General features: G+C 45.8%; 1 long non-coding RNA gene across 2 annotated transcripts; it reads right to left on the bottom strand.

The window, feature by feature from the left end:
* Window positions 1-4,926: 4,926 nt before the first annotated feature.
* On the bottom strand, window positions 4,927-10,583 carry LOC142765282 (uncharacterized). Of its 2 annotated transcripts, XR_012884138.1 has the most exons (3): window positions 10,451-10,583; window positions 8,339-8,518; window positions 4,927-5,098 (listed from the first exon to the last, which is right to left on the bottom strand). It is a non-coding gene; the product is annotated as an uncharacterized LOC142765282 (long non-coding RNA). The 2 variants fall into 2 exon arrangements; XR_012884137.1 differs by lacking the exon at window positions 4,927-5,098 and having other exon boundaries at window positions 6,423-8,518.
* Between the last annotated feature and the right edge of the window lie 61,506 nt (window positions 10,584-72,089).

The following is a 72,089-nucleotide window of genomic DNA, read 5'->3' on the forward strand; positions in this document are numbered from 1 at the left end:
CTTAAATTTGTCCCACATATCATACACATTGCCCTCCTCAAAAAGACATTCGAAAACAGGGAACGAATTACGAAGTTTTTTAGAAATCGCATCGTAGTCACCCTTGTCATAAAAGTAGATCCTTCTACTCGTAGGTAACTTCGCACACACTTTTTTCTTTTGGATACAAGACACAACAGCAAGATGATCACTAATTCCTGGAATCACAGTCACGTCATTTACGAAATTTGGCGAGTTACAAAACAACAAGTCTAACACAGCGTCATTGCGAGTAGGGGTGGTAACGTACTGCGTCAGACCACACCTGTCGACGATATTTTTCATCGCAAGGTTCATGTGCCCGCTTATACTTATACAGGAACCATTACCCCAGGATAAGCCAGGCAGATTAAAATCCCCCCCTAGGAGTATTGTCTGGGCTGATGCTTCGGAAAGAATTTCATCTAATGTTTGCATTACGCTACTATCTGAGCTCGGCGAGCGATAAACCACTCCGACCAAAAACGCGAAGTTATCAGGCAGTGTTATCTTGCACCATACAGACTCCAGTGCGTCGCACTTATAATCAACTTCAAATGACTGTAAGCAAGAACGAACAAGTAAAAAAACGCCACCACCTGCTGTGAGCCTATCTTTACGATAGACGACGTAATTTTGCGGAAACACCTCACTATCAGCAATCGAGGGCTTTAGCCAAGATTCTGTACCAAGGACTATATCTGCGTTAACACTCTCAATTAGGCCCAAGAGCTCAGCAACTTTATTAACTACGCTGCGGCAGTTCACGATGACGGCAACAAGTTCTTGACATCGGTATTTCTCCTTTTTTCTAGTTTGTCATCGCCTGCTTACTGGGACGACCTGTTCTTTTTCGTCATCCCACCTGAAAGCCCTGCCGTTAATAATCAGTTTGTCAAAACTCAGCTTCACTTTATTGCTCTTATCCTGTCTTTTTGTCTTGGCATATTCCCACAGCTTATTCCTGATACTTCTTGTCTCATGTGAGTAATCTTCACTAACGCTGTATTGGGAATTCTTGAATCTTTTGGCATTGAGAAGCACTGCCTGACGCTCTTTGTACAATGAGAATTTAACAATAATTGGCCTCTTCTTATTCTCATTATAGCGTCCTAAGCGATGTGCCCTTTCCACAGATTCGAGTTCCATTCCAAGGCCCGTTTTGCAAATATTCTTTATTATAGCTTCGGATTCATCCCACGATTCTGAGGTTTTATCATCAACGCCATAGAAAACAAGATTTTTCCGGCGACTTCTGTTTTCGAGGTCATTTGTTTTCTTTTGCAGATCTTTCACCTGTTGCATGAGTTGCCGTATTATAGCTGCCTGCTCAGTTACAATCTTGCTGAGGTCCCTTATCTGGTTCTTAGTTTGGCTAAGATTATCTTTTACTTCCATCAGTATGTTCTCATTTTTTTCGTTCACCTATGTTGTGAACGAGTCCTCTACAATTCCAATGGAGGAGAAAAGCCATTTTGGGCAATGAACTTGAGCAGAAAAATGGAGTAAGAGTTGATTTGTTGGCAATAAAACCTTGGTGACATGCGTGTGATACTAAAGTCAAAACAGAATGGTACCATAACCTTTCAGGTTATGGAAAACGAAACTTATTTTACAGGGCTTTTTAGAGGCCCTGTAATTTGTCTTTTGTCTTTTTTGGAGCGGTCGAGAGAAACTCGCCGCTCCTTCGGCGCTGCACGCGCCGTTTGACTGGCCGTTGTGTCCATAGCTTCATGAGAAGCGTTGGATCGTCGCTCTGCCGAGCGATCCCTGGGCGTTGTGGGCTTCGGCTCAAGATACGAAGCCAAACCAAACCAAATGAAGAAATCAACCAAATGAAGAATTGAGTTGTATAGTGAGTGGGTAACAATTGTAAAAATGATTCTGTATTGCAGTATTCTCTTTATTAACTGGTTTAATTATTTATATTTTTAGGAATCTAGTTTCTCATGCCTGTTTTTCCTGTTGCTTTCTTTTCTAAGTGTGCTTGCTGTGGAAACTATGCTGCTCTGTTTTCCAAGTTTAATGTAATTTGATTTGCACCCAGGGGCGGATCCAGCGACTCATTTTAGGGGGGGGGAGGGGCCAGTCTCTTAAAGTAACACCGCAGGGAGGTCGTGACTTTTGTTTTTTAGCGGCATGAAAACGTTGTCAGCATAAACACCGTTAATGTGGGCTCACAGTAGTCCCACTAATTTGTTCTGAATGGTGATAGAAGGCAGATGAAAAACACTAAAGAAAGGGGGAGTTGCTGACAGGTTTTGGGGAGGATAATCGTGCCTACCCCCGCCCCTCTGGATCAGTCATTGTTGGCACCTTGGATGCACTAAATGTATGTCTAAAGTGACTCTAAAAAAAGCTTTCGTTTGTATGATGTCATGTATAATAAATTAAAACCTTTTTGTGATGATAAAAGTGTATGCTGCCTAAAGTTGATACTCATAGCTGGATCACAGGTCTGATGAGGTACGAGTGATAGTAGTAGTACATAATTGTTTGCGTATCAGGCTACTTAAATGTTTTTTGAGCTCCTTTATCTATCCTAACTAAGTGGCTTTATCAGGTAGCATACAGGGTCATGAACACTGTATGTAGTTTACTTTCTTCACATCTTGTTTTGTCATTCGTTCCACTAAAAAATTTGATGCCCTGTTTTCTCTCAGCTAAAAATTCAGTGACTTCACACAGGCTCCTAGATGCACTTTTTTTGTCACTGTCATCGTTTTAATGAGCACTGTAGAAACTTTAGTGTAGTCAAGGTGTTTAAAAGAATTAGCACTAGATATTTGGCACACCTCGAGAGGAGACATGGCATACTTATTCTGCTTAACCAGATGATCGGCCACAGCGTGCTGTAGCATGCATGAAATGTTGTGCCCTTGCCATACTAGGCTTTGAAAATAATAACTTTGGTAGATTCAGAGGTAAAAAGGGTGAGGACGATGGCAGAAAAGAAACACGCATACACTCAGGGTGGCCAGCTAGGAGCATGCCTACCAAACAACTTTTTCACCCCAGCATAGTATGTTTTCAGTACATCGGGCTCTCTGCTAAATGTTTATTCTAACCTGTGTCCAGGTGCCCTGTGTGAATGTGTTTGTCTTTTGTCCATTGTTTTCTTCACGTATTTTGCCTCGATTTGATTGATTGATTGATATGTGGGGTTTAACGTCCCAAAACCACTATATGATTATGAGAGACGCCGTAGTGGAGGGCTTCGTAAATTTAGACCACCTGGGGTTCTTTAACGTGCACCCAAATCTGAGCACACGGGCCTACAACATTTCCGCCTCCATCGGAAATGCAGCCGTCGCAGCCGAGATTCGAACCCGCGCCCTGCGGGTCAGCAGCCGAGTATCTTAGCCACTAGACCACCGCGGTGGGGCGTCTTTTGCCTCGAATCATGAGAAACCAACATGGCTGCTTGTTCACCCTAATTTAAGTAATTATTGCAGAAGTCATGTTGTGCTGCTGCTTTGGGAAAATAAGCTAGCCTGAAGACCACTTTCATATAAAAGCACAGGAAATTAGAGAAAGAAGCTGCGCAAAGTAGGCTACATTTATGGTAAGACAGGTGCTTGGGCTAGTTGGTGATTGGGAATCAACATATTTGCATAGCGCAAGACTACGAGTAGTTATGATATAACTACAGAAGAAGAGACAAACGGCAGAACGAGCGCAGTAGGGAAACACGAGAAAGAGCCCAACGTACTAGAAGTGTAACGGCACTCTTTCCATCTTTGTTTCTTCTTCTGTAGTTACGTCATAACTACTAGTAGTCTTGCGCTGTGCAAATATGTTGACTACGTCTATGGTGTTGAAAAGATGAGGCTATGCTCTGACAGTAACTTCCTCGTCATTAGTTGTGCTTGCCCTGGCTCAAAAGAGATCATTGCTAAATCCACACTGTGTTGATGTCGTGCTGTGCACTTGCTTAGTAAAAACAAAAAAAACAAGGGAAGGTATATAATCTTTTCCCTGGGAATTTGGCAGTCTTGTATACATGCACATGGGGGTTAACCAAGCACCAAATTTTCAAGGAGGCACAAGCAATGGAAAACAACAAAACAGTACATTAGGCAAAAGAAAGGACTAGTGAAAATTCAAGACATTCACTTTTGAGGGATAATTTTTGATGTCGCTTCGCTAAGGCAGCCAGTGAAAAAGGAAGCTTTTCTGTATCAGCTTGCTCCAACAAGCTAAGCTCCAAGAAGTCTGCTGCATAATCCATAACTAGAACCTTACCTGCGCCATGAATCAAGTACAACAATCTCATCATTTAGCCTCTATCGGATACATCTTTTTTTACAACGATGTGACACGCCACATATTGCTGTATGGCCCTGAGGCCCACTGCCGAGTGTCTTCACTATTGCACAAAACAAGCAGAATTAAAAGTAGATTTTACAGTCTGACAGACTGATGTGCTATTTGCTTGATGGCTGATCTGTAGAGGCTGTTCACTATATGTTCGTGGATCTTAGACAACATGCACTCAAGGAATTGATTGATATATGGGGTTTAACGTCCCAAAACCACCATATGATTATGAGAGACGCCGTAGTGGAGGGCTCCGGAAATTTAGATCACCTGAGGTTCTTTAACGTGCACCCAAATCTGAGCACACGGGCCTACAACATTTCCGCCTCCATCGGAAATGCAGCCGCCACAGCCGGGAATCGAACCCGCGACCTGCGGGTCAGCAGTCGAGTACCTTAGCCACTAGACCACCGCGGCGGGGCTGCACTCAAGGAATCAACTACATTACTTTGATATTTGGTATGAGCGTGTCATGTTGTATAATCTAGTGATTGTGTTTTCTTTTTAATCCTCAAATTCCTATAAAGTATCTGTTGCAATTACTAATGCAATATTCTATGAAAATACTGTTTATTGTATGAAGAACATAATACAATCCCCAAGTTTCTATTGTGACGCTGTGATGTTTGGGCTCACTTTTAGTGCCTAATATGGTTATAATATGAAGGGGCACACTCTTGCCCACCGAGTTCTCTAAGTCTCCTTTCTGTTGCAGGAAAATGGACAACCAAGTGAGCCACCCCATGCAGTAGTGAAGAAACTGAAAAAAAAATTATTGAGAAGAAAGAGAAAGAAATCAAAAAGTTGAGAAAACAACCTTCTGAGGCTTCATCCCTAAACACAAGGCTAACAAACGTTATGCTCAACAAAATTGGTGAGAATTTTTTTAGTTTTTTCTATATTGTAAAGAGATAGCGGTATACCATTTATTGATTTAAGCCATATATAGGTAATTTAAGCTAGATGACTATCCCCGTTGGGCTATAATGCTGATTGCCATATAATGCAGCAGAGAATGTTTTGACGTGTTTTTGATTAGTTTATTTGTGAAAGTATGTTTCATAACAATACAGTAGTGCTACCCCTACCAGTCACAAATGAAACAGGTAATGTTTCGCATTCTGGTAGTCAACGGAGCATGCTTTAGAAATTCATCCACCATTTCTACATGCTTTGCTGGTTTATAGGGTCTAACATCGCAAAGTGACCTGGTTTTTGAGAGATGAAGTAGAGCTCTCTATATATATTTATTATCTGAGGCTGTATAATGTGCCCCGACGTCACATAGTTCACAGGCTTGTAGCATTTCGCCTCTATGGTCTTTCAGGGTCAGCAGCCCAGCACCGTAACTACAGAGTCAATGTACCAGCTTCTGCTTTTTTACATTAGGCATAAAAAAGAAAGAACACTGTAACGCCAATTTTTTTAAAAGAAAGTGTCACTGTTGAAAAGCTGATCCTATTGCGGTATTTCAAGAATTCTTTGTTAGCCGAGACATCTGTATGTTTGAGTTGTAATTCACTCTAAATGACCATTATTTGTTTTGTTTGGCTAATGAACTTTTATTAAGTTTTGAGCCTCCTCATAACTTACCAGCTGTATTCATCAAATAACAGTACATTTTGTTCATACCAAGAAAGCCAACATGGTGCTATGCTATGTTCTGTAAGCATAACATGGCAAAGCTTTGATTGAAGTTGTCGAAAAGATTCTAGTAACATTGTTAAAAAAAAGGTTTCTGTAAAAAATGCCACTCAGCAGTGTTTTAGCACTAAAAACACCTCTTTCAACTAGAGTGTCAAGAGTAATTTCAAGGCAAGCTGAACTGTGACCACCTGCACAAGATATCCAAACAACAATAAGAAGTGATAGATTTGGCTGTTGCTTGTCACTGGTTTGTGCCGAGGACTACAATTTTATGTTAAAATCTCATTGGATGCTTCCACCCATGATTTGATTACATAGCAGCATAAGGGCTACATCAACTCCCTCGTCAGCTCCTTTAAATGCCAATTGGCATTCGGTAATTACTCTCTTATTAGGAAAAGAAGTAATCGATCAAGTTAGCCTAGACGGGAGACAAATCAGAAGCAATGGTTTATTGTGATTCTTAAGATACACTGGGTTCACATACTTGTTATGTCTAATATGATGCTATTATATGTATTCAACATTGGCAACTGGAACTGGACATCTGGAAGGCTCTGCTGTGATTCTGGTGTTCTGTTGAACTATAGTTCCTCATAGAAAAGCTGGTAGTCACTCATAACATTGTTCACGTGTTATGGTATCCAATGGCATTCAAGATTGAATCGCTCAACAGTATGTAATGAAGCATTCACGTACTGTGCTACGATCGTATTGTAATGGTAATTCGTCTTTATAGTGGCAGACTACTGTGGCCATGCAGGTTCAATTTGTAGGTATGATGGCTACATTTTCATGGAGGCAAAATGAATAAACACCTGCACAACTTGATTTAGCTGCATGTTAGAGTACTGGGTGGCCAAATCAATCCAGAATGCTCTATTGTAGTGCACATTGTGATTATGCTATTGCAATCAAGAGACCCCAAAATGAAATTTCTCAGAAGCTGTGAATGACAAGCCTGATGAATATGTTGACACTGTTTTACAACGTGTCGGTACATTAATAAAATATAGAGATCAGTTGGGGTGTATTTTGGCAAGAAAATATATATACTTTTTTTCTTTATTTTTTTTTTTAGAAGTTGCTGCAGCCACGGCTGAGAGACAGGAAGGGCAAGTGATTGCAGAGCTCATGTTGCCTTCCTCATTGGATGCAGGTAATGCTTTTTTGCCCCTGTATATGCCCATTCAATAGTACATTGGTCTCTGAATTATCTGTTTGTGCAGGCACTGGGCTTCCCCCCGCAGGGGCGCCTGCGCAAGTAGGCATTTGGTGTGTAGCGACACCACGGACCCCAGCTAACGGGGGGTTTCGACTCCCTCCCTTGTCTAGCCGTGCGTGGCTTTGCCGTGTCCGGGGAAAAGGGAATCCTGGGGGTTGAGCCGACGTTGGGTGATTGGACTTTTAAGGCCCCCCGGCAGAGGCAACACACCCTTTTAGCCCCAGCTTCACGTAGATGACACCCCTGGGCTGACCCACCTAGGGGAAATCGGCAGTGGCCTTTTCCTATCTTTCTCTCCCCACATCTTCATCTTTATCTCTCACTTTTTATCTGTCCTGTCATCTTCTCTTTTCCATCTACTTCCAAATTTTCGGGTGGCAAGGGTTAACCTTGTGTGCTTATTCAACCTAGGATAAACCATATTAGGATATAGTGATGGCGTACTACTGGCGTTGCGCAGACATGTTCACATGCTCTGCCACGTCCCCTAGTTGAACTCCATGGCGGGTGGTAGGCACCGTTGCCGAGCAAGTGCTTTCTTTCATGGGATCACCAAACCCCTTCCTAAGTGATCGCCCCCAGAAAAGGGGGCGCACCGAAGCAGCCTCACAGTTTTCATTTGGTCCTTGTGCTACAAGACACCACTCATCATCATCATCATCACAGTGTGTAATGAAGAATCAAGACTTATTCCCAAAATATCATGTCATACATTGTGAAACCACAGGAAAAAAAGCAACAAACATATCACCGTTTCTAGTTTCCAGATGCCTCACTGATACCATCGGCAGTGGCTACAAAGCCACCAAGATGGCCAGTGGGGACCTGCTAATAGAGGTCAAAGACTAAATCCAGTATCAGAAACTAAGCAACCTTGTTGAATTTGGGGACAAACCTCTCACCATTACCGCTCACCGGACATTGAACACAGTGAAAGGCGTCGTATCAGATGAAGCTCTTGTAGACCTTACCGACTAAGAACTTTTAGATGGCTGGAAAAATTAAAATTAGGCGAAATAATGCAGAACTCTACACAAAACACATTGTACTGATGTTTGGAACAAACACACTCCCAGAAACAGTCGCTACAGGCTATCTCATGCTCCGTGTTCGACCATATATACCAACCCCGAGACGTTGTTTCAAGTGCCAACCATTTGGCCATGCTTCCCAAAGCTGTCGAGGGCAGCTCGTGTGTGCAAGGTGCGCCACCACAGGGCACTCTGCTGATGACTGTAAGTCTGAGGCGGAGGCCCATTGTGCGAACTGTGATGGTGACCATCCCGCTTATTCTCGCTCATGCCCAGCCTGCAAAAGAGAAAAAGAAATTGTCACAATTTAATTGGAAGAAAATGTTAGTTTCAGGGAACCCCGACAGCGCGCATCGCACACTTTTCTACAAAAGTCATTCGCCGAAGTGGTGCATGGGGGGTCAGCACCACTACGGTTTTTGGCGAAGCCCCGCACTACGCTTGGCGTGCCGAGGCAACTGCCAGCAGACCCCACTAGAGAAGCAGCTTTGGCTACTCTGCCATCTTTGAACACGGCCTTAACAAAGACCCCTGTGAACTCTGGCAGCAGCCAGGGCAACACACAAACTATAGAGGTCTCTTGACCTCTGGCCCGGTGGGGGCGAAGGCTTTGTCTGCCAAGACAAAGCCTACCCCACGTACATGACTGTCTGGCGCCTCTCCAGAGGCGATGGACACCACTGACCCACCGGTGCCTACTGCGCCGAAGGGGGGGCGAGAGCCCCTTGACCGCTCCAAGAAAGAAAAAACATCAATTACAGAGCCCCCTAAAGGCTCTGTAAAGTAAGTCACCCCCAATCTGTACACACAGCACTACTTCACACCCAATATGAAAACACAAATTATACAATGGAACGTCAGAGGACTGCTTAAAAACCTCGACAATGTCCAAGAACTTTTACACAAACACTCGCCAAAAGTGCTGTGTGTATAAGAAACACACTTGAAACCAAAACATACGAATTTCCTTAGAGACCACATCATCTTCCGCAAAGATCGAGACGATGCAATCACATCATCAGATGGCGTTGCTACTATATTAGACAAATGCATAGCGTGTCAAGATTTGCAGACACAAACGGCCCTCGAAGCAGTGGCCATTCGTGCTGTTGTCTTAGGGAAACTTGTTACCATTTGCTCAGTGTACATCTCTCTTTATTATCAGCTGCAGAAACAAGAATTTCAGTCTTTTATGGATCAACTATCTGAACCATATATCGTCCTTGGCGATTTTAATGCCCACAGCCCTTTGTGGGATGACTTGAGGAGTGATGCACGAGGCCGCTTGATTGAGAACTTTATTCTTTCCACAGATGCATGTATTTTAAATAAGAAAGAACCAACAATTTTCAGCCTGGCAAACAAAATGTATTCGTGCATTGATCTTAGCATTGTTTCTCCTACACCTTTATCTGATTTTAATTGGGACGTTATTAAAAACCCCTATGGGAGTGATCACTTTCCCATACTACTGAAGACGCCAAAAGAAAATGAATTTTTACCTCAGGCTCCAACTTGGAAGTTAGACAGAGCAGATTGGGAGAAGTACCAGAGCCTTAGTACTATATCGTGGGCCGAGATTTCCTCTCTAGGAATCGACTCTGCCACTATGTATTTCACTGCTTTTATTATTGACGCTGCTTCAAAATGTATCCCCCAGACAAGTTGTGGTCCCTGCAGACGTCGTGTCTCGTGGTGGAACGATGACTGCAGGAATTCTCGCAAAAAGCAGAATAAAGCGTGGTGTCTATTGGGTGACTACCCAACTGCAGAAAATCTGATCAATTTCGAACAAGTAAAGTCGCAAGAGCGAAGGACGTGCCGGCAGGCTAGGACAGAAAGCTGCCAGAAGTTTTTGTCAGGCAAAAATTCCTATACTGATAAAGTTGAAATCTGGAACAGAGTGAATAGGATAAGAGGCCGACAGACACACTCACTCCCTCTAGTAGACACAGAGGGTAATAGCATTGAGGATCAAGCAGACTCCCTGGGAGCATACTTTGAACAGGTGTCCAGCTCATCGCATTATTCTGATACGTTCAAATGATACAAAGAGACAGTAGAAAGGCAAAAACTTGAACGTAAATGTGGAAAAAATGAGCCATACAACAGACTTTTCAGCTTGGCTGAGCTGCAGGCAGCGCTAAACTGCTGAAACAAATCAGCCCCAGGCTCTGACCTATTTTATATCAGATGCTTAAACACTTACCTCAAGAAACACAAAAAACTCTCCTCTGTCTGTATAACTCCATATGGGCGTCTGGCGAGATTCCCTCTGCGTGGAAAGAGGCCATAGTAATACGTATTCTTAAACAAGGCAAAGATCCATCTTCCGTATCGAGTTACAGGCCTATCGCTCTGACTAGCTGCCCCTGCAAATTATTTGAAAAGATGATAAACTGCCGATTATTATATTTTTTGGAATCAAACTTCTCGACCAATATCATTGCAGATTCCGAGAAGGTTGGTCCACCACAGACCATCTCCTCCGCAAAGAGGCACAAATACGGGAAGCTTTCATTCATAAGCAGTTTTTCTATCTCTCTTCCTTGACATGGACAAGGCATACGATACAACGTGGCGTTTTGGAATATTGAGAGACCTCACACATTTAGGTATACGAGGTAATATGCTAAGTGTAATAAAAAATTATCTGTCCAATCGTACATTTCGTCTTTGAGTGGGCAATGCGTTGTCACGACCGTTTGTGCAAAAAACGAAAGAACCGCAGGGCGGTGTCCTCAGTTGTACTGTATTTGTAATCAAAATGAACTCCCTGCGATCATGCATTCCACGTAATATCTTTTATTCAGCATACGTTGATGATCTACAGATAGGTTTCAAATCCTGTAATCTCTCGGCATGTGAGCAACAGGTTAAGCTCTGTGTTAACAAGGTCTGTAAATGGGCAGATGAGAACGGTTTCAGTCTGAATCCACTAAAGAGCTCCTGTGTTGTGTTTGTGTTTTCTAGGAAGAGAGGACTCTACCCTGATCCTCATATAGAGTTGCAGGGTGAGCGCGTAGCTATCAAGAGTGAACAAAAATTTTTAGGCATAATTCTAGACACGAAGCTCACGTTTATACCACACATTAAGTACATTAAGGAGAAATGCATGAAAACAATGAACATCCTAAAGGTGCTGTCCCGCACAAGTTGCGGCAGCGACAGAAAATGTCTAATGAGCCTCTACAAAAGCCTTATCCGCACACGTCTAGACTATAGGGCGATAGTGTACCAGTCCGCACCACCAACAGCATTGAAAATGCTGGACTCTGTCCACCATCCTGGCATTCGTCTTTCTACGGGAGCTTTTCGTACAAGCCTTGTGGAAAGCGTCTACGCAGACTCAGATGAATTGTCGCTACATATACAAAGACTGTACTTGTCTTTTACATATTTTTTGAAGATAACCGCAAAGACCGACCACCCTACATATCCAGCTGTAAACGACACATCCAGCTCCCAGCTCTTTTAAAACCGACCCACATTGAAACAGCCCTTCTCGCTGCGTGTTCGAGCACTAGCTTTGGACACAGGCGTCGCATTGCTCGAACACCACGTAATGGCTTCTACTACATGCGCTTCGCCATGGCACTGGCAGGTTATAAATTGTGACACATCTTTCATGATTGTGACAAAGCATGCCCAACCCCTACACATTCAGATGTACTTCTGTGAATTGTAACACAAATATACCTATCCTGAATTTTTCACTGACGCATGAAAGACTCGCGCGGGGGTATCCTATGCAGCGGTGGGTCCATCTTTTTTCAAATGTCGGTATTCTCCACCCTCACACAAGCATTTTTACAGCTGAAGCTTATGCAATAATGGCGGCAGCATAACACATTAAAGAAACGAAAAAAAGTAATGCAGTCACATACACGGATTCATTAAGCGTTGTAAAAACATTAAAAGCCATCGGAAAGTACAAAAATCCCGTCATTGCTTCGCTATACTCTCTCCTTTGTGCCATTTATGCATCGAAACAGCATGTAGTAGTATGTTGGGTACCAGGACACCGTGAAGTTGAGGAAGACGTACTAGCGGATAAGCTCGCAACATCAGTCCATGCGAACACTCCGTAATCCTCTGTAGCTGTCCCCGTAATGGCCTTGAAACCCTTTTTGAGAAAAAAGCTGAGGGATTATTGGCAGCGTACATGGGACGGACAAGTACATAATAAATTTCATTTAATCAAGCCTCACTTTGGTGACTGGCCACCAACATCACAAACACATTGTACAGAAGTAGCACTCTGTTAGTTACGCATAGGACACACATATAGTACACACTGACACCTTCTGACTGATGGTGATCCACCAATGTGTGAGGAATGCGGCGAACCCCTTAGTGTCTTACATATTTTGATACAGTGCAGTCAATTAACTCCTATTCGAAAAAAGCATTTTCCAACATCCTACCGAGAACAAATGCTTCTTCACCCGGCGATGTTCCTCGGTAGAGATACACTTTTCAAACATCATTCATTATTTGCATTTTTACAAAATGTTCGCAACTTCCACGTGATCTACCCCGGTAATCTGTGGAACAATCTCTCACAAGAGGTTGTTGCTGCCGTACATACATTACAAAGCACATACTTCGCGGCCCTTGGAGAGAAGGACGCCGGAGAGACATTCGTGCCCTATAATCTCTTCATAGCTTATCATCAGAACCATTGACCACTAGTTTTCACTCTACACATTTCATGTCACTCTCATAATTTTATTCCCAATATGCTTACCCTCCTTTAGAGTGAGAAAGATTAGGCCCTTTTACAGCCACTCATCATACCCATAGCCCAAATCTTTTGTCACATGTATTGGCGCTCTTTGGCCATAACGTGGCCCTTGCGCCAAGAAACACTATATATCATCATCAGGCACTGGGCTTCCTATAGAAATGGTTGAAGATGTTGGCGATGTAGGTAAGTAAAAATGTTAGCTGCTTGCTAACCGGCACTGGTTGAGCTATGGCCACTACCATGATGTGAGAGGGTCAAGTTTTTCTTTCATTTTGACACCTAGAGTACATTGTTCTTTCATCTATTGGATTTTTCTATACAGACATGGATGTTGAAGCTACCTGTTTGTTGCCTAGTTCTGGGGTCAGTGATTGCAATGCATCTATTGGTGAGTGTTTGGCCCCTGTTTTTACATCTTCAAAATGGGATCATAGAGCCAGTATTAGCAGTCATGTTACTGTAATACTGGTTTACCATTAATTTTTATCTAGTGTTCAGCTTGTTTTTCAAGGATATTCTTAGATATTGTGAGCATGTTACAATTACAAGTTTCAGACATGGCACATACCTACTTGAAGGATGTGCAATAGCAAGGTGGTTGGTTGAAAACATTGACACTATATCGTGGCTTGCAAAAGCGAAATATTCGCAAAATTCCTTTGCACTGAGATCATCATGCAGGTGCTAAGGCTTTATCGAAGCCATGTTTCATTTGGAAATGGATAGCCTATGAAACTTTTTTTTATCAGTCACCAATAAGCAGTTTGACACTTGGTATGTATGATAGTGAAAATTGCGTACTTTCAGATAATGCAGCAATTATTAACAAAGGCAGATATTTGTTTACACACTGTAATTATTGGTCCTTCATACAAGCACATCAAAAAAAAAAAAAGGCACAATATTCTCTTTCCTTCTGATGTGGTGTGCACTGTTCAGTACCATGAAGAAAGCATCCATACTCGTTTTTTTTTAATGTTACAAAAGTGTGAACGATAAATTTTCATCTACAAGGCTAGTGAGCTCAGCCTGCATGTTTTCATGTGCTCCATCACCGAGTTTGCCATGGCAACAGAAACAGGACTTTTTATAGGGCACCTTTCAATTTTGAAAGTAAATCTTGTTGGCAAACCAGAAGTAGGTTCTGATTCCATATGATGTGGAGATCGCAACACGACGTAGATTAGCGAAACTGACAGGAAAATGGCCATTGAGGCTTGAGCACAAAGGGGATGTTGCTAAGCCACGCATGCAACGCGTTCCTATGCAGTGCTTGTTGAATGCATCTGTACAAGAGGTTATGCGGAGATGATGGCTATTCCTGAAATCGTGTTTCGTTCATCACAACGCATCGGCTAGTTGCAGTAACTGTGGCCGCCGACTGGCGTCGACAAGAATGTGACTCGTCAACCTACACTCATTTGTTGCCAGTGTATGCATACTGAGAATGTATAGGTAGCAATACATGTAAATTATTTTGTTGATAATTGTTCTGTGAAAGTAGGATGAGACTTGCTTTTGGTGAAAAAAAAATTCATTCTTGGGATTTGGCTATGACACGATAGCGAATTTCTTGATCTTTAAAAAATGTATCGCACTCGGGCCCTCGCAGTTTTCAACATACTTAGTTTTTTTTTTTTGACACATTGACAGGAAATCCACATGTACCTTCTACATTATCTACATTTTTTTTGTGAGCTATCAAACCAAAACAAACCAAATTTCTCAAAAAGTGTGTTAACAAGCGGCATTTCCATAACTGTACGTAGCTAGAATCAGCAGCTCAAGTGCTTTTGTATTTTTAGTAATGAAAAATTATTCATAGATGGAAATTTTCATACATAGACAGAAGTAAAGCAGTAAAACAAATCTGGTTTTTATTGTACATTTACAACTTTATTTCCACAATTGTAAAAGGTTAACTATCTTTGTGACAAATTACAATGCTCTGCAGTTGCCAGATATTAATAAAAAAGTACATTGTAGAAAAATTGAACGTTCTAAACAAAATTGGAAACTAATACGGAGCTCTATTGCTGCTGATCTTACAAAATGTGCATGTCATCCTTGGTATATCATACAAATTTTACGACTTCTGTACAGCCACTTCTGTACAGCCAAATATTGAAATTCACTTTCAAAGGTCACCCTACTTTAAGTCAGAGTAAACGTTTTATATCACGATTCATCAAACTTTCGGAACAATCTTGCCTTTGCAATTTATTTAAAAGATAGCATGCATCTCTTTATTGAGCCGAGCTGTGCAATCGCAATAAATTCTAGGCTTCTTATTACTGCTAATGTTAGGAAATTCAGAGCCAGAGGTATTACAGTAGTTTGGTTTCTTTTCTTGTGATGTATTCAGACAATGCTTTCGCTTTTTGTGCAGGCCATGATGACAATCACTTGGTGCATAGCCACGATAGCCTTTCACATTGCAGTGAGTGTTTTGTGCCTAAATTATTTCTTTTGTTTGGCAGGAATGACATTGCTTGGTACTGTAAAGTATGATTTCTGGTACATACATGGGCAGAGTATTCACCTTTTTGTCACTGATGTAAATGTTTTCAGCATTAGCTCAGTGTTCTCAGTTTCTAACTAATGAGGTGTTACTGTATATAAATGATAGCAAAAGTGACAGAGCTTTATTCCATACTTGGCAAGTGTCCCAGACTTCTACCATTCCTTCCCATTGTACGGATGGCAGGAAGATTTCCCTGAAATCAAAATTTCTGAGAGTGATCTGGCCAACTTGGAAAACTCCTTCCCAATCTGACCCATCTAAACCAATCTAGGAGTCCTTAATGTAAACGTACAATAATATTGATAATATCTTGGTTTTTCAAACACTTTACCGCGTCGCAATGGGTAATATGATCATTGGTACCGAAACTGTCGAGCTATGGCTGAGAGCAGCATGCTGGATGCTTCAAAAATAAGTGCAAGGCCAGCAATACACGTCTAGAACTGCGTCTATTACCACTGTTTATTACCAAATATTTCCTGCATGTGTCTCAGTTTGAAAACCGATATTGCTAGTTATTTTGTACCTAATTTGGGGTGAAACAAATATTTTTGCTTATCCATTAGATTTGTGTAACCAAGAGCTACCTGTAGTTGGAAACCCTGCCTGCATTGCTTATAAGCCATCGTAAGACCACAAAACTGATGTTTGCGCTTGCGAGGCAGTTCGGTACCCCCTCCCCACTTTCTTGGATGTTTTTTTTAAGTGGGGGCAGGAAAAGGGTGAGGCAAATTAAACCCCCCCCCCCATTTTCTGTTTTGGAAATCTCCCAGATTCAGATTTTTTGAACTTGGCAGGGTTATCCTATTTGTGTGAACACCAAGTCAAAAGGTATACAAACAACATGCAGAGGAATGACTATAGCAGTAAAGAATAACAGAAATCTGTCAATAGCATTTAGCAGGTCGTAACAATCGTTAGTTTTTCCCTTAAATTACACCATTTGGAAGGGTTTGAAAAAGGTTTCTTCAACTAAGTTTAGATGTAGAAGTATTTGCTGAAGTGTGTTTTTATTCAAGAAATGGAATTGGCCACAATGTGCATTGTTTCATTTTTAACCAATTTTGCAGACCAGCAGCAGCAGTCAGCAGCAGCAAGGGCGATGGCACCCACTGCACCCACTGACCTCTACCGTGTTTTTCATGGCCAGGTGACATTGCACATGTATTATTCAGATTAGAATTAGTACAACCACCTCAAATATGGGTGGTATGAAAAGTTATTTCTCACTCCTCCCCTTTTTTTATGCTTGTTTAGTGAAAGATATCGTCAGTTTCGAAAATTGTCGTGGTTTCATTGCTGCACGCCAATGTGCACAGGTGACGGTAAATGTCAACAAACTACTTAAATAATGCCTACATTACTACATATAGCATACAAGCAATGAACATTTCCTACTGAAGCCTGCTTTTGTTTACGCATGTTAGCTATTTGCATTCTACTGGTTCTGTAGCTCTAGGCAGGCAGGTTTATGCTATAATGTTTATTCCTGATTAACTTATTGGCTTATAGATGGGTATATCTTCTGGAAATAACTGATATTTTTTTATTTTTATGTAGGTCAAAATTGGCCAAAACACATTCATGGCTTTAGAGAAATGAGAGCGCGTCATGCCGAACACGAGTGACGGGAAGTTCTGCCTGGAGCTGGCTCGGCCCTTCTGGCCTACAGCTGAAGCTGCCAAACGCAGCTTCACAGGTCAGGCATGCCGGAGCCTATCCACAGGCATAATGAAGCTTCAGGCCACCCCTGAAAAAATGGAGATGATGGAAGGTAAGCAACTTGCACATTATCGTAAGCATTATTGCGTTGCAATGCACGTTGTTTCGCTGTTTAACGCGAGTGGTACTGCACGTTCGACGCCTGCTCATAGGCCTCCCAACCTTTCACAAGAGACGCTGCACCGCGCGCAATTTGCTGCCTTTCTAGCAAAAACTAGTCGCTTAGTACCCGCTCCCACCTTGTGCGTACACTCTCTCAGCACGTTCACGCGCTATGCACATTATCCCCTTCAGGCGCAGCGTCCACATTTGTGGACGCCAACTTCACAGCTCAATATCTCGAAATTTACTTTGAATCTCGCGCGCAACCAGTGCTCTCTCTATCACTACATGTTGCTGCAGCGACCCGTGGCGCCATCTGCCGCAGCTGACACAAAATAACTACAAAAACAACTCTCAAAGATGGACGCCTCCACGTTTTACGGCGGCGCACGTAAGTGGCTCTCACTTTTCAAGCCCTTGCTATGTTTCATTCGAGGTGGCATGAAATTATGCACTTGTCAGTAAGAGCTAAGAGATACCTCATGCCAATAAACAAGACTTTTGCAACTAGAAACTATTTATAACGTCAAAAAGGGTGCGTAAAATACCGCGTCCACGATCGTGGACATTGCGCCTTAGTGCTGCCTTTGTTGCAGGGCAGCCATTTCGCACCGTGTGCGCAGATATGATGGTTATGTGTGATTTTTTGTCTCCAGGACTTGAAGATCATGCTTCAAAACGTCAGAAAGTTGATGATGCGACAGCAGAAGAAATCCTCATGAGAATATCAAATGGAGATATCTCAGATGGCGACTTTTCAGATGACGAATTGGAAGCAGAAAATGAAGAAAACATAGTAAGTTTGCTCGAGATTGTGAGACATTATTTTGTGTTCTCGGGAAACATATGGCACCAAACTGTCTAAAGGTACTTTGACCCTAATTTACGCTGTTTGTTTCAGCCTGCCAATGGTCAGGTGACCGCATCCACGACCACAGCTGCACTGCCTGCACGACCAGACGCCACGGTCAGCTCGAACGCACCTGCGGCATCTACGAAGGCTGAGTTCAAATGGGTGAAGAAAGATTTTGCTCCAAGTGATGTTGACTGCCACTACAATCCTGAAGTAGCCTCGACATGCCAGCAGCCACTTGTGTATTTTAGCAAGTATTTCACCGAACAGATATTTGAAGACCTTGCTGAATTCACAAACAGGTATGTCCTGCAAAGAGACGGTGCCGTATTAGCCACTACAAAAGAAGAGATCAAAATATTTTTTGGAATGCTCATGCTGATGGGTGTTCTGAAATACCCACGCGTCAGAATGTATTGGCAAACTGCAACGAGGATTCCCGCAATAGCCGATTCGATGGGCGTGAAGCGATTCTTCAAAATCAGAGGCGCTCTCCACATAAGCGACGCTAATGAAGAACGGGACCCGAACAGCCAAGACAAATTTTGGAAAGTTAGGCCGTTGCTAGAAGCTGTCAGAAGCCGCTGCTTACAGCTTGTTCCCTTGGAACAGAATAGCATCGATGAACAGATGGTGCCGTTCACAGGACGCATTGCTGCAAAGCAATTTGTGAAAGGAAAACCGAACCCAGAAGGCGTGAAGGTTTTTGTACGCTGCAGTTTTGACGGTCTTGCACATGACTTTGAGTTTTACCAAGGGAAGGGAACGGGAGTGAGCAAAGAACATGCACATCTTGGCCTTGGTGGCTCCGTCGTAATGCGCCTTGTTGAAAGCCTCCCGAAGGCACAGAACATCAAGTGCTACATGGACAATTATTTTACGTCCGTGAAGCTCTTTCTTGAGTTAAAAAAGATCGGCATTTTGGCTAGTGGCACAATTAGGGGAAACCGCTTGGCAGGATGCGTCATGAAAACAGACAAGGAAATGAAGAAAGAAGGACGGGGAAGCTATGATGAGCGGGTTTCCCAGAACGACGAAGTTGTCCTTGTTCGTTGGCAAGACAACGGGACCGTCAACATGGCTTCTACCCACCTTGGAGTTGGAAATATTGGCACCGTGAGAAGATGGAGCGAATCCCAAAAGGTCCACGTTGACATTGACTGTCCAGAGGTAGTCCTGGACTACAACAAATACATGGGTGGAGTAGACAAACTAGACTTCATCATGTCCCTCTACCCAATGCGGACGCGAACGAAAAAGTGGCCTGTGAGAGTGATTTCCCATTTTGCATCTTTTGCGCTCTCCAACAGTTGGCTTGAATACTTAAGGGATGCCAATAAAGCAGGGCTACTAAGAAAAGAGACACTGGACATGATGGCGTTCCAAACAGACGTCGCGAATTGCCTGCTGAACAGCAATAAGCCACAAAAGAAGCGTGGACGTCCGAGCAATGACAACTCCCGAACAGTGAAAAAGAAGGTACCCAATGCTTCACCACTACCAGTCAGCACTGTTCGCTATGATGGGATTAATCATTGGCCGCAGCAAGTAAACATGGCTAACGCACAACGCTGCCGGAGAGAGGAATGCACATCCAAAAGCCGTGTCCGCTGCAGGAAATGCAACATTTTCCTTTGTCTGACATCTCAGAACGACTGTTTTTATTTGTTTCATACCAAATAGACTCTTTCTGATTATTTTTGCGGAAAAGACTTCCTAAGCAGTGTTCCTGCAATGATTATTTGCGAGCCTCCGAAATAAAAGCGTTTGTTTTCTTCTTCTCCACCGTTCATGGGTATTGCAACAAGGAAAGCGAGATGTAAAATATGTATTTACTAGAGCCTATACAACAGGCAGTATGGCGAAAAACCCACGCACAAGCCATGGCGCACCTTCGTCGTCTTCCTTTCCCTGCGTCTTCGTGCGCGCGCTTGGGTAACGGTCACGTGACAATATGACTGCTTTGAGGCGCAATGTCCACATATGTGGACGCCATTGAAAAATTGAACCAATGAATTTTTTTCTGAATTTCTTGTGGATTCCTTCTTTAATAGCGTTATGTATTCATAATCTGAACAAAATTTTTTTTTCGCTACGTCAGATTTAATTCGCGCCTGAAGGGGTTAAGTTTTCTGGGCACCCGGCACGTGCAGCGTGAACTGTAACTTGCTCTGAAGGTTTAAAAAACATTTCCACAGTGTGAATATAACCAGAATCGAGAGCGACTCATTGACAACCTTTGCGGGACCAAGAAAGTCAAACACGTTGTGGCGAACACTGCGCACAAACCTGCGCAGCCTCTTTCTCGTCACTGATAAGCCCGGTGTGACACGGCCACTTGCTGCAATAAGCTTGGTCTCCACAATGTCTTTAAGGGAGTGCTATGTGCATGCCGATGGTGAACAGCCGCATTTATATGACTATAAATGTAATGTGACACCACGAATCCTATATGTATGTTAACTGATGATGATGATGGTGGTAGATTTTAGTGGCGCAAGGGCAACTCAGGCCAAAGAGCGCCAAACACAGGGTTTTTCGTTGGTTCAATTATAGAAAAAAAATCTCAGTGTGGCAAGAGTAAAAGAGTGGGGCATAGAGATTAAACTTAAATGCAATGACTATGTGTGATCAGTTTAAAATGGTCTAAACCTATGGGTTTTAAAGTCACGCAGTGGCGGCAGTGGTCCTTGTCAGGACAAGGAGTGCGTGCTGCATGACATCTGGTAAAGAAGTCTCAGCGTTTCTCTCAAGATTGAGAGAAGGCTGAGGTTAGTGAGAATATGTAATTAAGTGCAGGAATCCGACATCAGCTAAGAACTTTAAAACTACTTTTATGGAAAACATGGGATCGTCCCCAAGAAAAAATAAAGGGTGAGGCGGTATGTGGCATTTGCAGAGCTTTGGGAAGTGATGCAGTCTTTGTGGTTCAAGGTACGGGCACATAATTAAAACGTGAAGTACAGATAGCACATCACCACACTTTTCACAACACGGTGCAGGAGAGTTGCTTAAGAGGTGCGAGTGTGTTGCATGTGTATGACCAATCCTGAGTCTACACAGTGCAACTTCTTGATGCCTGTTACGTTTTTCAGGAGCATATCTACCTATTCTTGACTTTACTGTGTGCAATTTGTTTTCAATTGCTGCATTCCATTCATCTTGCCATTGCTTACGCATTCAGTTTCTGATTAGCGGCCTCAAGTCCTCATATGGGATGACGGCTACGTCTACTGTTGGGCGGAGTGCAGCGGACTTCGCAAGTTGGTCCGCTGCCTCAATGCCAGCTATGTTGCAGTGTCCCGGAATCCAGCATAGCGTGATTTTCAGGTTGGATCTGTAGGCTGACATGAGGCAGTTTAGAAGGGTATTAGTCACTGGATTTTTATGTGTCTTTGCGGAAGACAACGCAGTCACTGCACTGAAGGAATCTGTGTATATGATGGAGGCTGGTTCTTTCTTCTTTAAGATGTGCCTTACAGCTAGCAGTATGCCATAGCACTCAGCAGTAAATATGCTGGTATGTTCATTCATTGTTGCAGATTCAGAGTACGCTGGGCTGTATGCAGCACATGCGACGGCCGAGGACTTGGAAGCATCAGTGTAGTACTCAGCACACCTGTATTTTGCCTGCAAGTACATGAAATGCTGATCGATTGCGATTGGGAGGCCATGCTTTCCTACCTCTAGGAATGACAAGTCGCAATTGATAGCTCGCATTTCCCATGGTGCCACAGTGTCCTTGTGGGAACTTAGTTGAAGATTGGAGACAGGTATATTAAGATTTTCAAAGTGTGAGGCCACTCTAAAGGAATACGTTGGCGTGGCTGATGGTCGCCTCAAGAACAGGTGGGCGTTTGATGTATCCTGCAATAGCTCGCGAGATGGGTGGTCGACATGAGAGAGCACCTTGGTTGCATACTTGATGCTTGTGAACTGCCGTCGTCGTTCTGATGACCACCGATCTGTCTCAACATACAGGCTGGCTATTGGGCTGGTTCGGAAGGCGCCACTAGCCAGACGAAGCCCATGGTGATGCACTGGGTTGAGCATCTTAAGTGTGGATCTCGATGCTGATTCGTACACAACCGAGCCATAATCAATACGTGAGAGCACTACACTACTGAGAAGGTTTAATAGACAGTCCCGATCTGTACCCCATGTATGTTAACTGGTAAAACGCACATTTGCTGTGGCAGTTACATCTTCTCGGAGCTGTCGCCATACCATCACCACTCTTTTGCGTGCGCTTGTATTTAGCACTCGGACTTTGATTGCTTGAATGCGAAGTATGTCAGGCGGCGTTCAATTTCTTAGGAAGTCAGTGTGAAGAACAAAAGCTTAAGTCAGCCCTGTTGAGTCGCTGGCACCATTGCAATGAGCAGTGTTCATTTTCACAAGAGTTTTGTTTTGTCGAGATTTTTATCAGGTGTTAACTACGTCGTATCGTAAGTTCACTGCCATTTTGGAATGTTTGTGCCCATAATGATGTGCACAAAAAAAAAATACTTTATGCCCACTTTGACCGTGCGTGTTTCTTGCAGTGCATGTTTGATTTCGAATACTATGCATGTGTGATCACGCAATGTGTTCATAAATTCGGACGTTGCTTCAGTTGTTTTGACACCTCGCTTGATTCATGATATACAATACCCACTAAACTTTAGCATGTTTTCGGTCACGCCGAGATTTGCCCCTGATAACAGCATGTAATTTAGCGACACCATCAAAAATTTTATAAACGCCTTGGTTCTTTTCAAACTCATTTTCATAGCGGCAGGTGTATATCGCCCCCAGCTCAGGCGCATGCAAGGATATAAGATTTTACGTGCCAAAACCATGGCATCATTAAGAAGCACGCCGGCGTGTGAGACTCTAGAATAATTCCAGCCACCTGACGCTTAGGTTAGGTTAATTTGGTTTTTATGGCGCAAAAGCAGCTAAGGCTATGCTGCGCCGACACAAGACTTTCATGAATGGACACTAAAATGATGAGATTTTAAAGCCTATTTAGCAGGTTACATTCTTTCAGAAAGTTTAGCAAGTCAGGCAGAGGTACTAGAGGGTCGTCTCCTAGGAACAAAGCAGGATGTCAAGGTACGTGTTGTTTGTATAGCTTGCTGAAATGTTTTTGTCTCTGTGTTTCAATGGTAGGACATGTGATAAGGATGTGCATAAGTGTTAACGCTTCTTGGCATTTTTCACACGTTGCTTGTTCTTTTTTTGCGAGTAAGAAGTTGTGCGTCAAGTGTGTGTGTCCAATGCGAAGTCGGCATAATACAACTTCAATAAACCATTGCTGGTGGCGGCAGGTCTTCCATTCCTCGAGTGTGGGTTTCACCAGGTGGAGCTTATTGTTCGTGCAGGTGTCCCATTGCTTTTGCCATTTTGCTAGTAGAGCCAGGCGAATTGTTCTCTGGATATCTCTAAGGGGAATTTTCACTTTTGTTACTGTTTTATGGGCTGCCTGATAAGCATACTTATCTGCTTTTTCGTTTCCGGGTATCCCAACATGACTTGGGACCCAGCAGAAACAAATGCAGGCTGCCTGGCTGTTTAAGTATACCATGTTCAAAATGTCGCCCACTATGGGCTCACATTCGGATTTTATATGTAGTGCTTTTAGCGTGCCTAGTGAGTCGGTGTATATGATAGCTTTCTCGTATTTTCCAGCGATGATTTTCCGAACTGCTTCACTCAAGGCATAAGCCTCAGCTGGAAAAATGGAAAAAAACTACGGGGTACTTTCACAGAAATTGTGCTTTTCGTCGTCGCAATCCCAATACCCACGTGATCTTCTGTTTTTGACGCATCTGTGTAAAATTCTTCGTAATGCCTATATTCGTGCTGAAGTGTATAAAATGCTTGGACTATGTGTTCTGGTGGGGTGCTTTTTTTGTTACAACGGCTTAGTGAAAATTCGCATAGCTGTGACAGGTCGAACCATGGCGGCAGTCTTGGTGGTTTAATAGTGACATCTAGTGATCCATCAAGGATGGTATAAAAGCGGCAGTATTCCTCGAAACGTAGGACAAGTGGTTTGATTAGGTTCGGTTTGTTGAGGTAAAGTGAGCGTAAGTCACATTTTGTGGCGATTTCGTAGCAGATGTGTTCAGGTGATGACCTTATTCTTAAAACATATGACAAGGTTAGTAATGCTCTTCGATCACATAGAGGGGGCTCATTGCATTCTACGTATAGACTTTGCACAGGTGATGTTCTGTAAGCACCACTTGACAGACGGAGACAGAGGTTGTGTATAGGGTCAAGACTGCGGATGTATGAGTTTTGCGCCGAGTCGTAGACTACGCATCCGTAGTCTAAAATGCTGCGTACAAGAGATCGGTAAATACGTATAAGGCAGAGTCGATCGAAACCCTACTGTTTATGGGACAGTACTTTGAGCACGTTGAGTGCTCTGTTTGCCTTAGTTTTCAGTGCGTTTATGTGTGGCAGAAAGTTTAGTTTTCGGTCGAATATGATTCCTAGAAATTTGCGTTCTTCTTTTACCGGCATGTTGATGTTGTATAGTTAGAGCGCGGGTTCAGGGAACAATCCTTTTTTTGCGAAAAGAGAACAGCTGTGGTTTTTTGGGCTGAAAAGCGGAAACCATTTTGGTCGGCCCACTTCATAAGCGGATTTATTGTAATTTGGAGTTGCCTTTCGCAGGATGATAGGCTGGAGGCTCGGCATGCAATTTGGAGATCGTCAACATAGATGGAGTGCATGACTGTACGGGGTATAGCCCTGTTGATGGAGTTCAGTTTCACTATAAACAGGGTGGTGCTCAGAACGCAGCCCTGTAGTACACCATTTTCTTGGACAAATTTTCGTGATAGTACCGTGCCCAAACGCACTTGAAAAGTTCTATTCGATAAAAAATCCTGTAAGCAGTTCAGCATTCTTCCGCGAATCACTAAGTTAGCTAGATCTCCGAGAATTCCGTATCTCCAAGTTGTGTCATATGCTTTCTCTAAGTCAAAGAAGACTGAGAGACAGAACTGTTTGTGTAGAAATGCTTGTCGTATTTCTTGTTCCAGCCTAACAATTTGATCAGTGGTGGAACAGCCCCTTTTGTATCCGCACTGGTGTGCGTCTATTAGGTGCTCTGATTCCAGAGTGAAGGTAAGTCTAATATTTATAATTCTTTGCACCTGTTCATTCCCCGCAATATGTTCTATTGTACATATGTCGACGACGTTTAGCTTGGCTTCAAGTCGTGCAACTTGGCCATGTGTGAGCGGCAGGTTCAGCTGGGTTTAAATGTTCGGAGCTCTGCTAGACTGAAAGCTTGGTTATATACCTCGTATCTAGTGGATTTGTGTTCGAGTTTCTGCTTTTCTATTCTTGTTCTGTATTTTTGGAAAGTGTCAGTATAGTAGGACGAGCTGGATACCCGTTCAAAATGTGCCCCGAGGAAGTTTGCCTGATCTTCCAAGGTATCACCTTGAGTGTTTACGAGTGGAAGTGTGTGTGATCCCCTTGAGTGTTTACGAGTGGAAGTGTGTGTACTTCTTTCCCTGCTATCCTACCGACCAAGTTCCAGACTTTAGCCTCCTGTGTGTATGAATTGATCCCTGATGTAAGGAAAGGACTTGAAGACGCCGAGGAGCATCAAACCAGAACTGAAGAAGACGAGCGGAGAGCAGGTGGCACGAAGGCGACAACAAGAAATGAAGAAGAGAAGAAGAAGGCACGTGCGATTACGAGTCAACTGTGCGCCAATCAGCTCATGACCAGTGGTGGCCCATAGAGGTGGCGTGCCACGATTGGGCCACGTGCGACCATTACGTGGCAGTAGGCTGTGTGGCTGGGGACGAGCCCGAGCAGCGGCAGACGGGAGACAGCGGGCCGAAGCGTCGGACGCAGGTGATCCAGGTTCCGGCCAGGGAACGCGGCCATCCACGCTACTGCCGTCCAACTACCAGCTGGGGCGGCGTTGCCGGCACGAGTACTGCATCTCGGGGCGCGGCCTGGCCTGCTGTTCTCTTCCTTGCCGAGGGCATCGCGGATCTCGGCGAGGCGTCTCCACGGTCAGCCGTTCGACACAGCGATGAACGTGGCCTGGCTAATGGTCACGGATGCGTCGAGCATCGCGTCTCGGCGCACGCTCTTCGCTGGACGGGCTGGCCATGCCCCGCATGGAGCATCGCGTCTCCGATGCGGGTTGACTGCTCCGTGGCCGCACCCATGCCATCAAGCGCCGGTGTCACGAGAGCGTCGCACTTCGGCAAGGGACGAGCGAGATGTTCTGCCGGGCGAGACGCGGGAGTGCACACAGAGGAGCACGGAGCCGGGCGAGGATTCAGGGTGGCCGAGGATCCAGGTGCCAGGGAAGTTGCTGGCTGAATCTAGGATCGCCGAGCGGTGCCGAGTGATGCGCCAGACTCGGAAGTGGGCCGCGAGCTCACGAGCTGTGCACCCGAGGGTACCTGGCTCTGCCCTGGCCAAGGTGAGGAACGCCGGTGAGTGAGCTGCCGCTCCGCAGCTGTAGCGAGCAGAATTTCAGCACGGCACAGACGGTGCTGTGCTGGCCAGAACCCGCACGTGGAACCGCTACGCCCGGGCGGTGATCAAGAGCTTGGAAACGAGGTCCGAGGTCACGCTGGTCCAGTCATCTCCGCCACCGCAGCTCGAGAGCTGAGGCCACGAAGGCAGACGAAGCAGTGCGCCGCTCGAGAGGACGAGTTCCTGGGAGCGTTCCTGAGCCGGACGTGGGACCCGTACGTGTCGGCCAGGTCGAGCTCTGGTGTGTCCGGTCGAGGTCGAGTCCGTCGGCCTGTACAAGGTCCAAGGACAGGGCCTGCTGAACGGCTCCTGCCTGGGTGCAGTGGCCGGGAGCAGGTTCGTGGGCGAGGCCTACCGGACGTGGTCCTCGTGAGCCGGGGCCTGACCCTGAACTTCAGGAGTTGCGACCCTGACTGCTTGCTGGCCGCGACGTCTGACTAAACGGCGCTGCACACGGTAGCGCATCCGTGTGCCGTCAGCCGTTCCAGCCGCTCCAGCCGTGCCACATTTGCCCTCGCGCACGTCGACGATCGCTTCATGTCGGGACGACGGGGACTCAAACTGTGAGGCAGCGTTTTCCTCTTGCGAACTGAGAACTCTACGCGCTGGACTCGGAGTAAGCGTAGCCGCGAGCTCTCCGCATGCTAGAGGTCTGACTCTCGTACATGTTGCGTGACGCGTGGCGTGTAGGGTTGGACATATAGTTTTATTTTCACCTGCCACTTCGTTCTCTAGTGTATAATATAACGCTTCTTTTGTTCGCATCCATTGTTGATGTGAATCCTTTTTCGTCCGCTATCAACAAACACAGTGACGAACGTCCTTAACCATCACACCTGACAAAAACTTCTGCCAGCTTTCTCTTCTGGCCTGCCGACACGTTCTCCTTCCTTGAGACTTTATTTTTCTGAAGATGTCAAGATTTTCAGCTGTTGGTGAGTTACGAAGCAATCTCCATGCCCTGTTCTGTTCCTTTCGCGCATTACGACACTCTGTGTTCCACCATGGGACGTGTCGTTTGCCGGGCATTCCAGATGTTTGCGGTATGCACCTGGCTGCTGCGTCAGTTAGAAAAGCTGTGAAGTACTGCACAGCTTCATCTATGTTTAACCTACATATGTCTGTCCAACTCAAACCTGTAGTGTTGTGGAACTGTTCCCAGTCTGCTTTGTTTATCAGCCTTTTGGGAACATGTAGAGGACATTCATATGTTGTTTGTGAACTCAACACTACAGGAAAATGGTCACTTCCATATAGATTATGATTTTCCATTTCAGTAGGGGTAGGAGTGAAGGTGATACGATGCTGAGGTCTATAGACGAGTAAGTTTTGTTAGCAACGTTATAGTATGTTGGCTCTTTCCTATTCAACAAACAGGCACCGGAAGAGAAGAGAAATCAATGAGACGACCTCATGCATCACAGCGAGAATCGCCCCAGAGTCCACTATGTGCACTTAGGTCCCCAAGAAGCAAATAGGGTTCAGGCAGTTCGTCTATTAAAGACTGAAATTCACGTCTTTCAAGACGGTGGTGGGGAGGTACATACAAAGAGCAGATGGTGACGAGTTTGTTTAAAAGTACCGCTCGAACAGCCACCGCCTCAAGGGATGTCTGGAGTGGTAAATGTGTACACGCTACTCCTTGGTTGATAATAATGGCTACGCCACCGGATGACGCAACAGCATCATCTCGGTCCTTTCGGTATATGACGTAAGCACGTAAAAAAATTGTATTGAAGGATTTTAGGTGTGTTTCCTGTACACACAGCACTTGAGGTGAGTGTTTGTATAAAAGCTCTTGGGCGTCGTCGAGAAGCAGTCCTCTAACGATCCAATGTATAATTTGTGTTTCCATATTGGAAGTAAAGTAGTGCTGTGTGTACGTTAAGAGAGTGACTTGTTTAAACTGAAAGGTCGAGCTCAAATAACAGGGCTATTATCAGGCCCTGTTATGAGCTTTTTAGTTCTCTTGGGGCGCTCCAGAGAGCCGCGCCGTTCTTTTGGCACAAGGGGTATCCATTGCCGCCGTATCCATTGCCTCCTCGGAGGCACTGGATGCCCGCTCATGCGAGCTGGTTTTTCGAAGCTTGGGCCTCGCCTGGCGTGGTGAGGCCTTGAGACCCGAGGACCCTGGAGTCTCTGGTCTCTGTTCAATAGTAGGCGGAGTAGACTCAGCTACTGCCGTCTTGGGGGCAGGCGCCACAGCCAATGGCTCGCTCTGCGCAGGCCGAAGGAGTGGCGAGGGCTGGTGCGACACTGCCCCCTGGCGCGCCGCATCAGCATATATGGGGCCATAAAATGGCGAGACCTTTTTTCTTGCTTCTTTAAATGTAATGTTTTCTTTTATCTTTAAAGTGATGATCTCTTTTTCTTTTTTCCAGAAAGAACAGGAACGCGAGTACGCAGCATGATTACCACCACGATTCACACAGTGTGCAGGTGCTTCGCAGTTGTCGGAGGCATGGCCCACGACTCCACATAGAGCACAAGTTTTCCAGCCACGACAGCTTTGCGAGCCGTGGCCATATCTCTGACATTGGAAGCAACGGCGGGGGTTGGGAATATATGGCCTCTTGGATGTCTTTGTATACCCAGTCTGAATGGTTTCCGGCAAATCGCTCGAAGCAAAGGTCAGTACTAAGTGAAGTGTGGGATTGGGCTAGTTGGTAATCCATATAAAACTTCTAGGCGCGTAAAACTTCAGACAACTAACATAAGAGACAAGGACGAGCGCAGACTTTCAACTGATTTTATTACTACTACGACACACATATATATATTAGAAAGAAGATAAGCAACACACAAAATCAAAAGGCGAAAAGAGAGATTGCAAAAACATCACACAAAATCAAAAGGCGAAAAGAGAGATTGCAAAAACATCACGTGCTCACCCTGGGCCCCCACGTGCCGAATTTAAAAACGCCAATTCTTTCCCAGATAATGCTATCGATGGTTTGCTGATACAGCTACCTCGAGCAATTGCTGCAGCTTCAATTACAAGTCTTGTGCCTTCATTAGGGTGGGACGCGAGAACCCTTGTCTGTTCGAACAAAGGCTGGCATCCACATTCGGAACAATGAGCGGCCAAAAAACCGTCCCGTCCTGCATTTCTTACTTTCTGGCAATGTTCTTGAAGTCTTACATTGAGGCACCTGCCCGACTGACCGACGTACTCAAGTCCACAAGACAAAGGTACGCCATAAACAATCCCTGTTGCACACTCAACAAACTTCTTTCGGTGCTTAATTTTGCAGCTACTCGTAGTGGTTCCTACGGGGCTTGTTTGGACAGATAATTTTGACAATTTATTCGGTGCGGAAAAAACCACTGACACGCCCGCTCTCTGGCCTATTTTCTTGAGTTTATGCGAGATACCATGTAGATACGGTATCACCGCCACCCTCTTGGGAGTTGCTTCTTGTAAAACGTCCCCATCGTTACCGGCCCTTGATTGTCTGCGCAGCTTCTCACACACAGAAACTAGCAACGAACCGGGATAGCCCGCTGCCTCTAGACGGAGAATCTGCCTGTCGAAACTTCGCTGGACTGAGTGGAAGCAAGATTTTGTTAAAGCGTTATATAAACATGCCTTTACAATTCCACGCTTCACCAGTTTGCTGTGAGAAGACGCGTACGGTAAAAGGGGTTTTTTCCCCCGTGGCTCATACGTCCAACACACGTGCCCAGCTGAAAAAGTTAGTATTAACTCTAAAAACCTCAGGGAACCATTTTCCGGCAACTCATACGTGAGAGACAGTGGTTCAGTGACGTATGAGCCACGGGGGAAAAAACCCCTTTTACCGTACGCGTCTTCTCACAGCAAACTGGTGAAGCGTGGAATTGTAAAGGCATGTTTATATAACGCTTTAACAAAATCTTGCTTCCACTCAGTCCAGCGAAGTTTCGACAGGCAGATTCTCCGTCTAGAGGCAGCGGGCTATCCCGGTTCGTTGCTAGTTTCTGTGTGTGAGAAGCTGCGCAGACAATCAAGGGCCGGTAACGATGGGGACGTTTTACAAGAAGCAACTCCCAAGAGGGTGGCGGTGATACCGTATCTACATGGTATCTCGCATAAACTCAAGAAAATAGGCCAGAGAGCGGGCGTGTCAGTGGTTTTTTCCGCACCGAATAAATTGTCAAAATTATCTGTCCAAACAAGCCCCGTAGGAACCACTACGAGTAGCTGCAAAATTAAGCACCGAAAGAAGTTTGTTGAGTGTGCAACAGGGATTGTTTATGGCGTACCTTTGTCTTGTGGACTTGAGTACGTCGGTCAGTCGGGCAGGTGCCTCAATGTAAGACTTCAAGAACATTGCCAGAAAGTAAGAAATGCAGGACGGGACGGTTTTTTGGCCGCTCATTGTTCCGAATGTGGATGCCAGCCTTTGTTCGAACAGACAAGGGTTCTCGCGTCCCACCCTAATGAAGGCACAAGACTTGTAATTGAAGCTGCAGCAATTGCTCGAGGTAGCTGTATCAGCAAACCATCGATAGCATTATCAGGGAAAGAATTGGCGTTTTTAAATTCGGCACGTGGGGGCCCAGGGTGAGCACGTGATGTTTTTGCAATCTCTCTTTTCGCCTTTTGATTTTGTGTGATGTTTTTGCAATCTCTCTTTTCGCCTTTTGATTTTGTGTGTTGCTTATCTTCTTTCTAATATATATATGTGTGTCGTAGTAGTAATAAAATCAGTTGAAAGTCTGCGCTCGTCCTTGTCTCTTATGTTAGTTGTCTGAAGTTTTACGCGCCTAGAAGTTTTATACAGTACTAAGTGTTTGGTTGGTATTTCTTTTTGATCTCTTCTTATCTTAATACGCTGTACGTTTGTCACGTTCTGGCTCTTCCATCCTTCCAGAAGTTCAGCTTCGGTCAGGTCAAGCAAATCCGAGTCCGATACGACCCCGCGAGATGAGTTCATGGACCTGTGTGGTGTAATACTGATGGGTGTGTCTCCAAACGTTGTGAGGGTGTTCAGTTTATCAAATTGGTCTTTGTCACATATCTCAAGGAGTAGATCTCCGCTGGCCATTTTGGTAACCTTGTACCCAGCACCGAGAGTTTCGGTTAAGCATCTAGCCACTATGAAGGGGGATACAGTTCTGGCTTGCTTGTTAGTTTTTTCGCAGTGTATAACGTGGAAACGAGGAAACATTTGTCTTGGCCGAATGAAAAAAATTGATGTCTTCGGTGCGTACCCGCTTTGTGGAGGCACGATCACTAAGTAAAGGGAATGCTTTCTGCATGCTAATTGTATGTTGTTCGGCAGCGTTGGCGGCCACCCACCACGGAGCCCAACGAGGGGACGATGCAAGTTTGCGGCTGCTAAAAGCTTGCAGACATCAGCCGTACAACCCTGCTATAACCCAATGCGCCTAGGCCAAGGTAGGCTATTTGCACAGGGTTAACCCTTGCCGCCGAGAAAATTGGAAGTAAGCAGAAGAGAGAAGTAGACAGGAAAGCTAAAAAAGTAAGACAGACGAAGATGTAGGGAGAGAGAGATAGGAAAAGGCGACTGGCAATTTCCCCTGGGTGGGCCAGCCCAGGGGTGCCGTCTACGTGAAGCCGGGGCCAAAGGGGTGTGTTGCCTCTGCCGGGCAGCCTTAAAGGTCCAATCACCCAGCGTCGGCTCCACCCCCAGGATCCCCTTTTCCCCGGACACGGCAAAGCCACGCACGGCTAGGTGTGGGAGGGAGTCAAAACTCCCCCGTTAGCTCGGGTCCGTGGTGTCGCTACACACCAAACGCCTACTTGCGCAAGCGCCCCTGCAGGCCATTTTGCGCATGTTTATTTGCCTCTGCAAGAGTGCGAGGCGTGTCCGAATCTTTGACATTTGAAACAGCATCTGGGGTTGGGAATGTAGGGTCTGACGTTTATTTTCAAGTACCCAGCCCGTTTATTTTTAAGACGTTTATTCTTAAGTCACAGTTGCACGCTTGCCTCGGTGTTTGCAACACTTTTGGGCAGAGCACGGCAGTGATAGATTCTTGATTTGGCCCATTAGTTCGGGGATCGAATTTGCACTCATTTCCAAAACTAAATGGTGCTTTAGTAGCTCTACAAGTGCTTTGTTGTGCAAATCTGGCATGCGGCTCTCAGGACTAATAGCTATTTTTGGACACACTTTGTCTACCACTGAATGTATACGATTACTATATGCCATTGATGGCACTCCACTATAACTATAGAATGTCAATAGCAAGGAAGTGTGTCTTAACTAGCAAGGAAGTGTGTCTTAATGAACTAGGAAAATTGTAGTGATAAAAGTCTTGAAGTTTTCTACCCATACTTATTGTAACAATTATATATGAGATATAAGGTTTTAAAGGATATACTTGCACTTTAAACATGTCAAAGAATATGGGGTAAAAATTTGCTCTAAATCTGGACATCAGAAGTACCATAATTATGATGTCTAAACTGAACAAGTCGACTGACATTACATCTTGAGAAAACTGCATTTTAAATGTAGTGATCAAAGCGCATCTGTATAGCAATGATGTGCACTTTAAGATTTTTCCCATCGTGAGAGCTTGGGAATTATGGTTATTTTGAGCGTGTGGTTTTTGTGACCTACTTATGCAAAATGTTGTGGCTAAGCCAGATGACAATTTCCAGGGGATTGGACAGTGAGCTCTTTTTAGATCTCGTGGTACCTTGATCTCCTGGGGAAGCCGTTGTACGAAGACTATTCAAAACAGCACGTATTTCCGCCTCGGTTTTATCTCGATCTAGCTCATGATTAGTATTTCCAGAGTATTCAGACATTTGCGACGAGTCTACCTGTGTGATGAAGGATCACGTACGGCATGAACGGTGCGTTTCTGCCTCCTTCCTTCTTGAAATATGGCCGCGAGAAATTTCAAGGTACCCTAAATTACGCAGCCACTGTTTAATTGGTAACAAATGACATGACAAAAGCCCATGGTCTGTGTCATCGTACATTTTAACAAAACTTGAAATCCAGCCAGATGGTGCATTGCTATCGGGAAATTTTTAGCGCAAACTAATGCTTCCTTTTGCACAATTATGCGACACCTGGCTCTTCCTTTGATGTTCAAAATGCAAGAGGTCCGTGGTTCAAATCCTGGTGCCGCGCAGTTTCCAACAGGATTTTTAAAAAAATCTGCGTGTTGATGGAACTGCATTAACCCCTGTAGGGCAACGGGAAATATATGTCCCATTTTTTGTTCCCCACAGAATTGCTCGTGAGAGGCAATGGGACGCATCAAGCCCATTTTTTCTGTGCTGCCATCTACATTGAGGTTTTTACACTTCTGTTGAATCTCGTTTGGAAGCTGTACAATAGGTGGCGTTAGGTGTACATTATTTTCAAAATTGTGTTTTTCGTTTCACCGACGGCACAAGTTTCCGCATTGTGAGTCTCTGGAAAAGAATAATTCAAGATGACAAGTGAGTGTACCCTTTTCTGTGCTTTGAAAGAAATAGTTCCAGCATGTATTAATCGGGTGTTTTCAACAATAGAAGCAATACTTACTCCTAAAAGCTTTTTCGAATGGTGTCAGGGCAAAAACTGCATGACGATGGGATAAGCCTACTGCCACCGCTGCCTGGATTCGATGTGTAGTGAAACATTTCACCAACTCTTTTGTTTTCTGTTTGCTTGTAAAAACACGGGTAAACGATTGCTGACGCAAGAGGAAGCGCTGGAATTATATTTTAGCCTTCCTGACGACCCTACGTCGAGTGATTCCGACAGAGATACAGATGAAGACTTCGCACCTGAGCTCGCTCCGCCCGATTCAGATGAGCAAAGCAGTGAAGCCGAAGCGGCGGAATCAACAAGGAAACCACAAAAGCGAAAGGCTACCTATTCAAGAAAGAAAAGGAGGCAGAAGAAAGTGCCTAGAATTTGCGACGAAGCAGAAGTCGAAGAAGAGGAGGTTGGGGCATGGAATAGCAGCGAACCAGATGCCGTCATTCGTGTTCCAAAAATTTCGGACCCACAATACAGTGCAAATCTCCCGACGACACCTTGTGAAGCTTTTGCTCTTTATTTTGACGAAGGTATCATGAACACACTGGTGACTGAGACAAACCGCTTTGCCAAACAGAAAGGCCGACAGCTTTGGAAAGAGCTTACAATTGATGAACTTCGTGCATACTTTGGCATACTTCTGCTGATGAGCACAAACCCCAGACATGAAAAAACTGTCACTGCTCCAGTACAGGTACATTTGAATTGTCCTGAAATATCAAAGGTTATGTCGTTCCGTCGTTTTCAAGCCATTATGAACTGTTTGCACCTCACTGACCTAACCAACGAAAAAAATGATGATATATGGTGTTTTTTGGCGCAAGGGCCATTTGATGGCCAAAGAGCGCCAGTTCACGGGACAAGGAATGTGGACAATGATTGTGATTAGCAGCTGTATAAGGGCCATAAAATTCTTCGCAGTAAGGCGGGTAAAAACATACAAGTAATAAAATCATGACCATGCCGTGAAAGGTGTGTGTGGTGTGAATAAGTGACAAAAGTTAGTCATAATGAAAAACGATGGTGGACATGTATGGCATTAGCACAAGTACCTCACACGTTAGTACCTTTGCGTCCAAGGGCCGTGAGGCAAGTGCTTTCCTGTGTAGCCACCGCAGCAAAAACCTCTCTAGAGAGGTCGTGCTACGGTATGCCTGGGTATATGATATGAAAATTATGAATTTCCTTTAAAAACGCTAACAATGATTTATGACTAAAAAGCGGTTTCCTACCAACGAACATTGGAGGGTGTAAAGGTATATGTTGTCGGTAGTGTAAGGGAAAATGCTGTTTTCTTAGAGTTTCTAAGTGTTTGCACTGAATTAACATGTGAAGGACTGTTAATGCTTCACCAGATTGGTCACACAATGGTGGATCGCCACCGGACAAAAGATATGTGTGTGTCGTGTATGTGTGTCCTATCCTGAGTCTCGTTAGTATTACCTCTGTATGACGCGATTTTGATACTGGGAGCTAATGACCAAGGTGTGGCTTAATAATGTGTAACTAAAAAGGAAAAACCAAGGAAAAAAAGAAAGGTGAAGAAGGGTACGACAGATTGGCAAGAGTGCATCCTCTCATTCTTGCACTGAATGAAAGTTTCAAGAGACAATACACTCCATCAGCGCACCAAGCCATTGATGACCGTATGATACGATTCAAAAAAGGCCGGTCCTCACTGAAGCAGTTCCTTCCAATGAAACCTATAGAGCGGGGATACAAGGTGTGGTGCAGAGCCGACTCTCAGACAGGTTACCTGATTGAATTTCAGGTCTACGAAGGTAAAGGTGCAGACCGACCTGCGAACTTAGGTCTTGGTGAGCATGTTGTGCTCTCCCTCATTGACCGAGTAGAGGCTGGCACGCAGCTATATTTCGATAACTTTTTCACGTCCACACGCCTAATGGAGGCCTTGAAAGAAAAGAACATTTTGGCCGCAGGAACGGTTCGCCCAAACAGCAAGGACTTACCTGACGAAATCAAACGGGATAACAAGCTACAGAAGGGACAGTATATCTGGCATGCGAAAGGGAGCATCACAGCTTATCAGTGGCGGGACACGAAAAACGTACACGTGCTGTCCAACTTTCATCACCCCAGCGACACTGAGGACGTTGTTCGAAAGCTTTCCGATGGCTCATCTATATCCGTCCAGTGCCCAAAAGCAGTCTCCGACTACAATACCTGGATGGGCGGAGTCAACAAGTTTGACCAAAGAAGGAATGCATACCCGGTGGATCGACCATCGAAGAAGTCGTGGTACCGAATTTTTTACTTTCTGCTGGACGCAGCAATAGTAAATGCTTTTCTTCAAATGAAAGCAGTCAGTGAAATGAGCTACCTTTGGTTCCGGCTCGTCCTTGGTCGCCAGCTGATAAACGGGCAAACATTCAAAGGGTCCAGCAATCACCCTTATCGAGTCAACAAAAAAGGTGCCAAACATGGCCAGAAAATGGTAGGCATTGCTGATGAAGATGATGATGGGAGCTGGACATCACCCTCAGAAGATTGCAAAAAGGAGGCGGTGTCGTTGGTGCTCGACTGCCAAGAAAGAAGCACGCACCAACCTTCTGTGTTCTGTGTGCAATGTGCCCCTTTGTTCAACGTGTTTTGAACCTTTTCATGCCGGCCAAATGTAACCAAGAAGCCCTCAAGGAGCATTGGTTCAACGTGTTTTGGACTTTTTCACGCCGCCCGAATGTAACCCCGGAGCCCTCAAAGAGCATTGGGGCAAATGCGTCCCATTTTTTGAATTTTAATTTAGCGCCAGTGGGACAAATGTGTCCCAGTTTTTTTTAATAAAGTACTCGTTGTACATCCTTGAAATTTCTTTCAAACTACTTCTGTTGGCTTGGTTAGTAAAATAAGACAACCTTTTTCTGGTTTTTAAAAAAAACATATCCTGCCCTACAAAGGGTTAAGAGGCATGGGGTGCGGCCTCACCGGTAACCACCGACGGGAACACACTCCCTCACCAGAGAAGGATTGGCCACCCTGATGCAGTATCTGGCCACTACCTCCCACATGCATACATCAAATAACTCAGGTCCTCAGTCCCCAGCAGCTGCGAAGCAACTGACCACGGCGGCGGTCAGATCTGCAACGCAGCAGAGGGTGCTAAGAATCTCTGAATCCGGACAGGCCGCCATTGGAACCTGAACTTGGCAACATTTAACACTAGAACCTTATCTAGTGAGGGAAGTCTAGCTGTACTATTCGAGGAGCTAGAGGGTGTTAAATGGGATATAATAGGGCTCAGTGAGGTTAGGAGGACAAAGGAGGCCTATACAGTGCTACAGAACGGGCACGTCCTTTGCTATCGGGGCTTGGCAAACAGAAGAGAACTGGGAGTGGGGTTCCTAATTCACAGAAACATAGCTGGCAACATAGAGGAATACTACAGCATTAATGAAAGGGTGGTAGGTATCGTAATTAAACTGAATAAAAGATACAAAATAAAGGTAGTACAGGCTTACGCGCCTACATCCAGCCATGAGGACGCTTCAGTTGAAAGCTTTTATGAAGACGTGGAATCGGCAATGAGTAAGGTAAAAACACAGTATACTATAGTGATGGGCGACTTTAATGCAAAGGTAGGAAGGAAGCAGGCTGGAGACCAGGCAGTAGGAGATTATGGCATCGGTACTAGAAACGCCAGAGGAGAGCTACTAGTAGAATTCGCAGAACGCAATAATTTACGGATTTTGAATACCTTCTACCAAAAACGAGAAAACTGCAAGTGGACATGGAGGAGCCCTAATGGCGAAAATAAGAACGAAATAGACTTTATGTTGAGTGTACACCCAGGAATCGTGCAGGATGTGGAAGTGGTTGGAGGGTCTGATGCAGTGACCATAGAATGGTACGGTCTCCAATTCGCCTAGACTTGAAGAAAGAACGACAGAAACTGATACGCAAGAAGCCAATCAATGAGCTAGCACTGAGAGGGAAAGTACAGGAATTCAGAGTGTCACTGCCGAACAGGTACTCGGCTCTTAATGAGGAAACCAACCTAGCGTAGATGCAATGAATGACAATCTGACGAGTATTATTACAGAGTGGGCAGTGGAAGTTGGAGGCAGGGTAGTTAGACAGGACACTGGCAAGCTTTCCCAGGAAACGAAGAACCTAATTAAGAAGCGTCAAATCATGAAAGTGTCAAGTACAACAGACGAAATAGAACTGGCAGAGCTTTCGAAGTTGATTAATAGATGTAAGGTATGCAATGTAAGAAGGTATAACATCGAGAGAATTGAACACGCTCTGAAAAACGGAGGAAGCGTCAAAGCAGTGAAGAGGAAACTTGGGATAGGCAAAAGTTGGATGTATGCACTAAGGGACAAAGAAGGCAAAATAACTACCAATATGAAAAGGATAGTTAAAATAGTAGAGGAGTTTTACAGAGATCTGTACAGTACCGGAGACAACCACGACCTTAATACTATAAGAACTAGCAGTAACCCAGATGACACCCCATCAGTAATGATAGAAGTCAGAAAAGCTTTGGAGAGCATGCAATGAGGCAAAGCTGCTGGTGAGGATCAGATAACATCAGATCTCCTGAAAGATGGAGAAGAGATTGTGTTAGAAAAACTAGCCACTCTGTTTACCAGGTGTCTCCTGACGGGAAGAGTATCAGAGTCTTGGAAGAACGCTAACATCATCTTGATACATAAGAAAAGAGATGACAAGGACTTGAAGAATTACAGACCGATCAGCTTGCTCTCTGTAGTATACAAGCTATTTACAAAGGTAATTGCTAACAGAGTAAAGAAAACATTAGAATTCAATTAACCAAAGGAACAAGCAGGATTTCGAACAGGCTACTCAACAGTAGACCACATTCATACTATCAATCAGGTAATATAAAAATGCTCAGAGTATAACCAACCACTATGCATACATAGCCTTCATAGATTACGAGAAGGCGTTTGATTCAGTAGAAATATCAGCCGTCATGCAGACACTGCGGAATCAGGGCATAGATGAAGTATATATATAAACATTCTGGAAGAAATCTACAGGGGATCAACTGCTACCATAGTGCTTCATAAAGAAAGCAACAGAATACCAATCAAGAAGGGTGTAAGGCAGGGGGACACAATCTCCCATATGCTATTTACCGCGTGCTTACAGGAGGTTTTCAGAAGCCTAGAATGGGAACAGTTAGGGATAAGAGTTAATGGAGAATACCTTAGTAACCTGCGTTTCACCAATGACATTGCATTGCTGAGTAACTCGGGGGACGAATTGCAACTCATGATTACAGAGCTGAACAGGGAGAGCAGAAAGGTGGGTCTTAAAATTAATCTGCAGAAAACGAAAGTAATGTACAACAACCTCGGAAAGGAGCAGCGCTTCGAGATAGGTAATAGTGCACTTGAAGTTGTAAAAGACTATGTCTACTTAGGGCAGGTAATGATGATGATGATGATATATGGTGTTTTTTGGCGCAAGGGCCATTTGATGGCCAAAGAGCGCCAGTTCATGAGACAGGAATGTGGACAATGGTTGTGATTAGCGGCTGTATAGGGGCCATAAAATTCCTCGCAGTAAAGCGGGTAAAACATACAAGTAATAAAATCATGACTATGCCGTGAAAGGTGTGCATGGTGTGAATAGGTGAAAAAAGTTGGTGATAATGAAAAACGATGGTGGACATGTATGGCATTAGCACAAGTACCTCACACGTTAGTACCCTTGCGTGCAAGGGTCGTGAGGCAAGTGCTTTCCTGTGTAGCCACCGCAGCAAAAACCTCTCTAGAGAGGTCATGCTACGGTATGCCCGGGTATATGATATGAAAATTGTGAATTTCCTTTAAAAACGCTAATAATGATTTGTGACTAAAAAGCGGTTCCCTACCGACGAACATTGCAGGGTGTAAAGGAATATGTTGTCGGTAGGGTAGTGGGAAGTGTTGTCTTCTTAGAGTGTCTAAATGATTACATTGAATTAAAACGTGAATAACTGTTAATGCCTCACCACATTTATCACACAATGGTGGATCATCACCAGACAAAAGATGTGTGTGTGTCGTGTATATGTGTCCTATCCTGAGTCTTGTTAGTGTTACCTCTGTTAGACGTGATTTTGATACTGGTGGCCAATGGCCAAGGTGTGGCTTGATAACGTGTAGTTTGTTTTGTGTGTGTGTATCCCACTTGCTCTGCCAGTAGTCCCTGAGGTTTCGTTTGAGAGAGTGCTTCAGATCAAGGACCGGGATTGATATGGATGTAGGGGCAGTGTTTTTGTGGACGGATGCAGCGAGCTGATCCGCCCTCACGTTGCCTTGGATCTCACGGTGCCCTGGCACCCAGCACACTACAACATGTTGGTTGAGTGTGTAGAGTGTGCAAAATATGGAGTAAAGTGAGACAAGGACAGGGTTTTTTTGTTTTTTAAGACTGTGCAGAGCCGTTACCACACTGAGGGAGTCTGTATAAATTACTGCTTTTTGTATTTGTAATTGTTTAATGTGTTTAGCTGCCACAAGTATCGCGTAAGCTTCCGCTGTGAAGATACTTGTGCCTGGATGTAGAGGGCCAGCATCCGAAAAGGAAGGGCCAACAGCAGCGTAGGACACAGAGGAGTTAGACTTAGAGGCATCTGTAAAAAACTCAGGATGTGTGTATTTGTGTTGAAGTTCCAGGAAATATGTTCGGATATGAGCAATGGGCGCATGTTTTGTAACCTCTAGAAAAGACACATCACAGTCTATAGTCTGCCACTGCCACGGTGGCGGGTACGCTACAGGAGCCATTAAACTGTGTTCGAGTGACACTCCAGTGTCCTCAGCTAGACCCTTCAGGCGAACTGAGAAGGGCTGCCTCATTGAAGGCCTGTTTTGAAAAAGAATGGAGCTCGACAAGTCATTAATAGTAGAGTATGAGGGGTGCCTCTTGTCTGCTTTCACCTTAAGGAAGTATACAAAGGACATGTAGGTTCTTTGCAGATGAAGCGACCACTCATTTGACTCAACATAAAGGCTTTCTACGGGGCTGGTGCGAAAAGCACCCGTAGAAAGGCGGATGCCCAAATGGTGCACGGGGTCCAGCATCTTCAAGGCACTTTGAGTAGCAGACTGATAGACAACGGCCCCATAATCTAAGCGGGTGCGAATGAGGCTTTTATAGAGGTTCATGAGGCATTGCCTATCACTACCCCAGGTAGTACGTGACAACACTTTAATAACATTCATGGCTTTTAAACATTTTGTTTTTAAATACTTGATGTACGATACGAAGGTCAACTTGTTGTCCAAGATTAAGCCTAAGAATTTATACTCGGCTTTGACAGACAGACGTTGCCCGTTCAGTCGAATGTCAGGTTCCGAGTGCATGCCTCTCTTTCGAGAGAACAAGACACACGTGCTCTTTTGTGGGTTCAGTCGGAATCCGTTTTCCTCTGCCCATTTGGAGACCTTGTTTAAACCTAACTGAACCTGTCGCTCACACATTACCAGATTGCAAGATCTAAAGCCAAGCTGGACATCGTCGACATATGTACAATAAAACATATTGCGAGGGATGGACAAGTGCAAGGAATTCATCTTGATGAGAAAAAGTGTGCAACTAAGCACGCCACCTTGTGGCACGCCTGTTTCCTGGACAAATGTTTGAGAGAGCACACTGCCCAGACGGACACGGAATGTCCGGTTTGACAGGTAGCTCTCGATTATATGAAACATTCTTCCGCGCACACCAAGGTGGGACAGGTCTCTTAGGATTCCAAAACGCCATGTTGTATCATACGCCTTTTCGATATCGAGGAACACAGAGAGAAAATATTGTTTATGGACAAAGGCGTCTCTGATCTGTGCCTCGATACGAACAAGATGGTCTGTGGTGGATCTACTTTCTCGAAACCCGCACTGAAATGGGTCGAGCAAATTGTTTGTTTCAAGGATATGTACAAGTCGGCAGTTTATCATTTTTTCGAATACTTTGCACAAGCAGCTTGTAAGTGCAATAGGCCTATAACTTGAAGCTAAAGAAGGGTCCTTGCCCTCTTTCAAAATGGGAATAATAATAGCCTCTTTCCAGGAGCTAGGGATAGTGCCAGAAAACCAGATAGCATTGTACAAACAAAGCAGGGTTTTTCGTGTTTCGGCTGGTAGGTTTTTTAGCATTTCATATACCACATGGTCAAAACCTGGGGCAGAAGTGCTGCAGGAGTTTAGAGATGTTCGGAGCTCCGCTAGACTGAAAGCTTGGTTATATGCCTCGTATCTAGTGGATTTGTGTTCGAGTTTCTGCTTTTCTATTCTTGTTCTGTATTTTTGGAAAGTGTCAGTATAGTGGGACGAGCTGGATACCCGTTCAAAGTGTGCCCCGAGGAAGTTTGCCTGATCTTCCAAGGTATCCCCTTGAGTGTTTACGAGTGGAAGTGTGTGTACTTGTTTCCCTGCTATCCTACCGACCATGTTCCAGACTTTAGCCTCCTGTGTGTATGAATTGACCCCTGATAAAAACTTCTGCCAGCTTTCTCTTCTGGCCTGCCGACGCGTTCTCCTGCCACGAGATTTTATTTTCTTAAAGCTCTCAAGGTTTTCCGCTGTCGGCGAGTTGCGCAGCAACCTCCATGCCCTGTTTTGTTCCTTTCGCGCATTCTGACACTCAGTGTTCCACCACGGGACGTGTCGTTTGCCGGGCAGTCCAGATGTTTGTGGAATGCACTTGGCTGCTGCGTCAGTAAGAAAAGCCGTGAAGTACTGCACAGCTTCATCTATGCCTAATCCGCATATGTCGGTCCAACTTAGGTGTGTAATCTTTTGAAATTGTTCCCAGTCGGCTTTGTTCACCAGCCATTTGGGAACATGTGGAGGATATTCATATGTTATTGGTGTACTCAAAACTAAAGGAAAATGGTCACTTCCGTATGGGTTATTTATGACTTTCCACTGAAGTAATGGTACAAGTGAAGGAGATGCGATACTGAGGTCTATGGAGGAATAAGTATTGTTTGCAAGGTTATAATATGTTGCCTGTTTTCTATTCAACAGACAAGCACCTGATGAAAAGAGGAACTGTTCAATGAGACGACCTCGTGCATAACATCGACAGTCACCCCATAACCCGCTGTGCGCATTCAGGTCCCCTAGAACCAAATAAGGTTCTGGTAACTCATCTATTAAAGACTGGAAATCATGTTTTTCCAGGCGGTGTTGCGGCGGTATGTATAGAGAGCAGATGGTGACGAGCTTATTCAATAGGACTGCTCGAACAGCCACTGCCTCTAGGGGTGTTAGTAGTGGTAGATGACTGCATGCTACTCCTCGATTAACTATAATGGCTACACCACCAGATGACGCCACAGCATCATCTCTGTCCTTTCGGAAGACAACATATTGACGCAAGAAACTTGTATTCTTGGATTTTAAGTGTGTTTCCTGTACACACAGCACTTTTGGAGAATGTTTGTGTAGAAGTTCTTGGACATCGTCGAGGTTTCGAAGTAGTCCTCTGACGTTCCATTGTATAATTTGTGTCTCCATTATGGGAGTAAATAAGTGCTGTGTGTACGAAATGAGTGTGGCTGGTGTCTAAAGAGAGAAGTGATTTATCTTACAGAGCCTTTAGAAGGCCCTGTAATTACCGTTTTGTCTTTTTTAGAGTGGTCGAGGGAACCCCGCCGCTCCTTTGGCGCAGTCTGCGCCGGTGCAGTTGAAGTGTCCATCGCCTCAGGAGAGGCGACAGATAATGTTTTCGTTGTAGGCTTCGTCGTAACAGACGGAGCCTTAAACCCCACCGGGCTGGAGGTCGAGGGGACCTCTTTAGTTTGTGTGGTGCCCTGGCTGCTGCCAAGGTTCACAGGAGCCTTCGGTGGGGCTGTATTCAAGGAGGGTGGGGCAGCCGAGGCTGCTCCCCCCATGGGGGCTTGTGGCGTTTGCCTCGGCACGCTAGGCGCGGTCCGGGCAACTGCCAAGGGCCTTTGTGGTGCCGCCCCTCGTTGCACCACTTCGGCAAAAGGTGTTTTTAGTGCTAATGATAACGAGACCCGTTGTCTTGCTTCCCTGAATGTGATATTTTCCTTAACTTTTATAGTGATTATTTCTTTTTCTCTTTTCCAGGCTGGGCACGCTCTGGAGTATGCGGGGTGACTACCTTCACAGTTAGCACAGAGGACCTCGTCATGACTACATTCATCAGCGCTGTGGCCGGTTGTGCCACACTTAGCACACATCAGCTGTCCTCGGCAGCTCTGGGATGCATGACCGAATCGCTGGCATTTGAAACAACGCCTCGGGTTTGGAATGAAAGGTCGGACATGGAGTTTTACATAGCCAGTTTCGAGACTTTCAGGTAAAGTGGTTGAATTGAAGGTGAGTATCAAGTGCTTTGTTGCTATTTCATTGTTGTTACGTCTGATTTTGATGCGCTGGACATGTATCACACCTTGGTCCTTCCATCCATCAAGAAGCTCTTCTTCACTCAGTGTCATCAAGTCTTCGTCCGATACCACGCCCTTCACTGTATTCATAGTACGATGTGCGCTCACCGAGACGGGGATGTTACCAAAGGCTACAAGGTGCGAGAGTTTATTGTACTGTTCTTTGTCTTTTAGTTCGAGAAGCAGATCACCACTTGCCATCTTCGTGGCCTTATAACCGGTTCCAATGGTTTCTCTCAAGCACTTAGCTACAAGGAAGGGTGAGATTGTTCTAGCTTTTGTAGATGATTGTTCGCAGTGGAGAACATGGTATTTTGGAAAAGATTCTCTGTTTTTGGGCCAAAGTAGTAGAGTTGCGTCGGTGCGTACCCTTTTCGAGGCACGATCAGTTAGAGAGGGGGTCGAGGATCCCATGGGAAAATGTGGATTTTTCGGTAACAGCGCCTACCACCCACCACGGAGTCCAACAAGGGGACGTGGCAGAGCATGTGGGCATGTCTGCGCAACGCCAGCAGTACGCAGTTACTATAACCCAATATGGTTTACCCTAGTTTGGATAGCCACACAAGGTTAACCCTTGCCGCCAGGAAAAATCGGAAGTAAAATGAAGTGAGGAGAAGACAGGAAAGATGTAAAGTGAGAACAAAAGACGAAGATATAGGGAGAGAGAGATAGGAAAAGGCGACTGCCGATTTCCCCTGGGTGGGTCAGCCCAGGGGTGCCGTCTACGTGAAGCCGGGGCCAAAGGGGTGTGTTGCCTCTGCCGGGGGGCCTTAAAGGTCCAATCACCCAGCATTGGCTCAACCCCCAGGATCCCCTTTTCCCCGGACACGGCAAAGCCACGCACGGCTAGGCGTGGGAGGGAGCCGAAACTCCCTCGTTAGCTCGGGTCCGTGGTGTCGCTACACACCAAACGCCTACTTGCGCAGGCGCCCCTGCGGGTTTAGGGCAGGTAATAACAGCACAGACGAACCACGAGATTGAAGTAACTAGAAGAATTAGAATGGGGTAGAGCACATTCGGCAAGCACTCTCAAATTATGACAGGTAGATTGCCACTATCCCTCAAGAGGAAGGTATATAACAGCTGTATCTTGCCGGTACTTAGCTATGGAGCAGAAACCTGGAGACTTACAAAGAGGGTTCAGCTTAAATTGAGGACGACGCAGCGAGCAATGGAAAGAAAAATGGTAGGTGTAACCTTAAAAAACAAGAGAGCAGAGTGGATTAGGGGACAAACGGGGGTTAAGGATATCATAGTTGAAATAAAGAGGAAATGGACATGGGCCGGGCATGTAGCGCGTAGACAGGATAACCGCTGGTCATTAAGGATAACTAACTGAATTCCCAGAGAAGGGAAGCAGGTTAGGGGGAGACAGAAGGTTAGGTGGGCAGATGAGATTAAGAAGTTTGTGGGTATAAATTGGCAGCAGCAAGCACAGGACCGGGTTAACTGGCGGAACATGGGAGAGGCCTTTGTCCTGCAGTGGACGTAGTCAGGCTGATGATGATGATGATGACCCAGCCTTAATAGAGGTAGGCATTTCACATGTTCCAAAGGTTAGTATTACGTGTTTGGTGGGCACTTCCTGATTATTGCGACAGATAACAGTTCTTTGGACTGATGACGTTTTGGTCTTGGAAACCTTCAAGGAGCTCTTCGTCATCAAGGCCCAAGAATTCTTCCTCAGAGAATACTCCCCTGCTCGTGTTTAGAGAGCGATGGACCGAAAGGGTGACAGCTGTTTCTCGAATGCTGGTTAGTTGGAATAGCTTAGGCACTTGGTCTTTTTCGGTTAGCTCCAAAAGGAGGTCACCGCTTGACATTTTGGATGCTTTGTATGTGGGTCCTATTTTTTCTTTCAGGCACTTGGCCACCAAAAATGGGGATAATTTTCTTAGAGGTGTGCTGTCACTGTGGATAATGTGGTACTTCGCGAAAGTAACTTTAGTTTCTGTCGAGACGTGATAACTTGCTTCGGTGCGGCCTCTCTTTGCTTGGTTCTTGTGTTTTTTAGGAGTTTTCAGGGCTTTGACCACGCTTAGGGAATCTGTGTATATTACCGCCTTTTGTAATTTTATCTGTTTAATGTGTTTTACGACCACCAGTATTGCATAAGCTTCTTCTGTGAAGATGCTTGCATTAGGACGAAGAACGCCGTACTCGGTAAAGGATTGGCCTACCGCTGCATATGACACAGAAGTGTTTGACTTTGACGCATCAGTAAAGAACCCAGGGCATGTGTATTTATGTTGTAGTTCTAAAAAGTATGTATGTATGTGTGCAAGTGGTGCGTGCTTTGTGACATCAACAAAAGAAACATCACAGTCTATAAGCTGCCACTGCCACGGTGGCAGATATGTTGCAGGAGCCATCAAACTGGGTTCAAGAAGAGGCACACCTGTTTTTTCGGCCAGGCTCCTTACACGCAGCGCATAGGGCTGCCTAAATGAAGGACGGTTCTCGAACAAGCCAGAACAAGACAAATCATTAATTGTGAAATGGGAGGGATGTTTCTTGTCTGCCTTCACCTTCAAAAAGTACAGAAAGGACAAGGAACATCTTTGTAGGCGGAGCGACCATTCATTCGAATCCACGTACAGGCTCTCCACAGGGCTGGTGCGGAAAGCACCCGTGGAGAGGCGAATGCCTAGATGGTGGACAGGGTCGAGAATTTTCAAGGCTGATGGTGTTGCCGACTGAATAATTATAGCACCGTAATCTAGGCGTGTGCGTACGAGGCTTTTATATAAGTTAATTAAACATTTCCTGTCACTACCCCATGTAGTGTGTGACAACACTTTCGAAATGTTCATTGTTTTTAAGCACCTGTCCCTTAAATACTTGATGTGTGGGGTGAAGGTTAGTGTAGTGTCTAATATGAGACCAAGAAACTTGTGCTCGGTCTTCACTGACAGAGGTTGACCATGCAGGTCAATGTCGGGGTCAGGATGGAGGCCCCTCTTTCGGCTGAACAAGACACAAGTGCTCTTTTGTGCGTTGAGTACAAAACCATTCTCGTTTGCCCATTGAGATACCTTGTTCAACCCCAGTTGAACTTGACGTTGGCACATTGAGATGTTGCACGATTTGTAACCAATCTGCACATCATCGACATATATGCAGTAAAAAATATTTCGTGGGAGAGACAGGTGCAAGGAATTCATTTTAACTATGAAAAGTGTGCAGCTCAATACACCTCCTTGTGGCACTCCTGTTTCTTGGACAAATACTAGAGATAAGACAGTGCCAACTTGGACACGGAATGTACGGTTGGACAGGTAGCTTTCGATAACTGTCAGCATTCTACCCCGCACACCTAAATGTGACAGGTCTCGCAATATGCCGAAGCGCCATGCAGTGTCATAAGCCTTTTTCATATCGAGGAACACAGAAAGAAAAAATTGCTTATGAACAAAAGCGTCGCGAATTTGTGCTTCGATACAGACAAGGTGGTCAGTGGTGGACCGAGCCTCTCGAAACCAACACTGGTATGGGTCAAGTAGGCCACTAAATTCAAGAAAGTGCATCAGGCGCCTGTTAATCATTTTTTCAAAGACTTTGCAAATACAGCTGGTTAATGCTATTGGTCTGTAGCTGGAAACTGAGGCCGGGTCCTTGCCTTGTTTTAGGATTGGGATAATGATAGCTTCCTTCCAGGCTGAGGGTAGCTCGCCAAAAGACCATATCGCATTATACAGAGAGAGGAGAGCTTTCTGGGTTTCAGTGGGCAGGTGTTTTAACATTTCATATGCCACACGGTCCGGGCCTGGGGCAGATTTATTGCAGCCGGCAAGTGAGGCCTGCAGTTCAGCCAAACAGAAAGGTTCGTTGTATGCCTCATGTGTTTTGGGCTTGCGCTCTAATCTCTGTTTTTCTATTGCGGTTTTGTATCGTCGGAACACTTCACTATAGTGTGTTGAGCTGGAGACATGTTCAAAGTGCGCTCCGAGAGTGTTTGCCTGGTCTTCCAAACTCTCCCCTTGTGTGTTCACTAGAGGAAGCGAATGTGATCCTCGTCCTGTCACCTTACCAACCATGCTCCAGACTCTCGACTCATTTGTGTATGAGTTAATGTCCGATACAAATTTGTGCCAACTTTCTCTTCTCGCCTGTCGGCGCGTCCTCCTTGCTTGAGACTTGACGTTCTTGAAGTTTACAAGATTCTCGGCTGTGGGCGAGTCTCTAAGCAACCTCCATGCCTTATTTTGTTTTTTTCGAGCCTCACGACACTCATTATTCCACCATGGTACTCGTCGTTTGCTTGACGGTACACATGTTTGGGAAATACATTTTGTTGCTGCATTAACCAGGAAAGCTGTAAAGTAGCATACAGCATCCTCTATGCTCAATGCCGCCATGTCAGTCCAAGATAATAAAGTCATTTTTTGAAACTTTTCCCAATCAGCTTTGTCGGTGAGCCATTTGGGAACTTGTCCAGGACATGTATTTCTTATTGATGCGCTGATAACGATAGGAAAATGGTCACTACCATATGGATCATTAATGACTTCCCATTTAAGTAGAGGCAGGAGTGATGGGGATATTATGCTGAGGTCTATTGCTGAGTACGTATTGTTAGCGATGTTGTAATAAGTTGGCTCTTTCCGATTCAGCAGGCACGCACCGGAAGAAAAAAGGAGCTGTTCAATCAGGCGACCTCGAGCATCGCAGCGAGAGTCACCCCATAGATTGCTATGTGCTTTGAAATCTCCAAGGAGGATATAAGGTTCTGGGAGTTCCTCTATGAGGGACTCGAATTCATGCTTTTCAAGACGATGTTGTGGAGGTATGTAGGTGACGAGCTTATTCAAAAGAACTGCTCGAACAGCCACCGCCTCAAGGGATGTTTGTAGCGGTAGGTGTGTGCATGCAATCCCTTGATTGACTATAATGGTAACACCACCGGATGGCACAATGGCATCATTCCGGTCTTTCCGAAAGATAACGTAATGACGTAAAAAGTTGGTGTGTTTAGGTTTCAGGTGTGTCTCTTGTACGCACAGCACCTTAGGTGTATGTTTGTGTAAAAGTTCATGGATATCGTCGAGGTTTCTCAACAGTCCTCTGACGTTCCACTGTAGAAGTTGTGTCATTTTAATGTAGTGTGGTGCTGTGTGTACAGAGGTGTTGCGTTAGTTTACAGGGCCTTTTGAGGGCCCCGTGATTCGAGGTTTTTCTTTTTTGGCGCGCTCCAAGGAGTTGCGCCTATCCTTCGGCGTCTGAGGCGCCGGAGGAGTGGGACTTGTATCCATCACCTCTTGGGAGGTGGTGGATGGTGCCTGCTGGGCAGGCACATTCACTGAACTTTTGGCCCTTACTGCGCCTGCAGTGGTCCCAGGTTCGGCAGACACCGGGGTCTGCCGGCCCTGTTTATCAGGTCGTGGAGCAGTACAGGCTGCTCCAGCCGAGGGCGCTGACGGCACGACCGCGGCCACACACTGTGTGGCATTCGCGGGTGCCGACGCATGTGGCGCGGCGCCCCGGCGCGTCACATCTGCAAAGGAGGGATAAGATGGGTTGTGTATTGCAAAACGTTGGCGTGATTCTAGGAATGTGAGATTGAATTTAACCTTGAGTTCTACTATTTGTTTCTCTTTTTTCCATGCGGGGCATGATCGTGAGTAGGCAGCGTGATTTCCTTCACAATTTGAACAATGAGTTGTTTCTGAGGTGCAGTTGTCCGATATGTGTTGAATGGATGCGCACTTTGCGCAAGTGGCACGCCCTCTGCAACTCTGCGATCTATGACCGAAACGTTGGCACTTGAAACATCGACGAGGGTTGGGAATGTATGGTCTCCCACGAAGCTTACAATAGCCGGTTTCGATTGATTCTGGTAGGTCACTTGTTCCGAAAGTAATTATTACGTGTTTTGTAGGGGTCAGTTTGTTGTTGCGCCTTATTGTTATTCGTTGGACTTTGACCACGTTCTGGTCCTGCCAACCTTCGAGCAGCTCACTTTCAGAAAGCTCAGTAAGATCATCATCAGAAATTACGCCACGGACAGTGTTCATGGACCTGTGTGGGCCCACCGAAACAGGGGTTTCCCCAAAGGCCACAAGCTTAGACAGCTTTTCATAGTGAGCTTTGTCACGAACCTCCAGAAGAAGATCGCCACTTCCCATCTTTGTTACTTTGTAACCTGGGCCTATTGCTTCTGTGAGAGTTTTGGAGACGAGAAAAGGTGAAATAGCTCGGACTGTCTTCTTTTCGTTTTGACTGTGAATTACATGGTACTTTGGGAATGTTGGCTTTGGTGTGTTAAGCAGGAAAGTATCATCGGTGCACCACCTTTTTAGGGAGCGATCAGGAAGGAGGGGAAAAGCTTTTGCCATAAAAATACTATGAAGTTCGGCGGCGATGGTGGCCACCCACCACCGAGCCCAAAAGGGGACGCTACAAGGTTGACTAGTGAACACTTGGAGACGCCAGCCATGCATCGCCGCTATAACCGAATATAACTACCCAAGGTTGGGTAACTACACAGGGTTAACCCTCACCGCCAGGAAATTCGGAAGTAAACGGAAAAGATAAGATGACAGGACAGATAAAAAGAGAGAGATAAAGACGAAGATGTAGGAAGAGAGTAATAGGAAAAGGCGACTGCCGATTTCCCCTGGGTGGGTCAGCCCAGGGGTGCCGTCTACGTGAAGTTGGGGCCAAAGGGGTGTGTTGCCTCTGCCGGGGGGCCTTAAAGGTCCAATCACCCAGCATTGGCTCAACCCCCAGGATCCCCTTTTCCCCGGACACGGCAAAGCCACGCACGGCTAGGCGTGGGAGGGAGCCAAAACTCCCTCGTTAGCTCGGGTCCATGGTGTCGCTACACACCAAACGCCTACTTGCGCAGGCGCCCTTGCGGGGATTTATAGTTCCTCTGAAATCGCTTTTTTATTTTGTGTATATGTCACTATTCTGGCATTTTTCAGGGTGCCTGAAGCACTTTGTGGCAGCAAATAAACAGCCAGGAAAACCGGAGGACGTCCGCATCAAAGCTGTGCAAGGCTACCTGCGTGGATTCTTTACGGAAGCCGGCAGGCAAGGAAAGAGAATACGGACCACTACCAAAGAATGAGCCACCATAATAAATGTACAGTTAATGAGCAAACCTGTAAGCTTCTTATTATTACATATAAATTACCTAAGGTGCTTGTTGTTTGTTGAAACAAATTCGAGGCAAAATATGTCAATTAAAAGTGTTTTTGTGGTAAATTTTCTTTTTGTCATAAACACTGATGGAGATTGGATGATGATGATGTTTGTAGTTTTGTGGCGCAAGGGCCGTTTCACGGCCAAAGAGCGCCAGTTCATGTTACTAAGAATATGGACAATGATTGTGATAAGCGGCTGTATAAAGGCCATAAAATTCCTCGCGGTAAGGCGGGTAAAAACATACAAGTAATAAAATCATGACCATGCCGTGAAAGGTGTGTGTGGTGAGGATAGATGACAAGAGTTGGTGATTATAAAAAACGATGGTGGATATGAATGGCATTAGCACAAGTGCCTCACTCGTTCATACCCTTGCGTCCAAGGGCCGTGAGGCAAGTGCTTTCTTGTGTAATCGCCGCAGCAAAAACCTCTCTAGAGAGGTCGTGCTACGGAATGCCTGGGTGAATGATATGAAAATTATTAATTTCTTTTAAAAACGCTAACAATGATTTATGACTAAAAAGCGGTTCCCTACCGACGAACATTGCAGGGTGTAAAGGTATATGCTGTCGGTAGGGTAATGGAAAATGTCGTTTTCTTAGAGTTTTTAAGTGTTTGCACTGGATTAATATGTGAAGGACTGTCAATGCCTCTCCACATCTGTCACACAATGGTGGATTACCACCGGACAAAAGATGCGTGTGTGTCGTGTATATGTGTCCTATCCTGAGTCTTGTTAGTGTTACCTCTGTTAGACGTGATTTTGATACTGGTGGCCAATGGCCAAGGTGTGGCTTGATAACGTGTAGTTTGTTTTGTGTGTGTGTATCCCACTTGCTCTGCCAGTAGTCCCTGAGTTTTCGTTTGAGAGACGGCTTAAGATCAAGGGCCGGGATTGATGTCGGTGTAATGGCGCTGCTTTCGTGGGCGGATGCAGCAAGCTGATCCGCCATCACGTTGCCTTTAATCTCACGGTGCCCTGGCACCCAGCACACAACAACATGTCTGTTGAGTGTGTGGAGGGTGCATAAAATGGAGTAAAGTGAAACTAGGACAGGGTTTTTTTGTTTTTTAAGACTGTGCAGAGCCGTTACCACACTGAGGGAGTCTGTATAAATTACTGATTTTTTGTATTTGTGATTGTTTGATGTGTTTAGCTGCCACAAGTATCGCGTAAGCTTCCGCTGTGAAGATACTTGTGCCTGGATGTAGAGGGCCAGCATCCGAAAACGAAGGGCCAACAGCAGCGTAGGACACAGAGGAGTTAGACTTAGAGGCATCTGTAAAAAACTCAGGACGTGTGTATTTGTGTTGAAGTTCCAAGAAGTATGTTCGAATATGGGCAATAGGCGCATGTTTAGTAACTTCTAAAAAAGACACATCGCAATCTATAGTCTGCCACTGCCACGGTGGCGGGTATGCTACAGGAGCCATTAAACTGTGTTCGAGTGACACTCCAGTGTCCTCAGCTAGACCCCTCAGGCGAACTGAGAAGGGCTGCCTCATTGAAGGCCTGTTTTGAAAAAGAATGGAGCTCGACAAGTCATTAATAGTAGAGTATGAGGGGTGCCTCTTGTCTGCTTTCACCTTAAGGAAATATACAAAGGACATGTAGGTTCTTTGCAGATGAAGCGACCACTCATTTGACTCAACGTAAAGGCTTTCTACGGGGCTGGTGCGAAAAGCACCCGTAGAAAGGCGGATGCCCGAATGGTGCACAGGATCCAGCATCTTCAAAGCACTTTGAGTCGCTGACTGATAAATAATGGCCCCATAATCTAAGCGGGTGCGAATAAGGCTTCTATACAGGTTCATGAGGCATTTCCTGTCACTACCCCACGTAGTACGTGACAACACTTTTATAACATTCATGGCTTTTAAACATTTTGTTTTTAAATACTTTATGTGGGGTACGAAGCTCAACTTGTTGTCCAAGATTAAGCCTAAGAATTTATGCTCAGATTTGACGGACAGTTGTTGCCCGCTCAGTTGAATGTCGGGCTCCGAGTGCATGCCTCTCTTTCGAGAGAACAAGACACACGTGTTTTTTTGTGGGTTAAGTCGAAATCCGTTTTCTTCTGCCCATTTGGAGACCTTATTTAAACCCAGCTGCACCTGCCGCTCACACATGGCCAAGTTGCATGACTTGAAGCCAAGCTGGACGTCGTCGACATATGTACAATAGAACATATTGCAGGGAATGGACAAGTGCAAAGAATTCATTTTAATAATAAAGAGTGTGCAACTAAGCACACCACCTTGTGGCACGCCTGTTTCCTGGACAAATGTTTGGGAGAGCACACTGCCCAGACGGACACGGAATGTCCGGTTTGACAGGTAACTTTCGATTATATGAAACATTCTTCCGCGCACACCAAGGTGGGACAGGTCTCTTAGAATTCCGAAACGCCATGTTGTATCATAAGCCTTTTCGATATCGAGGAACACAGAGAGAAAATATTGTTTATGGACGAAGGCGTCTCTGATCTGTGCCTCGATACGAACAAGGTGGTCTGTGGTGGATCTACTTTCTCGAAACCCGCACTGAAATGGGTCGAGCAAATTATTTGTTTCAAGAAAATGTACAAGTCGGCATTTTATCATTTTTTCGAAGACTTTGCACAAGCAGCTTGTAAGTGCTATAGGCCTATAACTCGAGGGTAAAGAAGGGTCCTTGCCCTCTTTCAAAATGGGAATAACAATAGCCTCTTTGCAGGAGGTAGGAATAGTGCCAGAAGACCAAATAGCATTGTACAAACAAAGTAAGGTTTTTCGGGTTTCGTTTGGTAGGTTTTTTAACATTTCATACATCACACGGTCAGAACCTGGGGCAGAAGTACTGCAGGAGTTTAGAGATGTTCGGAGCTCAGCTAGACTGAAAGCTTGGTTATATGCCTCGTATGTGGTGGATTTGTGTTCGAGTTTTTGCTTTTCGATTCTTGTTCTGTATTTTTGGAAGGTGTCAGTATAGTGGGATGAGCTGGATACCTGTTCGAAGTGTGCACCGAGGAAGTTTGCCTGATCTTCCAAGGTATCACCCTGAGTGTTTACGAGTGGAAGTGTGTGTACTTGTTTCCCTGCTATTCTACCGACCATGCTCCACACTTTAGCCTCCTGTGTGTATGAATTAACCCCTGATAAAAACTTCTGCCAGCTTTCTCTTCTGGCCTGCCGACGCGTTCTCCTGCCTTGAGACTTTATTTTTTTGAAGGTTTCAAGATTTTCGGCTGTCGGTGAGTTCCGAAGCAGCCTCCAAGCTCTGTTTTGCTGTTTGCGCGCGTTTCGGCATTCAGAATTCCACCATGGCACACATCGTTTTCCAGGGTGTCCATTTGTTTGTGGGATGCATTTTGTTGCAGCATCAATCAAAAACGTTGTGAAGTAGTTCACAGCAACATCAATGTTCAAAGTACAGATGTCATTCCAACCTAGACAAGCGATAGTATGAAACTGTTCCCAGTCGGCTCTGTTTATGAGCCACTTGGGAACACGTGGTGGACACTCAGTTACTGTCGTTGTGCTCAAAACTACGGGGAAGTGGTCACTTCCGTACAGATTACTGACGACTTTCCACTGGAGTAGAGGCACAAGAGATGGAGATACTATGCTCAGGTCTATGGAGGAGTAGGTGTTATTAGCGAGGTTATAATAGGTTGGTTCTTTTCGATTTAGGAGACACGCGCTCGACGAGAGAAGGAACTGTTCGATCAGTCGACCTCGCGCATCATACCGAGAGTCACCCCATAACCTGCTATGTGCATTAAAGTCTCCAAGGAGAACATAAGGCTCCGGAAGTTCATCAATTAGAGAGTGTAAATCGCGTTTTTGGAGCTGATAGCTAGGAGGAATGTAAATACTGCAGACTGTAATCAGTTTATCAAAAAGAACCACTCGAACAGCCACTGCCTCAAGGGGTGTTTGGAGTTGTAAGTGTGTGCATGCTATTCCTTGATTCACTATGATCGCAACACCTCCGGATGATGTCATAGCATCAACACGGTCTTTTCGGAAAATAACATATTTACGAAGAAAATTTGTGTGTTTTAAATTAAGGTGTGTTTCTTGTACACACAGCACTTTTGGCGAGTGTTCATGTAAAAGTTCTTGGATGTCGTCAAGGTTTCTAAGAAGGCCCCTGACGTTCCATTGTATAATTTGAGTGTTCATGGTGAATGTGAAATAGTGCTGTGTGTACGAAAAGCGAGTGGCTGTTTAGACGGGGAGTTTGAGTTCACTTAACAGGGCCATCACCAGGCCCTGTTATTTGCTTTTTTGTTTTCTTGGCGCGCTCCAAGGAGCCACGCCGCTCTTTCGGCACCAAGGGTGCCGACGTATCCATTGCCTCCTCGGAGGCACTGGATGCCCGCACGTGCGGGGTGTTAGTTTGGATTTTGGGCCTCGCCTGGTGAGGGGAGGCCTTGAGACCCGAAGACTCTGGAGTCTCCGGTCTCTGTTTGGGAGTAGGCGGTGTAGCCTGGGCTACAGCCGCCTTGGGGGCAGGTGCCACAGCCGACGGCTCGCTCTGCGCAGGCCGAAGGGGTGGCGAGGGCTGGTGCGGCGTTGCCCCCTGACGCGCCGCATCAGCATATGTTGCGCCGTAAAATGGCGACACTCTTCTTCTTGCTTCTTTAAATGTGATGTTTTCTTTGACTTTAAGAGTGATTATTTCCTTTTCTTTCTTCCAGTTAGGACACGAACGCGAATATGCGGCGTGTTCTCCGTCACAATTCACGCAGTGAGGCGTAGTAACACAGTTATCAGATGGGTGGCCGTGGCTACCACATCTTGCACAAGTTTCCTGACCCCGGCAGTTCTGCGAGCCATGACCAAATCGTTGACATTTATAACACCGTCTTGGATTGGGAATGTAGGGACGGACAGAGAGTTTGATGTAGCCTGTGTCTATAGATGAAGGCAGTGTGCTAGATGCAAAAGTGAGTATTATATGTTTCGTAGGTATTTCTTTGTTGTCGCGTCTGATGACGATTCGTTTCACATCCGTGACATTTTGCTCTTTCCACCCTTCAAGCAGTTCCTGTTCAGACATTTCAAGAAGGTCTGCTTCTGAAACAACTCCGCGTGAGGTATTCATTGATCTATGAGGTGAAACAGATACTGGGATATTGCCAAATGCTTTGAGACTGCCAAGTTTTTCATAGTGGTGTTTTTCTGTCAGCTCAAGAAGAAGGTCTCCGCTAGCCATCTTTGTAACCTTGTATCCTGGGCCAAAGAGCTCAGTCAGAGATTTAGCAACGAGAAATGGAGATATGGCTCTGGCTTGTTTTGTTGGCTTTTCACTGTGCACTACATGAAATTTCGGAAAACATTGTCTAGGTTGGTTGAAAATTAATATTTCATCGGTGCGTCCCCTCTTAAGCGGAAGACGATCTAGGAGATGGGGAAATGCAGGTGTTCCCATAGTAGTGTACTTTTTTTCGGCAGCAATGGCGACCACCCACCATGGAGTCCAACCAGGGGACGCTGAAGCACTTAATAGCATAAGGCTGCAGACGCCAGCCGTACATTGCCACTATAACCAAATATAACTACTCAAGGTTGAGTAATTACACAAGGTTAACCCTTGCCGCCAGGAAAAATCGGAAGTAAATGGAAGAGAGAAGAAGACAGGACCGATTTAAAGATGAGAAAAGACTAAGATATAGGAAGAGAGAGATAGGAAAAGGCGACTGCCGATTTCCCCTGGGTGGGTCAGCCCAGGGGTGCCGTCTACGTGAAGCCGGGGCCAAAGGGGTGTGTTGCCTCTGCCGGGGGGCCTTAAAGGTCCAATCACCCAGCGTCGGCTCAACCCCCAGGATCCCCTTTTCCCCGGACACGGCAAAGCCACGCACGGCTAGGCGTGGGAGGGAGTAGAAACTCCCCCGTTAGCTCGGGTCCGTGGTGTCGCTACACACCAAACGCCTACTTGCGCAGGCGCCCCTGCGGGCTGATGGAGATTGGAGATGCACAACATTGTATTCATGAACACTGATGGCAGACATCATGAACTCAATCATTTCTATCCAACACATACATTGCATATGTGTATTCATTGCCTGCGGCCCGCCTAGCTACCTTCACTACGCTCGACAACCGGCGAAGTGAAGCCACAATGTCTAATGCCAGCGCAAATGTTCCTTTCGTGTACCTTTCAGAAGTGCCCCTTTGAAAACCCTTTCATGTTGGAGTATAGGGTCCCTGGTCAGACGGCAATAGGTCTACCTCCACAAAGCTCGCCGCTTCACGATTGGCTGTCCTCTTTTAGGAGATTGCTGCTGATGTTCGAGCGTTGTCCGTCATACCGCAGTCGTAGCCACGTTCCTTCTGGAGCAAATGACAGGGTCATAAACAACGGAACGCGATGCACGCACATAAGCGTGCGCACGAGGATTGCAGAGGGGGCGGCCGCCCCCCCCCCTAAACCCATAAGAGGAGGGTGCGAAATCTGTTTTATACATAGATAGACAGCGGGGCTCCTTTACAGTCACCTTAGAAAGGGGGGGGACTGCGATGAACCTTTTCCCCTCCCCCTGAACTGGAACCCTGCGCCTGCCTATGTGCACGCGTCCCTCTTCTTGCGTGGCAAGCGACGCTACACTAGCAAAACGCGAGCTCCGGCACGAAACACCGTCGACGCGACCGGCGTCCAATGGCGCGCTCAGAGTTGGCACCGTTCCAAAAAGGCACACCACGCTTGGGATTTGCGGTCGAATCCGCTTATGTTCGCGATTCAGAAGGGGGCGCTGCAACGAACCTTTGCTATAATAATAATATTAATATTAATATTATTGCTTTGCAAGTAACAATTCAATATATTGCAAATATATTTTTGAAATATATTTACAAGAGCGGTTGCAGCGCTGGCCAGTCTGGCGCCGAGCTCAAGCAGCAAGCGACCTTCATCCTCTTCGTCGGGCACAAACGCGCTCAATAATTGACAGTTTGCATTGTGGCAGCCTAATTAAGCAGAACCCCTGTCAGCAAAAACGCTGTCTCGGCGCATCTAGATGTCAACGTCATTGGGCGAGTGGTACTGCTTCTTGCGTGTCACGTGTACGATGTCACTGGCGCGAGGGGTGGATGAAGACTACGAGGCAGCAGGAGCTATTTCATAAGTGACGGGAGTCACTGCGCGATACACTCTATATGGCCCTGTGTACGGTGAGAGCAATTTGTCAGACAGGCCAACGTGCCTGGTCGGAGACCACAGCAGAACCAACGAACCGGGCGAAAAGTGCACATTGCGGTGTCGTTGATCATACCAACGTCATTGGTTTTCGTGGGAGGTCAGAAGATGAGCACGAGCGGCTTCGCGTGCGTGGGCGGCCCGGCTGATGGCGTCCAGGGCATATTATATGGTCAGAACTGCTGGCAACAGAATGACAGTATCGAGGGGCAATGTCGGTTCATGGTCGAACAACAGGAAAAATGGGGAGCAACCAGCTGTGCCATGGCGCAAAGAATCGTATGCAAATGTCACGTATGATAGAGCGAGGTCCTAGTCAGAGTGGTCTGAGGAAACGTACTTTGAAAGCATGTCGGTTAGGGTTCAGTTCAGACACTCCATGAGGCCATTTTTTTGCGGAAGTCCGACGTAGTGAGCTGGTGGCCCGTTGCGCAGGAGCGTAGGATGTCTGCTATGACTCTCGTTAGAAATGTGCAGCCTCAGTCCGTGAGCAGCTGGCGTGAAGCACCATGTTGTGAGATCACGTCATTTAGAAGAAAATCGGCGACGGCTGTGGCGCACCTTGTTTTAGGTGCGCGTGTGATGGCGTAGCGTGTGGCGTAGTCAGTGGCCACAGCTATCCCCCTATTGCCAGCAGAAGACAGGTGAAGAGGGTCGAGTAAGTCCAAGCCGACACGAAAGAAAGGTTCAGAAGGAATGTCAAGTGGTTGAAGGAGCCCAGCCGGAAGCGTCGACGGTGTTTTTGCGGCGCAGACATATCTTACACGTCGCGACGAATTTTCTGTCGGAGCGCGCGAGACCTGGCCAATAGAAGCGACGGCGAATCTGGTCGTATGTGCAGGGCACGCCGAGGTGACCGGCAGTAGGAACATCGTGAAGTTCGTGGAGTACAGCCAAGCGGAAGTATTTGGGTATAGCAAGCAGCATAGATCGACTGTCTACATAGAAGTTATGCCGGTATTATGTACCATTCTAGAGTACGAACGAGCGATGGGATCGGTTCGATGGAGAGGAGTCGAGGCACTCGATGATGGCCTGTAAGGCTGCATTGGCTCTTTGCCCAAATATAATGATTGGCTGTTTTGCCCAAATATAAGCGGCTAACGGATGAGAAGCTCCTTGCTCGATGCATCAAAGGGAAAACCCAGAACGCATCGGAATCCCTGAACAGCAAAATTTGGCTACTTTGCCCCAAGACTAAGTTTGTCTCCCGAACGGTTGTCGAGACTGCCGCAGCTATGGCAATCCTGTGGTTCAACAAGGGTCATGCTACTTTCGAGCACATCCTGGAAGAGCTCAACATACTGCCATGTAGAGATCTAGTTACTTTCTGTGATTCCCGCGATGAGAGGCGCATCAAGAAAATGTCCCAGCATCTGACAGCAGAAGCAAGGGCCCACCGTCGTCGTGGAGTGAAAAGGGCACGGCTGGAAGAGAGTGCTCGCAAGGACCGTGAGGGCACAACCTATGCTGCAGGACAGTTCTAGTAACTTGCAGTGCTTTTCAAAGTTCCGTTGAACATTATGGCCAAAGATTATGATGATGATATATGGTGTTTTTGGCGCAAGGGCCATTTGATTGCCAAAGAGCGCCAGTTCATGAGACAGGAATGTGGACAATGGTTGTGATTGGTGATGATATATGGTGTTTTTTGGCGCAAGGGCCATTTGTTGGCCAAAGAGCGCCATTTCATTTTACTAAAAATATGGACAATGATTGTGATAAGCGGCTGTATAAGGGCCATAAAATTCCTCGCAATAAGGCGGGTAAGAACATACAAGTAATAAAATGATGACCATGCCGTGAAAGATGTGTGTGGTGTGAATGATGACAAAAGTTGGTGATAATAAGACAATGGTGGATATGTATGGCATTAGCACAAGTGCCTCACTCGTTCATACCCTTGCGTCCAAGGGCCGTGAGGCAAGTGCTTTCCTGTGTAGCCACCGCAGCAAAAACCTCTCTAGAGAGGTCGTGCTACGGTATGCCCGGGTATATGATGTGAAAATTATGAATTTCCTTTAAAAACGCTAATGATTTGTGACTAAAAAGCGGTTCCCTACCGACGAACATTGCAGGGTGTAAAGGTATATGTTGTCGGTAGGATAGTGGGAAGTGTTGTTTTCTTAGAGTGTCTAAATGTTTACATTGAATTAAAACGTGAAGAACTGTTAATGTCTCACCACATTTATCACACAATGGTGGATCACCACCGGATAAAAGATGTGTGTGTGTCGTGTATGTGTGTCCTATCCCGAGTCTTGTTAGTGTTACCTCTGTTAGACGTGATTTTGATACTGGTGGCCAATGACCAAGGTGTGGCTTGATAACGTGTAGTTTGTTTTGTGTGTGTGTATCCCACTTGCTCTGCCAGTAGTCCCTGAGGTTTCGTTTGAGGGACGGCTTAAGATCAAGGGCCGGGATTGATATAGATGTAATGGCGGTGCTCTCATGGACGGATGCAGCGAGCTGATCCGCACTCACGTTGCCTTGGATCTCACGGTGCCCTGGCACCCAGCACACTACAACATGTTGTTTGTGTGTGTAGAGTGTGCACAAAATGGAGTAAAGTGAGACAAGGACGGGGTTTTTTTTGTTTTTTAGGAGTGTGCAGAGCCGTTACCACACTGAGGGAGTCTGTATAAATTACTGCTTTTTGTATTTGTAATTGTTTGATGTGTTTAGCTGCCACCAGTATCGCGTAAGCTTCCGCTGTGAAGATACTTGTGCAGGATGTAGAGGGCCAGCATCCGAAAAGGATGGGCCGACAGCAGCGTAGGACACAGAGGAGTTAGTCTTGGAGGCATCTGTGAAGAACTCAGGACGTGTGTATTTGTGTTGAAGTTCCAGAAAGTATGTTCGGATATGGGCAATAGGTGCATGTTTTGTAACCTCTAGGAAAGACACATCGCAGTCTATAGTCTGCCACTGCCACGGTGGCGGGTATGCTACAGGAGCCATTAAACTGTGTTCGAGTGACACTCCGGTATCCTCAGCTAGACCCTTCAGGCGAACTGAGAAGGGCTGCCTCATTGAAGGCCTGTTTTGAAAAAGAATGGAGCTCGCCAAGTCATTAATAGTAGAGTATGAGGGGTGCCTCTTGTCTGCTTTCACCTTAAACAAATATACAAAGGACATGTAGGCTCTTTGCAGATGAAGCGACCACTCATTTGTCTGAACGTAAAGGCTTTTTACGGGGCTGGTGCGAAAAGCACCCGTAGAAAGGCGGATGCCCAAATGGTGCACGGGGTCCAGCATTTTCAAGGCACTTTGAGTGGCAGACTGATAGACAACGGCCCCATAATCTAAGCGGGTACGAATAAGGCTTCTATAGAGGTTCATGAGGCATTGCCTATCACTACCCCACGTAGTACGTGACAACACTTTTATAACATTCATGGCTTTTAAACATTTTGTTTTTAAATACTTTATTTGTGGTATGAAGGTCAACTTGTTGTCCAAGATTAAGCCTAGGAATTTATGCTCCGCATTCACAGACAAACGTTGGCCGTTCAGTTCAATGTCGGGTTCTGAGTGCATGCCTCTTTTTCGGGAGAACAAGACACACGTGCTTTTTCCTGGGTTCAGCCGGAATCCGTTTTCCTCTGCCCATTTGGAGACCTTGTTTAAACCTAACTGAACCTGTCGCCCACACATTGCTAGGTTGCATGACTTAAAGCCAAGCTGGACGTCTTCGACATATGTGGAATAGAACATGTTGCGGGGGATGGACAGGTGCAAGGAATTCATTTTAATAATAAAAAGTGTACAACTAAGTACACCACCTTGCGGTACTCCCGTTTCTTGCACAAATATTTGGGAGAGAGTACTGCCCACACGGACGCGGAATTTCCGATTGGACAAGTAACTCTTGATTATGGAAAGCATTCTACCGCGCACACCCAGGTAAGACAAGTCTCTTAATATCCCAAAACGCCATGTTGTGTCGTAGGCCTTCTCGATATCGAGAAACACTGAGAGGAAGTATTGTTTGTGGACAAAAGCGTCTCGGATCTGTGCCTCGATACGCACCAGATGGTCGGTGGTGGATCTACCCTCCCGAAACCCACACTGAAATTGGTCGAGCAAATTGTGTGTTTCAAGGAAATGTAAAAGTCGGCGGTTTATGATTTTTTCAAAGAGTTTACAAACGCAGCTGGTTAGTGCAATGGGCCTATAACTTGAAACTGAGGAAGGGTCCTTGCCCTGTTTCAAAATAGGGATAACAATAGCCTCTTTCCAGGAAGCAGGGATGGTGCCTGAAAGCCAGATAGCATTGTATAGAGAGAGTAAAGTTTTTCGCGTTTCGAGCGGCAAGTTTTTCAACATTTCATATGTGACACGGTCGTAGCCTGGAGCGGAATTATTGCAAGAGTTTAGTGATGTTTGTAGCTCAGCTAAGTTGAAAGGTTGGTTGTATTCCTCGTAATTTGTGCACTTGGATTCTAGTTTCTGCTTTTCTATCTTTGCTTTGTGTCTTTGGAAAGCTTAAGTGTAGTGTGACGAGCTAGACACCTGCTCGTAGTGTGCACCGAGGAAGTTCGCTTGATCTTCCAGGCTATCACCCTGTGTGTTTACGAGTGGGAGTGAGTGTACTTGTCTTCCTGCTACCCTACGAACCATGTTCCAGACTTTAGCCTCTTGTGTATATGAATTTATCCCTGATAAAAACTTGTGCAATCTTTCCCTTCTGGCCTGCCGACGCGTTCTCCTGACTCAACATTTTATTTTCCTAATGCTCTCAAGATTTTCTGCTGTCGGCGAGTTCCGCAGCAACCTCCATGCCCTGTTCTGTTCCTTTCGCGCATTCTGGCACTCAGTGTTCCACCACGGAATGTGTCGTTTGCCGGGCAGTCCGGATGTTTGTGGAATGCACTTGGTTGCTGCGTCAGTAAGAAAAGCCGTGAGGTACTGCACAGCTTCATCTATGCCTAACCCGCATATGTCAGTCCAATTTAGGTGAGTAAGCTTTTGAATTCGTTCCCAGTTGGCTTTGTTTACCAGCCATTTGGGAACATGTGGAGGACATTCATTTATTATTGGTGTACTCAAAACTAAAATAAAATGGTCACTTCCATATGGATTATTTATGACTTTCCACTGAAGTAATGGTACAAGTGAAGGAGATGCGATACTGAGATGTATGGAAGAGTAAGTTTTGTTGGCAAGGTTATAGTATGTTGCCTCTTTCCTATTCAACAGACAAGCACCCGATGAAATGAGGAATTGTTCAATGAGACGACCTCGGGCATCACAGCGAGAGTCACCCCACAGACCATTATGTGCGTTCAGGTCCCCAAGGACCAGATAAGGTTCAGGTAGTTCGTTGATTAAAGACTGGAATTGAAGTTTTTCGAGACGGTGGTGCGGTGGTATGTACAAAGAGCAAACAGTGACAAGTTTGTTTAAAATAACTGCTCGGACAGCCACCGCCTCGAGGGAAGTTTGAAGGGGTAATTGTGTGCATGCTATACCTTGACTTACTATAACCGCTACACCACCGGATGGTAGCATGGCATCATCTCTATCCTTTCGGAAGATTATGTAGTTACGTAAAAAGTTTGTGTTAGTTCGTTTTAAGTGTGTCTCCTGTACACACAGCACTCTTGGATTGTGTTCATGGAGGAGTTCTTGTAAGTCATCGAGGTTTCGAAGAAGGCCTCGGATGTACCACTGTAATATTTCTGTCTGCATATTTAAACAAGAGAGATACTGCTGTGTGTACAGAGAGTATCCTGTGTTGGAGTGAGCTCGTTAATTCAGGTGGCAGGACGGTCGTCCGGCCCCGTTATTGGTTTTTTATTTTTCTTAGCGCGCTCCAAGGCGGCGCGCCGCTCTTTTGGTACCAAGGGTACCGTTGTATCCATTGCCTCCCCAGAGGCACTGGTTGCCCGCACATGCGAGCTGGTGGTTCGGATTTTAGGCCTCGCCTGGTGAGGGGAGGCCTTGAGACCAGAGGACCCTGGAGTCTCCGGCCTCAATTCGCTAGGCGGCGGAGTAGACTGAACTATTGCCGCCTTGGGGGCAGGTGCCACAACGGTCGGCTCGCTCTGCGCTGGCCGAAGGAGTGACGAGGGCTGGTGCGGCGTAGCCCCCTGACGTGCCGCATCAGCATATGTAGCGCCATAAAATGGCGACACTCTTCGTCTTGCTTCTTTGAATGTGATGTTTTCTTTGACTTTAAGAGTGATTATTTCTTTTTCTTTCTTCCAGTTAGGACACGAACGCGAATACGCGGCGTGTTCCCCGTCACAATTCACGCAGTGAGGCGTAGTAACACAGTTATCAGATGGGTGGCCGTGGCTACCACATCTTGCACAAGTTTCCTTACCCCGGCAGTTCTGCGAGCCATGACCATATCGTTGACATTTGAAACACCGTCTTGGATTGGGAATGTAGGGACGGACAGATAGTTTGATGTAGCCTGTGTCTACAGATGAAGGAAGTGTGCTAGATGCGAAGGTGAGTATTAAATGTTTGGTAGGTATTTCTTTGTTTTCTTGTCTGATGACGATTCGTTTCACATCTGTGACATTTTGCTCTTTCCACCCTTCAAGCAGTTCCTGTTCAGACATTTCAAGAAGGTCTGCTTCTGAAACAACTCCACGTGAGGTGTTCATTGATCTATGAGGTGAAACAGATACTGGGATATTACCAAATGCTACGAGACTGCCAATTTTTTCATAGTGGTGTTTTTCAGGCAGCTCAAGGAGAAGGTCTCCGCTAGCCATTTTTGTAACCTTGTATCCTGGGCCAAAGACCTCAGTCAGAGATTTAACAACAAGAAATGGAGATATGGCTCTGGCTTGTTTTGTTGGGTTTTTTCTGTGCACAACATGAAATTTGGGAAAACATTGTCTGGGTTGGCTGAAAATCGAGATGTCATCGGTGCGTCCCCTCTTAGGTGGAGGACGATCTAGTAGACGGGGAAATGCAGGTGTTCCCATAGTAGTGTACTTTTTTTTCGGCAGCAATGGCGACCACCCACCATGGAGTCCAACCAGGGGACGCTGAAGCACTTAATAGCATAAGGCTGCAGACGCCAGCCGTACATTGCCACTATAACCAAATATAACTACCCAAGGTTGGGTAACTACACAGGGTTAACCCTCACCGCCAGGAAATTCGGAAGTAAACGGAAAAGATAAGATGACAAGACAGATAAAAAGAGAGAGATAAAGACGAAGATGTAGGAAGAGAGTGATAGGAAAAGGCGACTGCCGATTTCCCCTGGGTGGGTCAGCCCAGGTGTGCCGTCTACGTGAAGCCGGGGCCAAAGGGGTGTGTTGCCTCTGCCGGGGGGCCTTAAAGGTCCAATCACCCAGCATTGGCTCAACCCCCAGGATCCCCTTTTCCCCAGACACGGCAAAGCCCCGCACGGCTAGGCGTGGGAGGGAGCCGAAACTCCCTCGTTAGCTCGGGTCCGTGGTGTCGCTACACACCAAACGCCTACTCACGCAGGCGCCCCTGCGGGGGGGTGACAATGGGATATATCCAGCTTCCCACATGGTATTGAAGAGGGTTAGTAGCGCTTTTAGTGCTTCTGGGTTAAGATACTTGATCATTTTATACATTATACAATCGCCACCTGGCGCCGAGTTGTTGCAGTACGCAAGAGATGCCTTAAGTTCAGCTAATGAAAATGGGCAGTTGTAAGCCTCCCTGGATGGACGTTTAGATTTAAGGGGTTGCCGCTCTTCACGTTCTTTGAATTTTAAGAACGTTTCTGTGTAGTGCGATGCACTTGAGACGTATTCAAAGTGTTCGCCTAGGCAGTCCGCCCGCTCCTCCAGGCTCTTCCCTTGGCTACATAACAAAGGTGGGGGGTGTGACTCCCGACCCATTAACTTGTTTACCCTATTCCAAACCTTCGTTTCTTCGGTGTAAGAATTTACACCGGAGATGTACCTATTCCAACTTTCTTTCTTTGCAAGACGGTGCGTTCTTCTGGCTTGGGACTTAACCTGTTTGAAATTGTTGAGGTTTTCAGCCGTTGGGTAATTTCGGAGTAGTCTCCAAGCTTTATTTTGTCTATTGCGCGCCTTCCGACAATCGTCGTTCCACCATGGGATGCGATATTTATTGGTCATTCCGTTGGTTTGCTTGATACATTTCACTGCAGCGTCAATAATAAAACCTGTTAGGTATGCTACAGCATCGTTTATTTTTAAATCAGCAACCTCATCTCCATCTAAAGATGTAATTTCTCGAAACAGTTCCCAGTTGGCTGACTTGGTGTTCCAGCGAGGAAAGTCCGGCGAGCATGTATCTTCTTTTGTTAACTTTAACATAATCGGGAAGTGGTCACTCCCAAAAGGGTTCTTGAGTAGGAACCACTCCAGATATGGAATTATAGCACTCGCGACAATACTCAGGTCTATAGAAGAGTATGTGTTGTGTGTAGTGCTATAATACGTAGGTTCTATTTTGTTTAGTAGACATGCACCTGACGAAAACAGAGTGTTCTATTAGGCGTCCTCACACATCTAAACGGGAGTTGTCCCATTGGGCATTATGTGCATTTAGATCACCAACGACTATATATGGAAGAGGAAGTTACTTTGCTAAGATAAACGTAAACCGTAGGGTTTGTCTCTCTAGGCACGAAGAATTAAATGTGGATTTCACCTATTCCTAGAAGCGTTTAGGATGAACAGGGTCGTAGAGGCTACCTTACCTATTAACCCCCTTAAACCACGAAGACATTGATACTTTGTCATTTCTTCTGCCATTGAGAACTTTTTATGAATGAATCTATTTATATATTGCGAGAAATGTCGCTACGATTGGCTGTCTTGCGTATTTTTTAAATAATTCTTATTACTGTATTGTATCATTTAGTGTAATGTCTCTGTGTATTAGTTTATAGTTTTGATGCTGATGATTTCTGACACTTCATTATAATATTATGTGTAATTATATCTTACGTATAATTCCCAACTATAGCGCTGTAGATATATGTTAATTTAAATCAAAATCGTCACATCAGATGTTTCGCCCAGCTCACTTTCCCGATTAATAGATCTCACGGCATTTCGATCACTCTACCACTTGATTTTTGATTTTGATTTTTAGTTTTTAAACTTGGTGCCATTTCATGCTTGTAATGTTTATTTTCTATTCTACATGTATGAATGTCTGTCGCGTATTGCTGCTTTGCAAACTTGTGACTGGGCCGGTGCTTTGTCCACCCCTCGAGCTTTTAGTCCCGTGCTCCTCGAACTATTGAAAGAAAAAAAATGATGTCTCTGACTGAAACAACTATAGCTAATTTAGGTGAAGTGAATAAACTAGCAAATTTTGCACAAGATGCCGGATGTAGACCACAGTGGCACAATGTGCACTGGAGAGTTGCATGTGATGGCTTATAACAAGGAGGCGCATGTTAAATCCGTTTCTCATTGTTACAGAAAGCCGGAATATAATTACACCATCAACCCTCTCTGCAAACATATGATCACTGACCTAAAAAATTACATTAATTCTGGCAGCTTGCATCTGCTAGCGGACTATAATCGCAGGTATTTGCAGAGTAAATAATTTTTGCCCCTTTAACCTACACAGGGCCCGCTAGAATTGCAACTGTTTATGGAAACGAGAGCCTTGCTTTTCCAGGTACTGAAAACTTAGTGCTCCGTGACCTGTACTATCAACAGAAGCAGATTTTAATTTGGAAACACAACTGATAAATAGCGCTACCATGTTGCAGGAACGACTTGCTGACAACTATAACTCGCAAAATTTAAGCAGCAGCTCCATTTCCACATGTATAACGAGTGCATCAAATACTGATTGCCGAAGTAACGTGCTACACCAGCAACGGTGTTACTTATAATGCGTAACCACCAACACTGCGAAACAAGGCGGGCGTTTTTGCACTCATCATGATTATTACGAAGTACCAGATTTCGCACATCGTAGCTTGCCACATAATATACAGGGCGACCATCCACCGCTCAGCGGTGCATGATTCATGGGCGATAGACACTGCTAGTGCATCAGATGGAAGTCTTTCATAGTCCTCCTCAATTTATTCCATCTCATGGAGCACTTTTTCTACACACAAAGCGACTCTTTCACTAAGTGATCCACGTTGACACCCTTCGGACTCTTCAAGAGGCTGAACTGAAGCACTAAGTTTTGCGGACAAGCGTAATGCAGCGACGCTGGATCTATTCTTTTTTGTCGTTGACGCATTCAGGCATTTCAGAGTAACCCATCGCAATCACCGATTGACGAAGTACTTGTAAAGCAGCTACCACCTCCGAAAAAAAAAAAAACCAGCGCAACCGAGGAAAAGTCTGCGAAGTGCGCCGCTCACTACCCGCGCCGCTGCCATCAGCGCCCCTAGCAGCATTGGCACGCTGAAGGGCCTTCTCCGGCAAGCGAAAAGCGCCGCGCTCATCACACCTCGCCATTCTAGCCACCCTAACCTGGTCATTCACCTCCTGCCCCTCGACCTCCTCTTCATGGGAGCACGAAGCGCCTCCCTTCTCCCCCAAGTGGAAAAGAGGAAACTGGAAGACCCAAGCTGAAAACACCCCCAGCAACAGCAGCCTGCTGAAAGCTTGCGGCCTCTATACCGAGGAAGCTCACCCTCTTTTCTTCCACGTCAGGCGCCCCTTCTGGCCAAACGCCCACATGACGACACCAATAGCTGACGACACCAATAGCCTCGAAATTGACAGGGATTACTTTGACATGCTCACATGCCAGGCAACAGAAGGGACAGTCGCAAAGGCCGCATCACAGCAGGTCCTGTTGAAGCCCACGTCGACTGTCGTGTCCAATCGCGTAAGTCGACACACCATGGCCCGCTCCCAGTAGGACTAGCGCCGCCCTTTCATCGTTGTTTGAAGGAGGTTGACATGTCGCCTTAGAAGACGACATTAACGAAGTGCGCGCGGGGCACTGGCGCTGTGGCACGAGCGCGAGCCTGGCGTCGAACGCTGGCCAGGAGTGACTCCAACGCCTGGGCTACGCTTTGAACTTGTTCACGTTTCCTGTCCTTTAATAAATCGTCTACAGTCACAAGCGGCTGTACAGACGTAACAGTTGGCGACGAGGAAGACTGGATCGACTCATCGGCACTCCACCGACGTCAAGGAAATAACATGGCGACGCCCGACTTCGGTCGGCTACCCGAATTCAGCGGCAGCCCCAGCTCCTGGAGATCCTGGTATGGGAGGCTACAGTTCTTCTTCGAGGCTAACGAGATTACGGACGCATCGAAGAAACGTGCTCATCTGCTAACGCTGTGCGGGGAACAGACTTATGACATCGTCTGCGCCCTCGTTCAACCCAAGCAGCCCAACCAAGTGAGCTACGAGGACATAGTCAAGATGCTCAAGGCTCACTTCGATCCACAACCGTCTGAGGTCTTCTGCAGGGCACGATTCCAGCGACGTGACCAAAAGCACGACGAAACGGTCAGTGATTACGTCACGGCGCTCAAGAAGCTAGCAGCAGATTGCAATTTCGGGACAAGCGCAGACACTGCAGCGAATCCGACAATGCTGCCTATGGACGTCATGCTGCGTGATCGTTTCGTTTGCGGTCTTCGGAACGAGCAGGTCCAGCAACGGCTCTTCGCAGAAAAGGACTTGACGTTCAAGAAAGCTTTCGACCTTGCACTGCGAGCTGAAAACGCCATCGAAGACCAGAAACGCGTGAAAACCGAATTTAAAGAGTTTCACGAATCCTGCATAAGCACATGCAAGATAGACAACCAAGGTCACTCTAGTGCCTCTGCCCAAAAGAAGAAACAACGCTGTTGGCGTTGTAACGCGCTACATAATCCGGACACTTGCAAGTTCCAGACAGTCTCCTGCAACTACTGCAAGAAACGCGGACACATTGAAAAAGCCTGTCTGAAAAAGCGGAAAGAAGCAAAAACGAGCAACAGCATCGAATATCCCCAACAAGGAACTTCGACAGCTGCCTCAGCACCAGTGTCGACTCAGCAGGACTCATCAGACGTGGCCCTTTACGAGCTCAACACCGTAACCAACGCGTTCAGCACACAGAAGGTCATGACTCGGCTACGCGTACATGGCAAGTTCTTGGATTTTGAAGTCGACTCGGGTGCAGCCTGCACACTCATCAGTGAGGTCACGTTCAAAGCTACGTGGACAGATGATCGACCACGGCTTCAGACCGACAACATGCTCCTACGCACATGGTCAGGACAGTCTCTTCGAGTTCTCGGATGTGCAACGGTGATTGTTACGCACGGAAACAAAACCATGACACTACCACTTGTTGTCATCAAGGGAGCAGGTTGTAACCTCCTTGGACGAAACTGGTTTCCTCACCTGGGTATACAGATCACGGGCATCAATGATGTATCCGGCGATGAACTTGTTTCGAAGCTTCTTGACAAGTACCAATCTGTATTCAACGAGGACATATCAGGACACATCGGTCCAGCGGTACAACTAGACCTCGTGGAAGGAGCGAAACCAAAGTTCCTAAAAGCACGGCCGGTTCCTTTCGCGCTCCGGTCAGCTGTAGAAGCAGAATTGGATCGACTGCAAAGTCAAGGCATAATCGAGCCAGCACAGCATTCGGATTGGGCAACGCCTCTCGTACTGGTTCGAAAGAAGAATGGCTCGTTGCGAATATGCGGCGACTACCGTTGCACAGTGAACCAGGTATCAAAGAAGGCAGACTACCCACTTCCCTCAACTGATGAAGTGCTCAGCCACTTGAGGGGAGGCAAGGTCTTCAGCACCCTGGATTTAGCACAAGCGTACCAGCAACTTCACGTGACGCCAGAGACAGCAGAGATATTGACCCTGAACACGCTGAAGGGACTATACAGGGTCAAGAGATTGCCTTTCGGAATTTCTGCAGCCCCAGCCATTTTTCAACGTTTTATGGAGACAATGCTGTCAGGCATCACAGGCGTGTGCGCATACCTAGATGACGTGATCATCAGTGGGAAAGACTCCACGGAACACGCCGAGAGACTGGAAGAAGTGCTGAAGAGGCTACGAAACTACAATCTGCGCCTCGGAAAAAACAAGTGCTGCTTTGCGGTGCGACAAGTTTTCTTTCTGGGACACCGAATCGACGAGACAGGCGTCCACACAAACGAAGAGAAAGTTCGAGCCATAACGGACGCTCCAGCACCAAACTGCAAACAAGCGCTTCAATCATTTCTCGG

This window comes from Rhipicephalus microplus, chromosome 6 (genome assembly GCF_043290135.1).
Source record: "Rhipicephalus microplus isolate Deutch F79 chromosome 6, USDA_Rmic, whole genome shotgun sequence".
Taxonomy (NCBI): Eukaryota; Metazoa; Arthropoda; class Arachnida; order Ixodida; family Ixodidae; genus Rhipicephalus; species Rhipicephalus microplus.